Source organism: Carya illinoinensis, chromosome 9, assembly GCF_018687715.1.
Source record: "Carya illinoinensis cultivar Pawnee chromosome 9, C.illinoinensisPawnee_v1, whole genome shotgun sequence".
NCBI classification, from domain to species: domain Eukaryota; kingdom Viridiplantae; phylum Streptophyta; class Magnoliopsida; order Fagales; family Juglandaceae; genus Carya; species Carya illinoinensis.
In genome coordinates this window covers 37,117,866-37,189,954 of record NC_056760.1, presented here as the reverse complement: position 1 = coordinate 37,189,954, position 72,089 = coordinate 37,117,866, and the positions used below count along the sequence as shown (strand labels likewise).

Genomic DNA, 72,089 nt, shown 5'->3' with positions numbered 1-72,089 from the left:
GTATGAAGTATGGTTTAAGCATTTGGGATATTTTCAATTTGGTGCATAGTATTGTTAAAGAAAAAATTTATCTGCTGCGAATATTGCATATTGTTAGATGCATGTTAAGAATATTGCATCTTATATATCATGAACGGGAGCAGGTAACCTTGTGTTGCATGTCTCGACACTTCAAATGTTCGTCCGATCCCAAACAGAATTTGAGGGCGTCACAATAAGGGTCCTCGTCTGAGCCCCACCAAGCCTGCACCTTGGTTAATCTCCCTCGTCACTCCCACAACCTATCTCCCTCTCTTCGTCTCCTTCGTCTTCAGTAAGCTTCGTTTTTTGTTGATTTTTTATTTTTTTAATATATCTCGACTAATGTGGCAAGCCAATATCCCAAGGGTTACCCACTCCCGATCGATTGCCTGCAGCCAAACTGTTATAATAATATATTTTTTAAAATTATTTTTTTCTTACTTATAATAATATCTTTTTAATTTGTTTTTGTTTACTTTCATTTATCAATAAGATTCCCTCAAAATTGTAAATAAAATTTCTCAACTAGATACTCTCCATTTGGTTTTTGCATATCTGGGTTCAATTCTTTTCGTGAAAACATATATATTTCGATTTCCGAAATTGACGAGTATTCATATGTAGTGGGATTTCAAGAAAAGATAACTCTTCTAGATTATTTATTTGGATGGCATGGTTTTCAAATTTCATCTTAAATTCTTAATATTTTTTTTTTTTTTTAAATTTGTGGTTTTTTTTAATCTAGTTATCACCTAATTATTATAATTTTCCTAAACTTCCAAACAATACACAAAAAATAATTCAACTTTTTTTAAATCTTAAAATAAAAATAAATTAAAAAAATTATACTCTAACAATATTTTAATTTTATAAAATTTTTATTCAACTTTTTCTCTAGTCATTCTCAAAACCCAATAAAACATCATAACTTAAACAATTTCACTATAATTCACAAACAATTTCAATACTATTCATAGATTTTCATTTTATCTTATGCTATTCCCCAAGTATTCCCTTAACCTCATTTGTATGCCGCTGTTCCTATGATATGTACTTGGCAAAAAAGAGATGATGTTAAAAAAAAAAAAAAATAGAAAGGAAAAAAATGATAATACTCTAATGAGTATATAAACAAAGAATACATAGTCAAAATCAACAAATTATGCACACCCCATTTAAAAGTAATTGAATCTATTATTAAAATTTTAAGTTTTAAATTTATCCATTTTTTTAAAAGAAAAATACGAGACTTTTATAGATGATTTAAATCAATATTTCCCTAGCTGGCCTTGTGTTATATATACGTGTATGATCCTTGTCGTGAGTTCTTGCCTAAAAGATTTTCCCAAGAGAAACAACAAAGAAAATTTCTTTAATCTTGTTTGTTTGTGTCTCCATGCATGCATTCAGCTAGAGATCTTCGATCTGAAAATTGTTTGAAGGAAATATTGGTCCTGGTCTGTTACATGTAGTACTTCACCATTGTGAACGAATATTAACATTAGAGACAAGCTTCAAATCGAATGGAGTATGAATCTACATTTTACACCATCCAATAAAAGACAGACACATGGAATATTCATGCTAGTGCCAATGGATGCTAGAGAGGGAGAGCACTTGAGGGGTGAGAAAGAGTTTAGAGCTTGAGAAGAGAGAGAGAGAGTCGGGGATGGTAGGTTGTGAAGGTAAGGATTTCATTCCCTACAAACAAATCTATTTTTCATTCACGATGAAATGATACGTGTCATGTTTTTATTGGATGGTGTAAATCTGCCTTCTCACCCACCCATCCGGCTCCTAACGTTACTCTCAACATCAATATAAATGACTCACTACTACCAATTTTGTTGTGGGTGGATGTTAAATATTTTTTATATTATTATATGAAAAATTTTATTTATCATTGTCACACATTATATTTTTTTAATTTTTTTTATCAAATATATGGTATATGAATAATAGATAGAACGATCCAATTAATTTAGGATGATGCTAGAGCCATTGCTGGTGGCTCCCGCCCGCTAGGAGCCACAGCTAGGCAAATTTTTTTTTTTTTCAAATCATTTTTTAATACTTTTAAATATTTTAAAAAATATAAAAAATTTATAATAATATTAAACAATTTTTTCTTAATCATTAAGAAAAAAAAACCAACGGTGGCCAAAGCATTTCCATTAATTTAAAAAGAATAAAACCAAAAAGAATTTTTAAAAAATTAAAAAATTAAAAAAAATATGATATATGATGTGTGAAGATTATGAGTAACAAATCTTTTATTATAATATGAGAGCTGGGAGAATGTCAATATATATGATGATGTTTTGGTCTGAATTTAATTAGTTTGCAAGCTATTTCAAATATGATGATGAGTTGCGTTTGAGTAATGATGTGATTTCAAATATTTTATGAATAATAATAAAATATTAAATAATAATGAATAATAATAATAAAAATAAGCATTAAGTAAAAAATAATTATAAAATAATAAATATTAGTCCACTAACCAAACGGAAAATAAGACAGCCACGACATGCGATCGATCCCAAAATCAGTCCCTGCACATAACTGATTACCAACGTTCATTATTAATTAATATTTCTAATTCGGACTTACTTTCACCCTTAGAATTAATTTATAAAAGGTTATATTAGTCATTCGATTATGCCGGAAGGAAGAGACATACTCTCTACATTATTAAGTATAATTTAATTCGTAAAATAATTTAAAGTTCTCCCATCATGAGAAATATGGAGATCGATCCTGGCAAAGCCAAATGATTGAATAAGAGCATTCACATTCTATTTTTTATAATATAGTTAAAAAATATACTCCTTAAAATTTTTTCCTAATATTTCAAAAACTTCCTACATCTCATTTCTTATCATTTTTCTATTCTATTAAAATAATATTTCGCTATTATTTCTTTATTACTTTTTTCTCTTACTTCCATTTACAAACTTAACTACTCAATATTTTTTCTTATGTTTTAGACTATTACTCTAGTGAATATTTTAAACAAAAATTTAAATTATTTTTTTGTGTATATGATAATATTTTTAAAATTAATTTTTTTATATTTTCGTAATTAATTAAATTATTTTTAAAATTATTATTTAAAATTATAATAAATATAAGTATGAGAGAAGGTGTAGATGATTGAAAAATTATTTATTTTATATATAAGAATAAAATATTGATAAAAATGATTTAAGGAATGAATAGTGAGTCTCCAAATATGTGGACTTACTGTTTATTTTCTAAACATTTTTTCTAAAATAGAGATCTAAATGTGGAAGATATTTTGATTAAAATCTTATAATAAACTCTAAATTATAAAAAATTTGATACTTTAGGACACTAAATGTAAATGCTCTAAAGAACGAAGATTAAAGTGTTACAACACTTATCTAGTTAGGTTAAACAGATTTTTTTAATAAAAATAATATATTTAAAAAAAACTTGATTAATGAATAATTTAATACATAAAGATAAAAAAATAAACTTTAATAAATATCTTTAAATAATGATAAGACGGTAAATATAATAATTACATATTTAGATATATTAAAAAATAAAAAGAAAAAGGTTCAAAATTAAAGTCAAGATACATAATAATAACATAGATAAATAAAAATAATATTATTTACATCACAATAAATACTACATTACACCAAATAATGTGTTTTGATATAATTTTTTTAATCTTGATATATTTGAACAAATTTTGTTCGAGTGTTTTTTTTTTTGGATTTATTTTTTTCATTTTGTACTTGTTGTTCTTTATTGTCTTTTTTTTTTTTTTTTTTTTTTTTTTTACAGATTTGAACATTTATACTCAGATTAAGATATAAGTATTTCAATAAAATGCATAAGATGATGGATTTGAGTGAGGTAAGTAGAGAGACAGACACCGAAAAATAAGAGAGAAGTATGAGATGAGAGGAGATGAGAGAGGGAATTGGAAATGAGAGAAAAATGTAAAAAAAGATAATTGTATCCCTAAAATAAGAAAGTAATGGATTTGATGAAAAAATAAGAAAAATTATTATAATAATTAAATAGTAATTTATTATAGTAGAATAGATATATATATATATCTATTACCATGCTTGATGCATCGCATCCATACAAATTTGCATGATTTCTGATTTACATTTTCCCGGAAAGTTGGCCGTTGTTGACTTGCTGTGATAAATGTCCATAAGGAAGCTTTTTTTCTTGGCACCGAAATTTCTACCTGTGACGCACGACTTCTTAGGGGGCTTGTTTCTTTTGCTGAAATTCATGTCTACACCGGCTACTATTATACCTTGAATTAAGTTGAGTTAAAAATTAAATTTTTAATTAAGATAATAGAATAAATTTTGTGAGATATATTTAAGATAAGTTTAGATGCATTTGGATGTTAAGATAAGTTTAGATATTTTATAAAAAGTTAAAAAAAGTTATAGATTTTATATGTAAAGAGGTACTGTGTTAACAAAAGTAGTGAGTCTCACATGTAAAGAGGTATTGAGTTGAATAATGTTTAGTAATTTAAAAATTATGTGTTTAGATATTGAGCTATGCTTAAATTTGAACTCAATCCAAATGAACTGGAATGAGTTTATGTTCCAAATGAAGCAGGATTTATTTAGATGATCGATGATTAGATGCAACTTAAGATCTAAGTATCATTAAAATATAGATATTTTTTAATTTTAAATGTTTAATTTTTTTACTTAATCATTATAATTTTTTTAAATTTTAAAACAAAATATAAAAAACAATTAAATTTTTTCAAATCACAAAATAAAAATAATATTAAAAACTTATATTCTAATAATATTTTAAATTTAAAATATTTCTATTCAATATTTCTATTTTATTTCCCAAATCATTATAAAATATCTTAATTCAAATAATATTTATAACAGATTTTCACCTGATCATCTTCTACTAATTAAAACTGATCTTACCATTTGAGACAATCTTTAGGGTCGGGTTTCTCTCCGCCAATTTCTTGCATATCAACCACTCGAATAAACATATTTAATAACGTTTATAATTTATATATTCATATTAATTTTTTCGTACGAGTAAAAAATAAACAAAAAATTCGTCATATAATTAAATTATTCATGCGCATGATTTGGCTTAGAATCGATGCAACAAATTAACATCATACATATAAGTACGTATATTTATGAGTCATAGGGTGAAGTCTTCATATAAAAAACTTATATTAATTCACTTGGGTAGAAATTTTGTTATAAAAATATATATTTTTTTAGCGGTGACCGAATGAATTAGTCAATGATCTTGTTAGGTGAATATTGAACCATGAATGTCAAATGCATGTGACCTAATTGGCATAATCTCCCCGCTTTCAAATGTATAAAAACAAAATATTGAACCATGAATAAAATTAATGGCCCAGATAAATAAATTAAATTTAAGGAAAAAAAAAATTGTGACAAGTGAGATGAATGAGAAACTGACCAGGACCTATACCAGAATCGAGGTAGAAGAGGCAATAAATCAGATGGCCCCTTATAAATCCCCGGAGCTGGATGGATTTGGAGCCTGCTTTTATCAAAATCACTGGCAGACTATAGGAAAGGAAGTGTGCTCACCAGTTCTAGCCTGTTTGAATGGTAATGACTTAAATCCTTTTGTTAACTTTACACATATTGCTCTTATTCCCAAAATAAAGAATCCGAAGTATACAAATGAATATAGACCAATTAGTTTGTGTAACGTCTTGTATAAAATCATTTCAAAGATGCTGGCTAATAGGTTGAAGAGTGTGTTAACAGATATTATATCTCCTAATCAAAGTGCTTTTATGCCTGAGAGATTAATAACTGATAATATTATGATAGCTTATGAAGTGATGCATTCTATAAAAGTCAGGAAGAGAGGAGGGCAGGGAAGTATGGCCATAAAGATAGATATGTCTAAAGCTTACGATAGAATAGAGTGAGTTTTCTTAGAAAAAATTATGAGAAAGATAGGTTTCAATAGCAAGTGGATAGACATGATTATGAAGTGCATATCTACTATGTCATATTCAGTTCTTGTAAATGGTAAGCCTGGACAGAAAATTTTCCCAATAAGGGGTTTAAGACAAGATGACCCCCTGTCACCTTATTTGTTCATTCTATGTGCGAAGGGGTTAAGTTCAATGCTTAACAATTCAGATCGTGAGGGAGATACAAGAGGGGTGGCAGTGGTGAGAGGAGGCATAAGGGTAAACCACATTTTATTCGCAGATGACTGTATGTTGTTTGGAAGGGCCAGGCTGGATGAATGGTTGAAGATTCAAAGAATACTTAGTAGATACGAAAAAGCTTCTGGTCAGTTCTTAAACAGGGACAAGACATCAATTTTCTTCAGCTCCAACACCAAAACCGAAGATAAAAGGGATGTCTTAGCTGCAAGGGGAGCTACAGTGAGGGGTAATTTTGAAAGGTATCTTGGTCTCCCTACAATGATAGGTAGGTCAAAGTACAATACTTTTAAATGTATCAAGGAGAGTGTGGCAAAGAATCAACAATTGGAAGAATGGGTATTTGTCGAGTGCAGGAAAGGAAATATTAATAAAGGCAGTGCTGCAGGCAATTCCAACTTACACTATGAGCATCTTCAAGTTACCAAAGAGACTATGTCAGGAGCTGAACATAATGTTTGCAAAGTTTTGGTGGGGAAATAATCAGAAGAGGAGCTGTGTGCAGTGGAGAAGCTGGGAAAAAATGGGCAAACAGAAAGGAGAGGGAGGTTTAGGATTCAGAGACTTGGAATGTCTCAATATGGCTTTGATAGTTAAACAAGGCTGGAGATTTATTATGAATCCTGAGAATCTGGTGGCAGTGATTTTCAAAGAAAAATACTTTAAAACATGTAACTTTCTGGAGTCCAAATTGGGTGACAAACCTTCACTAATATGGAGGAGTGTGTGGGGAGCAATGAGATTGTTAAATAAGGGACTGAAGTGGAGAGTGGGTAATGGGAATAGAATTAAAATCTGGGGGCACAAATGGCTGTTTAAACCTGTCTCCAACCAAGTACAATCTCCAATCAAGATTCTGGAAGCTAGTGCAAGGGTAAAGGAACTTATAAACTTTCAGACTGTTGGGAGGAATGTGGATCTTATAAGCAGAATTTTTTCTCGAGAAGAGCTAGAGCAGATTTGCAGCATACCTCTGAGTTGTATGAATGTAGAGGATAAACTTATATGGGGCTCTTCAGAAAAAGGGCTATACATGGTCAAAAGTGGGTATCAAGTGGAGATAGACAAGAAAAAGGCTATCACAGGGGAAACTTCAGAGGGAAGCAGGCATGATGGAAGATGGAAGAGTATCTAGGAGCTTAATGTACCGAGGAAGGTAAAGACATTTATGTGGAAAGTAGGCAATGATCTGTTAGCCACTAAATGGAACATTTTCAAGAGAAAAATTCTGGATGACCCTCTATGCCCAATATGCCAGATAGATACTGAAACTGTGATGCATCTTTTATGGCAATGCCCAGCAGCTAATGCTGTATGGACAGAAATGACTACCCCTATTCAGAAATGGAATGTGGCTGAAGATGACTTTCTAAGTATGTGGGGAAGGATGAAAGGTAAACTAACAGAACCTGATTTGGAGATGATAGCAGCAACGATGAGAATGCTATGGTTGAGGAGAAATGAGTTAGTTTTTGACAAGAAGTTTAGAAGCCCAAGGAGTGTTATCAGAGATTCAAAGGAGTCACTACAGGAGTACCAGGCAGCAAATCAGATGCTAAAAAGGGGCAATAATTTAGCCATGGCTGTAAGGCAGGGTCAACATTGGGAGGTGCCAAGGGAAGATTTTGTAAAAACAAACTGGGATGCAGCAGTAGATTTAAAAAATAAGAAAGTGGGCATAGGTATAATCATCAGAGATGAAAATGGGGATGTATTGGTAGCAGCTTGTGGACGAAGGAAGTACTTACATCACCCAGCAACAGCAGAAAGTCTTGCCTTGAGAAGGGCAGCAGAGATCTATACAGAATTGAATTACACGAAAGTAATACTGGAAGGGGATGCAAAGGGGGTTATAGAGGCAGTAAATAGAGAAGCAGAAGACTTGTCTGTCTACGGAAATATTATACAGGAGATAAAGAGATACTTTAGAAATAGAAAAGAGTGGGAGGTGAGATTTGTAAAAAGAGAGATGAATACAGTGGCCCACATACTAGCTAGAACAGCTTTACAATTTGATACCGAGAGAATATGGATTGAGGAAGCACCAGAAATTGTATGGAGTGATCTGTTGAAAGATAAACTTTGTAACGGATGATTCATTCAATGAATATATGAGGTTCCTTTCCAAAAAAATTTAAGGAAAAAATTAAGGCGATCAAATGATGATCATTTGTGTTCTGCATATATAGGCAGATCAGGTACATGCATATTAATATATATTAGATAAGGAAAAATTCCTGACGTACTCTTTGTTAGCTTCTACAATCTCAATTTGAATATTATAAGAAATATTTCATCTCATTTTATTTTATTATTATAATTTATAATAAATGATTTTCTCAAAAAAGTAATATAAATAAACTAATATTTTTAAATTATCATGAAGACTACTTAACTCCCATGCATCAAGGACCCTCAACTTGCAGATATTTTTTTACCATAATTTTGTGCAGTGGGTTAAGGTCTCAATGTACATGCGGAGTACTTTCTGCGAGCTAGCAGGCTAGCAGCTCATGTAGAGACCTTTATGAATTTAAGATGCATATGTTCGTAGGTATGTAGCCTTTATGAAATTAATTAGATAGCAAAAGAAATGTTTACAACAAATATCACAAGTAGTACTATACTTTGAAGCTAGTATATACGTAGTGCAATTGAAGCATGCATATGCTGATCTTTCTACCAACTTGCACAAAAAATAGTCAGACCTAGATAGCTAATTATTATATTATACAATATGATATGAGACTAATTAATTAAAGCAACAGCAATAATGAATTAATACTTAAATTTCCATTAATTAGGACTCAATTTAATAACTCAACTTGCTCTTTAATTTACGCGGAGAGATTGAGTACGCGTAGCCTATGTATAGCTCCTAGCTAGGAGGCCAATCGAGACCTTAATTTCTGATTATTTTGGTCTTATCCATGCACAAAATATTTCTGAACTTGATAATTTAATAGAGGCGAAAACAAAAATCAAAGCCAACTGAGCATAGCATTAATTGAAGGCATATAATGATCATTATTACAGTCATGGTCATCATGTGAAGATATTAGACATAGCTTAGATTTAAGTCTTTAAGTAAGCCATGAACAAACAGGACCGGCCTATGAAAGTGTATCAAAGTTGAACAAATAATTATAACTGATATATATATGGATGAGTTGCAGTACTATTTGAATCTGAAATCAAACAGCCACAATTCAAATGGGATCGATGGAAGTACGTACTCAAACTCATGAGTCAGTCAAAAATGAGGATCATATAAGTATATATATATATATATATATATATATATATATATATATATATATATATATATATATATATATATATATATATATATATATATACTAGGTGGGAGTAACGTGTAAAGCACGTTTGTCTACTTTTATGAAATGATTATTTGTAAAAAATAATATATATTTTATAAAAATTATTGATGTCACTTAATAATTTAAGACATATTGGAGAAAATAAAAAAATTAGTTCAAAGTATCATATAATCCAATACATGTTTATAACATCTATAATTTTAGCAAAGATGTATATGAAAAATTTAATAAAAGTCTAACACAAACGGTAGTTCAAAATATGTGTCGTTTGATATTTATATTATAATTCATCAATTTATGTCATCCTGTAGACAATCAATAGAGACAACATTGATATTCTTATTTTGCTGTTGGTTGAGTCGATCAGGGATAACATAAAGTTAAAACATAATCTTTTTATAAAATTTGTGGTATAATATTTTCTATATATAGCATATATATAAATCATAAAATATATTTTGAAATTGTTGGCTGAATTTACTCTTTCTTGATTAGCTCAAGGATCACGGCTTTTGTCACGTGCCTATCATAGCAAGCCCATTTATGAAATATAACTTAGCGGAAGCTACGTCTTACTACTATGGAAAAAAAAATACTTTAATTAAACACACTTGTATTATATATTATATGAGATTTTTAAATTTGGAATACCCAATAATTTGAGTTAATGAAACGTATAATACACGTATATTATACTTAGGGATTCAAGTCTTATGCACCTAATACACGTGTATATGTTAAGGAGAAAGAGAAAAATATAATAATTAATCTTTAATTACTCATTATTATATACATTATTAAGTATTATAATTATTGAGATTAATAAATCATATAACAACATTGAATGCTATCTCTCTTAACATTTATGTCTTTATTTTATGTGCCAAACCGTTAAAACAAACGGTGTTAACTTTAACGGAAAAACAAGAAAAACCGTTAAAACAAGATTTTCCGTTTCATACACATTTTTTATATATAGAAGATATAGTCACAAGTCATGGTGTGGTAGATCCTCTATCATTTAGGGGGACAACAAGAAATCTATAGTCCATCCATTGGGTTATAAAATCCTGTAATAATTAATGCATACATATAATGTATAGTTGACTATATAGCATATGTAAAGGACGCGATCCCATCACCGAATGTAATTCTCACTTGCAAATATCAAAGGCGTGGGTGTGGTCGTGGCATGAGGGTTAGAGAGTCAATAAGAAAGTTTTGAATATCGTTTTATAAGTGGTCATTTAGATTAAGATACTGAAATATCGTACTATTTTGGATATCGTTTTGGGATAGTCTATATATAATAAATTAATTATATATATAAATTATATTTTAAAATAACATTAATGCAAGTCTTAAAAAATTAAAATACATATTTATAAAACTCAATAGTATTTATAAGTTTTCAATCTAACTATTTTAAAAAATTAATCACTCATCTTCATCACGTAAATGTAGTAGGGATTTGATTTCCACTCCTCGAGAAAAGTGAATTAAAAAAATTAAAAAAATAGTTTTCAGATGTGAGAATTGGAGTGAAAATTAAAAAAAAAAAGTCAAAATTTTTACATTAATTACAAAATCTACTAATTTCAGTCGGTATACCGAAAATTGGCCTGTATTAACAAAAACGCACCGATATGACTGGTATTTGACCCGATACAAAACACATACCTCATCTGCACTGGTCACTAGCTTGGCGCGGTAAATACTGGTCGTATCAGTTGGTAGAACACAATATTTAACGTTAATATTAACCACGTTTTGTTAATATAATATATTAAAGCCTGCATTGCTTTATATATCTTCTTTTGAAAAAATGAATTAAATCATTTTTAATATTATTATTATTATATAATTGGAATGAGGTTATTTCGTTGGTAATTTCTTAGATTTTTTTTTTCCTAATATATCTGATTTTTTTTCTTTAAATTGTAGAGTTCGGACGGTTAGCTATTTCTCAAGAACAAAAATAATGTCTTTAGAATTTGCATTACTTCATTATCAATCGGTCAGGAAAATAGAGACTCACGAAAATAGCTCACAAGAAAGAGAAGAAAGGAAAGAAAAGACACGGAATTAAGATACAACACACACGTGTAAAAAACCCAGCCAGTAGTGAAATTTCAATTAACGTGGGTCTATAAGTCTTTGTATGTACTTATTCTGAAGTCATCTCCACCCCCACCCCCCAGGGCCCACCACAGCAACATGTTCTTTCCTTGCTTTCTTCACCCTTTGACAATTCATCTGTACCGACGGCCTCGTTGCTGCGGGGGTCTTGTCTATATAAACCCCCACCCAGTCCAACGCCCCTATGATCAGAAAGAGCTCAGATCTGTTCACTTCTCATTTCTCTCCCTACCATCCCAACCCTTTTTTATTTTCCTGGGAAGCAAACAGATCGAGTTTCAGTCACTGCATCTAGAAGCTACTAAATATGCCGATGAAGGGATTGAGGAGCCTCTGCTTTCACTCTAAAACTTCTTCCTACTCCTCTCCCAACTCTTCACCTTCATCGAGACCCTCCCACTCAACCTGCCCTATTCCTCGCTCCACAAGCTTTTCCTTAGATTCCGCCATGATCGACCAGTCCATTGAAGCCGCCGCCGCCTTGATCACCAAATGGAATCCGGACAGCTCCTCTTACGCCAATGTTACATCTCTCTTCTACGAGAGCAAGGCGGAGGCCATGCAGTTTATCCACCGCGTTAACAATCTCCAGAAAGCCATGCACGCCTTGGTCTCCGACAATTCTTCTTCCTCCGATAAGGTCGTGCAAGCTCACAAGCTAATGCAGATTGCCATGAAGAGACTCCAGAAGGAGTTCTATCAGATCCTTTCCATGAACCGGGCTCACCTTGATCCAGAATCCGTGTCCGCCAGATCCTCACGCGCCTCCACGAGATCAAGCATCTCGGATTATGAAGAAGACGACGACGACGACGACGACGTGCGCCCTGCAGGGGCTTCCATCGAGGAAGTTGAGGAGGTTTCTTCCATTGCCATGGCGGACTTGAGGTCCATAGCCGAGTGCATGATCTCCTCCGGTTATGCCAAAGAGTGCGTCAGTATTTACAAAATCATCAGAAAATCTATAGTGGATGAAGGCATTTACCGTCTCGGGGTCGAGAAACTGAGCTCCTCGCTAATCAACAAGATGGACTGGGAAGTGCTCGAGTTGAAAATCAAGAACTGGTTGGACGCAGTGAAAATATCCATGAGGACGCTCTTCACTGGTGAGAGAATACTTTGCGACCACGTCTTCTCCTCCTCGGACTCCATCAGAGAATCGTGCTTCACCGAGATTTCCAAACAAGGAGCTACTATGCTGTTTAGTTTCCCCGAAGTCGTCGCCAAAAGCAAGAAATCTCCCGAGAAAATTTTTCAGGTGCTCGACATGTACACCACGATCTCTGAAAACTGGCCCGAGATTGAGTCCATATTCTCTTTCGACTCAACTGCTAGCATCCTATCTCAAGCCATCACCTCACTTGTCCGTCTCGGCGAGTCAGTACGCTCAATGCTATCAGACTTCGAATCAGCGATCCAAAAGGACTCGTCCAAATCGCTGGTCCTAGACGGCGGAGTTCACCCTGTGACGCTGCACGCGATGAATTACCTTTCACTCCTCGCTGATTACAGTAACATCCTAGGCAACATTTTTACCGACTGGCCTCATCCTACGAAATCCTCATTACCGGAATCTTACTTCGACAGTCCACAATCCGACGAATCTCCAACAACAGCAATCTCCATGCGTATAGCTTGGCCGATCCTCGTACTTCTGTGTAAGCTCGACGGTAGAGCCAAGCATTACAAAGACGTTTCTCTCTCATACCTATTCCTAGCCAACAATATCCAACATGTCGTCTCCACCGTACGTACGTCGAACCTGCAGTACCTTCTTGGTGAGGATTGGATCTCAAAGCACGAAAACAAAGTACGACAGTTCGCTGCAAAATACGAGCGGCTAGCCTGGGGCAAGGTGATCGCGTCACTCCCGGAGAACCCAACCGCCGAGATTTCATCTGCGGAAGCAAGGGAGATTCTCAGGAAATTCAATTCAAGCTTCGAAGAAGCGTATCTGAAACAGGGTATGCTCGTTGTATCAGACCGGAACCTTCGAGACGAAATGAAGGTGTCCATTGCGACAAAGCTCGAACCAGTTTATCAAAAATTTTATGACAAGTATCGGCCAATATCCGAAAGAGGAGAGAGGAACGCGAGGTTATATGTCAGATTTTCTCCTGAAGATGTGGGCAATTACTTATCTGACTTGTTCTTGGGAACGATTAAGTCGATTGATTGGGGAAGTAGCCCGTCATCTTCGTCGTCCTCATCTCATTGGCGGCGTGACCAATCTACTAGACGGTGAAAATTTATACGGCTATTGTTTTTGGGTCTTGACCGGTTTATTCTCGATTATTTGGAGATGTATATAATAGAATAATTAAGACTCCTTATTAATTTTGATAAAAAAGTGAAATCTATTTTTAACGTTGTGTTTTGTATGTTTTTGAGACCGCCTCCTCGGTGGCTAGGGCCTTCCTTGTTACTTGTATACGCAAAGTCATTCTGAGTTCTAGCGGCCAAGTGTCAGCTGGATGAAGCTTCCGATGTTTAAGTTAGTAAGAGAAAAATGAAAAATTCTAAAACTAGGTTCAAAGTTCTCGCACTGTGTCAATATAGATACAACTGGCTACAATCTATTTCGATACAAAATTAAGTAACCACAAAAAAACTATATCATTACAGCATAACTAAACATTATATGCTGGATTAGAAAGATTAGATGGCAAGGTAAGACTTCTATCAATGAAATCAAGCTTGTGGTAAAGGAATTTGCATTAATCGAGATCAAGCATGGTATGTTGTGCATGAAAATGATCATGAGTAGGATTTTTTGAAAATTGGACTGACAACCAAGGGTATGAGTTGAATAGTTTGACGTCATGGAAACTTAACCGCAGCTAATTAGACCAATGAATTAAATATTTTATAATTAAAATAGTCTTTAGGAGGGCCATACACCGCGTACATTATTGATCGGGAATTATAATATAACGGTTTTAAAGTCTTTGGAAGGTTCTGAGTAGACATCTAACTAACGGACAAGATCCATGTACATTAATAATGATCTGCTTTCTTGGACCGTTTGCAGATTTTGTTATTGAATAATTCTAAGTACATATTCAGTACGTTTGAGTCATTTGAAAACAACTAGAATACAGTTAAAAGAGAATACAGATTTTTCTATTGAATCATGAGCCTTATTTTAAAAAGCTTTGTATAGGACTTGTACACCTGAACTTATATTTAGTATTAATTAATAAAAAAGAAAGGAAAAATCTAATTATAAGTATAAGTATTAATATGTGTACTAATTTAATATAATTGGTAAAAAAATAGATTTTATTAAAAATAGTACTAATTTAAATTTTAAATATAAAGGAATCAGTATTGATACGCATATTAATATGTAATTTTACTTGTACATAACAAAACTCAATAAGAAATTACTGTAAATTTCAAGCTTACTAATAACAAGGGATCACCGATTGCATTTTACAATTTACACACACTTTTAAGGTATTTGATAAAACAAACACATGAATGTATGATGTATTAACTATTTACATATAATGACATAAATTATCACATGATTTATGATTTATTATTAATTGATAGAATATATTATTTTATATTTTATATTTAACTTATACAATTAATATATATAAATAATATATTAAATTATTAAAAATATTTTTAAGAAATATAAATAGGGGTTTGGTCCGATTCAATCCAGTCAAATCCAAAATTTGTAGATCCCTAGACCAAACCAAATTTCATCTATCCACATATTTTGGGACCAAGATTGCCGGTCGATTTTGTCGATTCGGACCAAATTATTATTATTTTTTCTTAGCAAGTAAGATATTTTATAGATAAACTAATAGATACAAGATGCAAATTCAATGGGGTGGGAGTCTCTTATAGTCTTCTCAAATCGAATACATGTTACAACACAAAAGAAGAAGATAAAAAATGGGTAATTGGAGCCAAAAGATTGGTTCCCACCCCATTCCCATAAAAGAATACTGCTTGGTGATAGTTTTAAAATAGTCTGATGAACAGACTATCTTACTGCCGCTAAAAGCCATAGTAAGGAGGGGTGTGCTGCAACATGTTGGTCTAAACCGGCTAGAAGGAACTGCCACAACTACTTTCATTTGATCTTTGGTTATGAAAAGCCACAGTAAGACAAGGCATCTGCAGTGCCTTTTATGATGTTCATTCTCTTGCTCCAATCCAACTCCATAGCCTTTTAAGTTGTTACTTAGGATGGAAAGTAGGCTACCCTTTTCTATGTACTCATAAATTAAAAATGTACATCTTTTATGCAAACAGAACCCAAGAAGTTTTACAATGTTTCGATGCCGAATCTCTAATAAAACCCTTACCTCATTCTTAAAACAATTATAAAAAACTGGGTTCTCATCTTATAATTTATGAAGTTTCTTTAAGGCAACAGTTCTACCACCAGGTAATTCAGCTTTAAGTTCCCATCCCTTGTTTCTGTAAACTTAGATTGAATGTTTTTAACCATGCACCGAGATAGGAGAAAACCCCCAAGAGCTAAGAATCCAAGCAAAATGGCTATGGGAACAATGAATTTTATTTTGCTTACAAATGTAGAAGGATGGCAAGAAGGGAAGCCCTTGAAATTCCCACATAAATCATTGTTGCCGATCAGTGTGTCGAGCGGATGATACCGATCATAACTGTTAGGAATTTTTCTTTACTATGCAGATTGCAAACGTTTGAAGAGTTGGAACCTCATTTCCAAAAGTACCCCACCACGCAACTACAACAAAAGTGCAATTATAAATTATTACTTAAAATTAAATAAAAGAATTAAAATATAGATTCATACTATTTAACAAAGGATATTGAGATTACCTAGATTACTTTTTTCACGCTGGCGTATTGCTATAGGTTGTCCAAAATCACCGTGTGCATTCTTATACAAGTCAATTTGTTAAATGATCTCATCTTGTTTATCAATATCAAGTTCCATCTTTACAACGCAAGTCATAAACCCTCTAGAAACATCATTTTTACTTTTAAAGCAAGGGTTAAAGTATATTTCAGGATTAAGAAGACAGCATGCTCCATATAATGGACTATGAAATTGCTTATACCACCTAGCATCAATGACCATGATGAATGGCATAAATGCAGAAACTTTGTTCTTCAATCTTGCTTTTATATTCTCTTTGGCTTTCTCCATTGCATCATACAAGTATCCCATTGCAGGCTTCTCATCCACATTGACAAGTCATAGTACTCGAACCAAAGGCTCGCTGATTGTTACAATAAACTGACATTGAGCCCAAAACTCTCTATCTTCTAGAACAATCCTGGCTATCTCCTTCCCTATGTTGCTTTTAGAATAACTTGATACAATCCACTTATCACAAGTAAACATTTGTCCAGCTCTTTCTTAAACAACAGTAAGCATTGGATACTTAAAAAATTTGTGGCAAACCTTGTGACTGCGGGATGACATAAATCATGACTTTTGGTAAAGTCTTTTCTCATCAAAGTCAAAACCCAAGCATGGTTATAAATAAATTTCATTATCTTCCTTGCTTTCTTTATAGTTTCATCAAGAATAGGAAAATGTCTGGGATCACAAAAATTCTCTAACATCAAATCTATACAATGAGTTGCACAAGGGGACCAAAAGAAAAAGCCATATTTTTGCTATAACTTTTTTCCTGCAGTCTTATAACTCGCATCATTGTCCGTTATGAATTGCACAATATTCTCCACCCCAACTTCTTGAACAACTTCATCAAAAATGTTAAATAATGTTTCAGCATCTTTTCTAAGGCCCAATGTATCAATAGACTTCAAAAATATTGTACCTTTTGGGCAATAAACCAAAAAGTTAATTATTGATTGTTGCCTCTAGTTTGTCCAACAATCTGCCATTAGTGAACAACCACTATCCCTCCAAGATGTTTTAATATCTAAGAGATAATTATGAACCTCAGTTACAAATTCTTCAACAAATTTCCTCTCAACTCATGTAAAGAAGGACCCTTGAATCCTGACCCGATGGCAGCTATAGCATCTAAAGCTGGTTGATAAAACTTGGATTGAGATGCATTGAAAGGTAAATTAGCATCATACCACCAACTTGCTATAGTCATTTTTACTTTGTCAATCATTTCCTTTGAATACATAGCACTCTTAATAGAAGGTTCAGACCCAGGAATTATTCTTGGAGCCAAAAATCTGCTAAATGGCCCCGTTGACTTTCCACATACTTTCTCCTTCCCCTTCCCCTTCCCCTTTGAATCATGAATGTGTCCTTGACTCACTCCCTCATACTCATCATCACCAACATCAATATCATCATATCTTAAATCTACAGGGCTTCCACATCCAATCTCTAAGCTTAGTTTTCTTCTCTTCTCTTTGTTTTTTTTTCATTTCATTGACCAACTCCTTCATTTGCCATTTTATATCATCAGGGACCTTTTTACATGTTTCTACATCACCTAAAATCCCACCTAGATGATGCTTCAACCTCGTGACTCTGCCACCTCTAATGATTTTGCTACAATAGAGACATTGAGTACTATTTCTTGCCCCTGGCACTACACATGCATGGGACCATGCTGGATCCTCTAGTCTAGCAGGAGGAACTGCCGTAGAGGTAGCACTATTTGATTGACAACTAGACATTTATAATTTATATACCCCTACATTATGAAAAAAAAAAAAGAATCAACTCATTTAGAAATGCACATATATTTAGAAAGACTTAAACAAAAAATTGTACAAATTATTCAATTTCATGTAATATTCCCACACTTTGTGCACATTCATTACCGGCATTATGAGTTCAATTCATTCAATTTGATGAATGTATTATGTGGAAAGTTTAGAGAACACCGTGCAAGAGCAATGCTTCTAAAATAAGTTCCATAAAAATAACTGCAATTTTTTTCAAAATTTTGCAATCCTTCATCTCCCGCTAGCATGTTTGACAGTGTTATTTTATGAGTTCTTGACTCTAAAATCACTAATTAACAGCATCTGAAATAATCACATAAAATAATTTTAAATTTCATATTGAATCCATAAAAGATTAGATCTTTTTTATTTTTAAATATTTATCAACTAATAACAGCAACAATTAAGATTCAAGAAGATGCATTTATAGAAAATTACAAACAGATGATAGCATTTCACGATTTTAAATTGTCGAGGACTCAAGATATGAACCATCAAATTATCAATTCACATTTCACAAACCAGGAAATTAAACTTCAATTAAATCCTAAAGTTACTCATTTCACAAAAATCGGAAATACCTGCAGTGGCCAATCTAGATCTAGGATGCGGGAATCGAAATGGCAGAGGAAGTGAGGAAAGTTGGACGGACGAAATCAAAGGCCAAAAGCCAAATTCGTCCTCCATGGGATGGCGTCGTCGAGGCACAAGAGGCCAAGAGTCAGCTGGGGGCGACGGCATTGCTGCTAGGCCCAAGACTCACGAACAGAGCTGCCGGCTGCAACGGGGAGGTGGCATCGTCAGAGTACAGTGGAGGAGATCATATCTGGATTTCGAAATCTAAGATGAGAGATTGAGTTCCGGTCGGAAATGAGAAGAGCGGGAAAGAAAGAAAATAGAAATGGAAGAGAAAGTGAAATGCAAAGGGGGAGAACAGACGCACGGAGAACTGGAGAAGAACAAAAGAAAGAAATCAGAAAAAAAAAAAAAACAAAGGAAAAATGAAGAAAAAATATAAATTATGAAAATGCCATGACATTAAGCTTAATTACAAAAATGCCACCGCTTGTTAAATTTCGGACTGGAAAGTGTATTCCGGCCGGAATACTGGAATTCAGCCGGAATGGACCGGAACGAGGTGAAATGGCCGGAATTTGTAGAGGAATGTCTCTAAGACACCTTTTGAGTTGTGGAAATGGTAGAAACCTAGTTTAAATCATATACACATATGTGGTTGTCCTGCTGAAGTTATGATTTATAATCCTAACATAAATAAGTTAGATCCAAGGACAACTAGCGGTTTCTTTATTGGGTATTCAAATAACTCCAAAGGATATACATTTGATTGTCCCAATAATACCCCTCGAATTATTGAATCTAAAAATGTAAAATTTATTGAGGATGTTGAACCTAGTGGGAGTGTGAATCCTTAAGAGGTCACTTTTAAGGCAAAATAGATCGCAAGATCATGTAATGACACCAATTCAAATACAACATGTCTCCGTAAATGAGGTTCAATCTGAAGTTATTCCGCATTTACAGTCTGAGCCAATTGAGTCATCTCCAAATGATGAAGTAATAGCTCTAAGAATATTCTCAAGAATACGTAGGCCTGCTATTCCAGATGATTACATTATATACCTAATTGAGTCTGATTTTGACATTGGACTTCCGGAAGACCCAATTACGTTTTCACAAGCCATGAGTGGAGATAAATCTACATTTTGGTTGGATGCCATGAAAAATGAGTTAGAATCCATTTATAAGAACCAAGTATGGGATCTCGTCGAATTACCAGAAGGGGTGGCAACAGTTGGCTGCAAATGGGTTTATAAAACCAAACGAGATTCTTCTGGCAATGTTGAACGATATAAGGCTAGACTTGTTGCTAAATGATTCACTCAGAAAGAAGGCATTGATTATCATGAAACCTTCTCTCCGGTCTCTAAGAAGGCTTTGTTAAGGATAATCATGGCTTTAGTAGCTCATTTTGCTTTAGAGTTACATCAAATGGATGTGAAAATGACTTTTCTTAATGGGGATCTTGATGAAGTGATATACATGAAACAACTTGAGGGTTTCAATAGCAACAGTCAGAAAGTATGTAAATTGAAGAAGTCTCTTTATGGACTAAAACAAGCTTCCCATCAATGGTATTTAAAGTTTCAAAAGATTATTATCTCATACAGTTTTATCGAGAATCTTGTTAATCAATGTATACACCTTAAAGTCAGTGGGTGCAAATACATTTTCTTAGTCCTATATGTAGATGATATTCTTCTTGCAAGCAGTAATTTGGGATTGTTACATGAGACTAAACAATTTTTCTTCCAAAACTTTGAAATGAAGGTTATGGGTGAAGCCTCTTATGTCATTGGCATAGAGATTCACAGAGACAGAAACAAAGAGTCTTAGGACTGTCTCAAAAGGCCTACATTAAAAAAGTTTTATAGAGATTCGGTATAAAAGATTGTAAAGCCTCTGTAGCTACCATAGTCAAAGGTGATAAATTTCATAAAGAACAATCACCTGAAAATGCATTGGAACAAAAGCAGATGAAAAGTGTGCCTTATGCATCTGCAGTGGGTAGCTTGATGTATGCTCAAGTTTGTACCCGTTCAGACATATGTCTAACAGTAGGATTATTGGGTCGCTATCAAAGTAACCCAGGACTTCAACATTGGATAGCTGCAAAGAAGGTGATGCGGTATTTGCAAGGAACCAAGAATTACATGCTAACCTACAGGCATACAGAAAATTTGCAAGTGGTTGGCTATTCAGAAATAGAAAGTCTATTTCTGAATATATCTTTCTTCTTGCTGAAAGAGCTATATCTTGGAAGAGTACGAGACAATCTATAGTTGCTACGTCTACTATGGAGGCGGAATTTATTGTGTGGTATGAAGCAACGACACAAGCCATATGGTTGAAAAATTTTATTTCTGGTCTTAAAATTGTCGATTCCATTCAAAGACCAATAAAGATTCTTTGTGATAATACCGTTGCAGTTTTCTTCTCAAAGAATAATTAGAGCGGAAGCAGAAGCAAGAATATCGACATAAAGTATTTAAGTATGAGAGAAAGCATCAAATATAATGTGGTGTATACTGAGCACACGAGTACAAATTTGATGTTAGCTGATCCAATGACCAAAGGTTTATCGGTAAAACAGTTTCAAGGTCATGTGGATCGTATGGGACTATCTAAAGTGTAATCTCTCATGTTACTGTATATTTCACAAAGAATAAAGTTGAATTCAGTTTCAGTTTTGCGCATAAAGTAACGAATTCGTCATATCCATTGGGTGATTAAGTTGAACCCGAATGACTTTTAATAGTTGTTTATAAAGTATTTTAAGGGATACTATGTATTGTAACACATGGAAGGGAAATGTTCACTATAAAGAGCAATACCATCATGCTTTGTATATAGGATACATTGACAGAATCAAGGGCATTATTTTGGTCATTTCAATTTTACCTATTAAATGAATCAAGTGGGAGAATGTTAGACCTTTGGTTTTCCTAGAAATCCTTTGTCTTCTCTAAGGTGGTTCACTTCATCTAAGATGATACACTTCATCTATCAAGTATAGGTAATTGTCCTTCATAAATAAAGTGGTGACCCTTGCTATTTTTTTATGGATGAAATAATGAGAGCAGCCTAAAGGTTATAGGAGTAATAAATGAGGGTCCAAGTCTTGCCTATATAAGGGGCTTGTGTTTTCCATTAGAACCACCCATAAAGTTCTAAGGCAAAGGCTAGAAGTCTATTTCCTACAAAATCTCTACTCTCTTTTGTAGGTTTGAAATTTTTCGGTTATCAAGTACAAATGGCTGGAGGTAAAAGATCCTATAGATCTTTTTATTTATTAAATTTATTTTCTAACACGGGTTTCTCTTCGCCAATTTCTTGCATATCAATCACTCGAATAAACATATTTAATAACGTTTATAATTTATATATTCATATTAATTTTTTCGTACAAGTAAAAAAAAAAATCGTCATATAATTCCAATACAACAAAAATAGGTTTTAGTGACAGATGAAACTGTCACAAGAAATGGAAAAAACGTCACGAAATATATTTGGTGACGGTTTCTGATCGTCACCACCACTGTCATGTAATGTGCGTCACGGATTACATTTGGTGACAGTTTACTGTACAAGCGTCACTAAAAATATTTTTAGTGACGGTTGGGGATGTGCCGTTTGAAATAACGTTCAAACGTATTATTTTCTGTGATGGTTAGAATCTGTCACAGAAAATAACGTTCGAACTAAAAATATTACGTTCGAACGTAAAAAAGACGAGCTGACATCCGAACGAGAAAAGGTAGCGTTTGTTGATTATAGTTCGGATGTATAATGTAAACGTTCGAACGTTTATACGTGCGAACGTTACGTTCGAATCTCGAATCCAACGAAAAGGAAATAATGTCCGAACGTTTGTATCATAACGTTCAGATGTTAATTCGAATGTTAAGAGAGTAGAGTTCGAACGTAAAGTGTACGTTCGGATGTTTGGAATGTTAAACTCTTTTGACATTAGAACGTTTTTTTAACTTGGGTTTAAACGTTCGAACGTTTTGTTACTATTTTGTATGGTTACGTTCGAACGTATTTTTGAACGTGTAATACTGTTGAAATGTGTTTTATTTACATTCGAACGTACATATCAGAAATGCTTAACTCATCCACTTAATAAACAAACCAATTGTTTCATATTACAGTACATATTTTACAACCAATATTGTTTGAAACTGTTTTCAAATTAGATGTTAAAAACGTAATACAGAAATAAAATTCATTTCTTTTTCTTTCCTCACCCAGCACGATTCTGTTGCAATGATATAACACGCTCCATTTGCAGCATCATCTCCCGCTGCACTTGCTCTTGGACCTCACTACGGATTCTTTCCTCCTGGTCTCTTTGTTGGTCCTACAAACGCGTCTCTAAATGAGACTGTCGCTCTAAGATGGACTCCAACTCTTGCTGTCTAGACCTCATACACTCATTCTCGCGTCGTGCAGCTTCTAAATCTTTGGTAAGATTATTAATTTGTGATGTCGATGAGGTTGAGGAAGATGAACTGGAATGCTTGAAAGATCGTCCCAAACCTCTTGCCATACTAGAGTTGGGCCCAAGCACCTGTGAAAAAATGTCCAAGTTACTAGGAGAGGAATCCCCAGAAGCTGATTGCATCTCCATCATTTTTTCCTACAATTTGAAAGATCAAAACACACAATAAGTAACATATTAAAAGAAATACAAATAAAAAAAATTTAATCACATGTTACATAATTTATTTAACAAAAGGAACACCGCTTACATAATTAATTGCAGCTGCAGGATCCATCCACTCACTATGCTCATTAGTGTGAGCAGCAGCATAGACATGAATGAGGGAAAAGTTTTCAGGATCATCACGTTTCTAAGAAAACGACATTAGCAATTTGAAAAAGACAGTGTTAGTACTTACATAAAAGAATAATAATAAAAAATATGAATTATTGCGTTCATTAATTACCATTTTTTCAGCAAGACGATGGAATGATCTTGAACCAACACGATGGTGAATAGTCAGAGCAGATCTATTATTTGCATTTGTAGAACTTAAGTGCTACAAAAATAATTCCCATCGTTAATTGTAATATATGTACATACATATAATATAAACAACAAATATAAATGTAAATAATTATAGAAAATAAATCTAGAATACCTGATATTCTGGAGAGACAAAAAGATCACAACACTTTATCCAGTCGTCTAATTTCATCTGCTGGAAAGGGGACTGTGCAACCTCTTCAAACGTCTCAAATTTCTTAAAATGGTCGTGACATCGTCCCTTGTGACGTCGGAATAGTGTAGCCATTAACTCATTCACAGTTCTCAAATCCTTGTTACGACCAAAGTCGAGGTCAAATTCATCCTAATTATAAATTAATTACGTTAAAAATATGATAAACTAATGTAGGTGAAAAAAATGATATAATAAGTAAACTCACCAGCACACGACTCTGAATGTGTTCCTTAATCTCATCCGGCACATCTCTCTAGGAGCGCACATAAAATGGAGCGTAAGCTTGAACTACTGTACCAATATAGGAGGAAAGCTCTGCTGCACTATCATTCACTCCTCCAGTGGAATTATCAGGAATTGTGATTTTCAGTTTACCATGCCTTCGATTTTTCTCAAGTGAGATGCCGCGTATATAGCCACGATCGTGACGAGCCAATTGTTCATCAACTAATAGATGATAGTATAATTTTGAAGGTTATATATATTATTTATTGAAACAAACCTCTTGATTATATATAGTATTAACGTAAGCATTCCTTACCGGTAGGTGTCGACTGTACATCGTTCTCTGTAATGTTAACTTCATCTTCGGGAACGGACTCCTCAGGTGGGGAGTCCTCAATGGGTTCAGGACTTAGACTCGGTGGAGGAGGCACATTTCTCCTTTGTCTTTTTGGCAGCATACTTGGAAATGATTATATATAACAAAAAAAATATTATTAGAATAAATTTATATTTATTATAAAATTCTATAATGGCTGTATATGAATAAACTTTTTAGTACTTTTAGTCTTCATCTTCGGATGTATTTTCCATGTTTGTTTCAGAATCTCTCTGTATAACATTTTTGTCATCATCATCAAGCTCTTCTTCGTCATCCTTATCCACTCCCCCCCCCCCCGGATTCTTGTTCGTCTTCTTCTTCTGACTCTTCTTTTGTACTTTTCTCACTTTCTTCAATTGAATGATAATTTAATGAAGACGGGTCAAGATGGATGAGTGGGACGTCATCTCTACATAAGGGGAGCAACTCGAGTGCACCGAGGTCAACAAATAAGTTAATACCCCCTCCTCCATCTTCCTGGTAGGCCTCTACATTTGGAGTGTCATCTTCATCTCCACTATTATCGTAATCTGCACTCGTTCCTACTTCATATATATTTCGAGGGACAAATTTTTGTACAACTCGCCAAGTTATCTCTCCACTATCTTCATCAACACTTTTCATTGGATCAATCAAGTAATAGATTTGAGTAGCTTGACAAGCCAGTACGAATGGATCATTTTCGTACCATTTAGATGTAGTATTGACACTCGTAAAATGATTATCCCTATATATCGAATCCCGACCACCGCCTAGATCCCACCAATCACATTTAAAGACATATGTTATAGATCCACCCAGATATTTCAATCCGATATTATCACGAATGACACCATAATAATCAATATCATCTGTTCCATGACTCCCCTTGACCAAGACACCACAGTTTTGAGTTTTTCTATTATGTTCACGGTCCAGAGTATGAAATCTATAACCTCGAACTATGCATGCACTGTATCGAAGTGCTCTATTTGATGGACCACGGGCCAATGCATACAATTCAAAAGAGACTGATCCGGGATCATGAGCACGTTGTTCCAATATCTAACAATTTAAATAATGTCATTTATTAAATATTAGCTAGAGTTAAAACTTTCATCATGTAACATATATTATAGAGTTTAGTTCATACACGTTGTTCAAACCATCCAGGAAATTCTGACTCGTGTCTTGCCACTATATCCTCGATGCCTTCCATCTTAAGTTTGTCCATATGCTCACTGTATAGTATAAGTTATCATATTATTTTACATAATAATAGTTAAAGTTGTATATAATCTTTAGAATTATTTAAACCTTGTACAACGACATACCTGAGATAGTGATCAATCTCCTGACAATTATTTAGCACGTACCACCGAACTTTACCTAACTCTGTATCAAGTAAATCGTAACCCGTTTGTGCACCCAAAGGTCGTACATTCTGAGAAAACACTGATAGCTCACGAGGAGGTAGAGCAGCAAGATCAACATTTCGTTCTTGACGAATAAATCATGTCTTAACACCACGAAGATATAAAGAGCAAAATGTTAACCATTCATTGTGTATATAGGCCTCTGCTATTGAACCCTTAGCTCTGGCTTTATTCCCAACAGTGCACTTCAGTTGACCTAAATATCTTTCAACTGGATACATCCAACGGAACTGTACCGGTCCACCCAACATGATCTCCCGGGGTAAATGTATTGCTAAATGGACCATGACATCAAAAAATGACGGTGGAAAGATTTGCTCAAATTTACATAGTATAGTAGTAATGTCTTCTTCCAGTTTCTGCAGCATATCTCGCTTCACTACCCGAGCACACAAATCCTTAAAAAACATACACAGTTCAGTTATGGCAACACGTACAGCAGATGTTAGCTTCCCACGAATTCCCACCGGTAATAACTTCTGCAAAAATACGTGACAGTCATGACTTTTCAATCCACCAATTTTCCAGTCATCATGGCTTACGCATCTACTGATATTTGAAACATAACCATCTGGCAACTTCACACCTTGCAAGCATTTGTAGAAGTCCATCCTCTCTTCCCTTGTCATTGTAAAACATGCATGCGGCATGACCACCCTCTCACCTTCCACTCGTAAATGCAAATTATGTTTAATTCCTATTCTCTCAAGATCTTTCCTTGTCTTAATCGTATCTTTCATCTTTTTATTTATGCTCATCAATGTACCCAGTATATTATCACAAATATTCTTCTCAATATGCATTACATCCAAACTATGTCGCAACATGCAGGACGATTAATACGACAACTCAAAAAAAATACTACACTTTGTCCAATTCAATTCTGCTACGCCTCATTTTCTCTTGTTCTTTCCCCGACCTTTGCCAAAATTGTTCACTACCACATGTACCAATTGTTCCAGGATCTCTTCCCTAGACAACTCATTTGGTTCAATTCTATCTTCTACTCGTCTATCAAACTTAGCGGATTCTGTTCTCTATGCATGATTTGTTGGTAGATAACGTCGATGACCCATGAAATACAACTTTTGAGAATATTTTAACCACTCACTAGTAGTTTCTTTATTACACGTCGGACACGCTAACTTTCCTTTAGTACTCCAGCCGGAAAGATTCCCATATGCCGGAAAGTTATTTATCGTCCACATTACTACAGCATGCATCTGAAAAGTTGTTGATGTGGATGCATCATAAGTTCTGACGCCTGCTTCCCATAACTCTTTCAACTCTTCAATCAAGGCTGCAACTATACGTCAATGTCATTCCCAGGTGATCTCGGGCCGGGGATAAGCAAAGTTAACAAAAAGTTGGGCGCCTTCATGCACCTCCATGGTGGAAGATTGTACGGAATCAACACTACAGGCCAAGTGCTATAACTTGTACTCATATTTCCAAAAGGGTTGAATCCATCAGTTGTGAGTCCGAGACGCACGTTCCTTGGTTCTATCCCAAACTCTAGATACTTATTATCGAAAGATTGCCATGCAAGTGAGTCAGCAGGGTGCCTCATAAATCCATCATTTTGAACTCTTTTCTCTTTGTGCCACTTTATATCGTGAGCTATTTTCTTACACATGTATAATCTTTGCAACCGGGGTTTTAATGGGAAGTATCGCAATACTTTAACCGGCACGCTTTTCTTATCCTTCCACCTCGACTCTCCGCATACAAGACATGCTTGTTTCTCCTCGTTCTCATTCCAAAATAAAACACAATCATTCTTGCACGCATGTATGGACTTATACTCAAACCCTAATCCCTTTCTCAACTGTTTCGCTTCATAAAAGTTCTTCGGCAATGCAGATCCTTCGGGAAGCACTTCGTTAAATAAGTCTAATACCATGTTAATTGCTTTGGTTGACATTCCACACAATGATTTTATGTGAAGCAACCGCACAATAAACGACATTTTAGAATGTTTTGTACAACCTGGATAAAGCTCGCGCTTTGCATCTTCCCACATTTCTGAAAAATTATCTGAATCATTCCGTCGCCCACTTGAGCCATTGTCGTCAACCTCATCCATAAACATCTCAGCTCCAATGTCACTCAACATCTCGTCCATCTCATCTCGCTCATAATCATCATCCATGTGCCGCAAATTTTCCCGCTAACTAAATAAGTCATCCGCTGATTCAGCATATGACTCACCATGCAATACCCATCGAGTATACCCCAAATCCATACCGTTCACAAATATATGACTTTCAGCTTCATCCAATCCTATCGCACACAAAGTTTTACAACCTCGACATGGACACTTAACGTAACCACGACTATCAGCAGAGGCCTTTGCAAAATCAATGAAGGCCCTTACTCCACGCGCATAGGGTATGTAATCTTTTCCAAGTCTATCACGTAGACGCATCTAACTTTTATCCATTTCTAAAAACATCTAATTTTTTAGTAATATATGGAAAAGTTAAATACACATGCATGTCATGATACATCATGTTCAAAGTACTCTTTCTCAAGGTAGTTGGTCCTATCCCATTCGAGATTATATTCTCCATATTGCACAAGTCCCGTCACTCTACTACTTTGAACGTTAGTAAAAATTTCGGCAGCACTTCCCCATAGTTCTCCAAGTATACATGTTCACATATAGGGATTATGACCCTAAGAACAGTATACCCGAATAACAAATGAGGAAGACACTGAAACTTCATACTAAACTTTCAAAGTAGGAATAACGTTTATGTGCAATACAGATAATATAATCTCAAACTGTCCACACTGGACAATTCAGGAATTAATGTACACCTAAATGTACACTAATTCCCAAACGGGTCTAAGGTTATTTATGCAATGTTATACAATATCTAACAAAAAAGTCTACAAATAAATTAGCGCACATTGTTTGAATTATCCCGATGTACTAATAATATTTATATTATTAATGATTGATAACACTTAGAAATTATTTGTAAACTTATATAATTCCTAATAACAAATTATACTTATTATCAGCTATATAATATATAATACTACTATAAAATATCTTATAATTACTATTATAAGTTACTGATAACACTTATATTTTATTTGTTATTATATAGCATAAAATAACAATTTTTACTTATTTATTTCGTATTTAATATAATATATAGTAAATTAGATTATAATTACTAGTTATACTATATATTGATAACACTTAATTGTTATCAGTTATTATATAATTATTACTATTATTGCCAAAATTATTATAATTATTATAATAATTTTTATTATTAAATAAGTAATTATTATTATAATTACTTATCTATTTCTTATTAATCCTTTTTTAATACTATACATTACATGATAATTATTATTATGAATTGATACTAATAACACTATACTATATATTATTAGATAAAATATTTAGGATTATTGAACTATTATATTTTTAGGAATTATTAATTTATAATACTTATATATATTATAATTTTAGTAATACGAATTTTTATATATACTATATAGTTATGCCTTATAATTGACACTTAGTAATATATGATAATTTATTATATTAGTTATTTAACTAATTATATAGATAATAGTTTTAATCGTAATATTATAATTTATAATTATCGTTATTATAAATTATATACTATTTATTTTTATTTTTACACAAATAATCACACTATCTATTTTTTATCGAAATTGTTATATATATTCTTTTCTCACAACAAATTACTAAAATAGACACATAAATTTACAAATAATTATTATTCAAAAACATATACTATACTAAAACATTATCACATTAAGAATAAACATATTCAATAACAATAATTTTTCATTTTAATTCATCCAAACAACACAATCCATATCACAAATTAAATCCACAATAAAATGTAACAATAGAGTTTAGTATATATACCTTGTGCTTTAAAGAAACTCTACTTCAAAAATCACAACTTTTCAACAATTCACAACAAATGATCCTTCAAAAAATACACAATACTAGTTAGTTAAATATATATGAAACAAAACATTGATAATTATCATGTAAATTACAATTAAAAAATGAGATATTTTTTTTACCTTAATGCTTAAAACTATACCTTTGCAAACTATCTCTCACTATAACCCTCCACTTCTTCTCTTCCTCTCTCAAAAACTCTCTTTGTCTCTCCAAACCTTTCCACTTCTCAGCTCCCTCTCTCTAAAACTCTCTCTATCTCTCAAACGAATACGCACGGAGGAAAGCAGAAATGAATCTGCTTTCCTGTACGTAAAAGTTTTATATTCTGCTTGTTATGCAATTAACGTTCGGACGTTCATTAATGAATGTTCGAACGTTTCATTTTCCGTTCGAACGTTTACGCAGTAACGTTCAAACGTATAATTATCCCGCCTAGCAATTATACAGTACGTTCGCACGTATGATTCTCCATCCTACGTATTCGTCAATATATAATTTGTACCAATTATAATATATATAACATAAGTATTATATAAGAACGTACTATATATATATTATAACTTTATATTATAACTCTAATATAATAAGTATATTATATATATATTATATAGGAAAAATTGTATATTATCCTAGTATAATATACTTTAATATAGTATATCCAATAACTATATTAAAGTAATATAGTTATTAGATAATATAGTATAAGTATTATATAGTATGTTATCTATATATAATAACTATATAATATAGTATAATATATTATAGAGTAAATATATTATAGATATAATTAACTACTAGTACTATGTTATATATACTACTTGTATATAATATAGTATATATACTACAAATATAGTGTAATATATAGTATACTATACATATACTTTATATATATATAGATATCATACTATACATATACTTTATATGTATATACTATATATATTATATACTATATATTACTATATAGTACATACTATAGTTATTATATAGATACTATAGTATATTAACTATAGTATTGGATATATAAATAACTCTATATACTACTATATAATATATACTATATATATTAACATATTAAATAGTATATAATATATATATTAATATTATTACAATAATATATACAATAATATTATATAATTATTATATAAGTACACACTAGATATTATATAATATATAGTATATATAATATAATATATAATAACATACGTATATATATTATATCTATAATATATATTATATCTATATATAGTATATAATACGTATATAATATACGTATATAATATAGTATATACTATAATACTATATACTATATAATATAGGTTTCAATAATACGTATTAACACTACATACTATATAACACTATATAGTATACACTATATACACTATTAACACTATATACTATATAATATATGTATATTATACATTATATAATATATATTATAATATATAATGTATAATATTACATAGTAATATATAGATAATATAATATATATTATATTAATATATTATATAATATATATAATATAATATATAGTGTAAAAACGTTCGAATGTTATAATTAAAATGTTCGGACGTTTTGATTAGCATCCGAACTTATACGTTCTACGTTCGCATGTTAACATAACGTCCGAATGTACAAGTTATACGTTCGCACGTATGATTCTAAGTCCGAACGTAATCTAAATAACGTTCGCATGTAGATGAAACGTCCGAACGTTAATTAATGAACGTTCGAACGTTAACTATATATAAAGCCAGGCACGACGGTTTCTAGGCCATAACTTGTATGAAAACTCAAACTCTCTCTTCCTCTCCGCCATACACGCCGCCGCAACCGTCGCCATCCGCCATCATAACCGTCACTAAAAGGTAATGTGCCCTCTCCCTCTTCTATTTCCTTGCTTTTAATCGGTGGGTTTCAAAAATTCGAAACCCACCATAGGCCGGTTATAACACTTGCATTTCCAGCCACCATTCGCAGTAAATTGATAAAATAGGACCGTAGAAACATTCTCCACTATTAGTAGATGCTTATTTTGGTTGTTTGTGGCTTCGAAACATGTGTTTCGAAGCTTTCGGTAATGGCTAAGTCGATTCAGCGATTCCGTGTCATAACGTTCGGACGTCACGACACAACGTCCGAACGTGTGACCTTTAGTATTCTTTACGTTCGCACGTTATATTTTAACGTGCGAACGTTTTTATCCAACGCTTTAACAGAACATTGGATAAAACGTTCGAACGTAAACCGTTGGTCTTCTTCGGCTAGTAAGAACGTCCGAACGTATGACGATTCAAATTCATTACGTCCGAACGTTTATATAATACGTTCGGACGTAATGAACTCATTCGAACGTTTTTATCGAACGTTTGAATGAAACGTTCGATAAAAACGTCTGAACGTATCATCTTTGTAAATTCGCACGTGACAGTTTTAATTTTAACGTGCGAACGTACTTTCAATAACGTTCGAACGTTTCCTATTAAAATATTTTTATATTGTTTCTTTTTATTATTATTATTTTAGATATTGAAAAAGTGAAATTATTTAAAAATTTTATTGGCAAAATTATGTAAATTTATAAGGATGATATTTTAATTTTCTGTATAGTCCATATATGTCATAATACATATGTATCTGTGATTCTAATCATTTTTTTAAAATATTATAACTTATATATTTTTTTTTAATTTTCAAGATATGGCTCAGTATATGACGACAAGGAAGCAAGGGAGGGATGGAGGCAATCCGGACATTGCTTGACTGGGGGCACGAACTGTTATGGGGGAACGAGAAATCCTCATTAATGAGTTTGATGAGCTCAGCTTGGAGCAGAAGACGCTGAGAGACGTCTTCGTCACCAGAGGCTGGGGCCCCATATGCACATTGAGGGGAAAGATTTACCCCACAATGGTTCGAGAGTTTTACATTGGGATGGCCACCATGCCTAACGATGCATCATCCCATACTCTCAGTGTACGCGGTGTACAGTTTCAGTTCTCGGCGGATGTTCTCGCCGACTTACTCCAGATTCCGTGTATACTACCTGAGTCGACAGCTACTCAAGCTGGTGACATAGCAGTTGCATTTTCCCCGGGCATATTCGAGGCAGATCCAGTCGCTTCTGCTTCATCTTCGGGCCCTGTTGAGTTTATGCCCAGTCATGAAGAAGATCGACCCGAGGGCGATCCTATTGCTGCTGAGATTGGTGACGATGAGCGGGACCAGGATTTCTACATCCTCACTGGCACGGACCGCACGAAGCTCGATAGGCCGAACTCCTTTAGCCAAAATCAGCTGCTGCCTTTTTTTCGCATGTTGCACATTTTTGTTGCAACAAATGTAGACCCGGTGGCACATAAGAGCACATTCAGTCGGGCTCGTGCACAGTTCCTAATTTGCTTGGCACGTGGTGAGCCCATTGACTTGCCCCTTGTTATATTTGAGCGGATCCGTTACGAGGCCAGCATCGTTACCACGGATAATCTCCCGTACGGAGTCATCATCAACCGCTTATTACTAGCCCGGGGAGTGCCACTCCAGGCGGAGGAGATGGTGATAAACCAGTTGAGCCTCATCGACATAACCACACACCGTCGGAGCATTGGACAGGGGAGAGGCTCAGCTCGGCGTCAGTCTGGTCCTACGCCAGATCTTGTTCCCCCGACTGAGTCTGGGGCCGAGTTGCTCGCCTGTCGACGAGTACTAGTCAGCAGCCGGGAGTTACATCTGCTGGGGATGTGCGACCTGCTTGGGTTGATGCAATGATGATAGATATGAAGGCGCATATAGACCGACAGATCGATAGACAGATTGCACATATAGATCAGGCTGTCGCACATCTTGCACATCAAGTAGATGTGCTAAACAATAAGGTTGAGACATTGACTGAGGAGTTTTGATCTTTTGTAAACCAGCAGTTCTGAAAGTGATTTGTAAAAATTTATCATATTTTATTTTTTATTTTCGACATATGTAATTGACACAAATATTTAATGTATGTATTGTGTAGCTTAATTTCTACTCTTAATTTTTTTTAATATAACGTTACTCAACCTTATTATTAAAAAAATATATATTATGGTTAATTTATGTAATTTAACATATAACGTTCGAACTTTATCACATTAACGTTCGAACATTGGTGCTAATATATTAACATTCGCACGTAATTAATTAAAACGTTCAAACGTTCGCGCTAAATTTTTTACGTTCGCACGTAAATATACATAACATTCGAACGTTACTGTGACGTGCGAACGTATTATGTGAAACGTCAGAACGTTTTGAAATTCTTGCCCAACATTTAGTGACAGTTCTCACAAACCGTCACAGTAAATACGTTTTAGTCACAGTTTGGAAACCGTCACTATTTATAATCTGTCACTAAAAGCCATATTTATTGTAGTGTAATTAAATTATTCGTGCGCATGATTTGGCTTAGAATCGATACAACAAATTAACATCATACATATAAGTACGTATATTTATGAGTCACAGGATGAAGTCTTCATATAAAAAACTTATATTAATTCACTTGGGTAGAAATTTTGTTATAAAAATATATATTTTTTTAGCGGTGATCGAATGAATTAGTCAATGATCTTGTTAGGTGAATTTTGAACCATGAATGTCAAATGCATGTGACCTAATTGGCATAATCTCCCCGCTTTCAAATGTATAAAAACAAAATATTGAACCACGAATAAAATTAATTGCCCAGATAAATAAATTAAATTTAAGGAAAAAATTTAGGCGATCAAATGATGATCATTTGTGTTCTGCATATATAGGCAGATCAGGTACATCCATATTAATATATATTAGATAAGGAAAATCCCTGACGTATTCCTTGTTAGCTTCTATTATCTCAGTTTGGATATTATAAAAAATATTTTATTTTATTTTATCTTATCGTTATAACTTATAAAGAATGACTTGTTCAAAAAAGTGTGACATTATGACATATATAGAGGCTAAATTTCCATTAAGACTCAAGTAGTAGTACTTTAATATTGACTCTCAACTTGCCAGATTTCTCATAGACAAGAATCTGACTTGGTAATGAGTTGTCTGGTTTTGTCCTCAATTTATGGGGAGAGCAAGTTGCTTAATTCTATAGCTCCTAAGAGCAGTCCTCTCTGATTTTTTTTTTTTTTTTTTCCTTATTCAAAATACTTTTCTGATTTTGATAGCTAGCATCCTGCTTGTGTCATTAGTACTACTGCATGCATAATTAGGATCAGCTTGGTGTTTGTCTCTATAGCTTCTAAGAGTAGAGTATAATAGAGACCTATATGAGTTTAAGATTTTCAGGGGACCATTATATAAATAAATATATATATATATATATATATATATATATATATATATTATGGTAAATCAAACTTTATTCATTCATAACCGGAGACTACATCTTTGAACAGACATATAGAGTACAAGCTAACTACTATTTTTAAGACTTTCCAGTACATAAATTTCTTTATAATTGATATGGTCTTATCCATTGCTAAAGCTAACTACTATTTTTAAGACTTCCTAGTACATAAATTTCTTTATAATTGATATGGTCTTATCCATTGCTATAATTCTCTACAGACAAATCATCTGAGAGACAGTACTATATCTTAAGGATAGAGTTAATAAACCTCACACTTTGTCTAAAATACACATTATGTCTAAAGACAAAGTAGAGGACACACTCTATGCACAGAAGTTCAAGAGACTATTTTTTTTTTTTTACCCTAAAACAAAAGAAATAAAGGAAAACATAAAGATATATGAAAAAATAATGAATTACAGTTTAGAAACTTGTAGATCTGCATTTTCAATCTTGGAAGAAATAAAAAAAAAAAGCCAAACAAAGAGACATAAATAATGCACAAAAAGTATTTTTCATTAAATCAAAATTATAGTTTAATTTCATACTATACTACTATGTGTTAATTATTATAAAATAATGTACTTATATTGTAATATAAATAAGCTAATATTTTTAAATAATCATGAAGACTAATTAATTCCCATGTATCAAGGGATCTCAACTTGCAGCTATTTTTTTTATCATAATTTTGTGCAGTGGGTTAAGGTCTCAACATACATGAAGAGTATTTTCGGTGAGCTAGCAGGCTAGCAGCTCATGTAGAGACCTTTATGAATTTAAGATGCATATGTTCGTAGGTCTGTATCCTTTATGAAATTAATTAGATAGCATAAGAAATGTTTACAACAAATATCACAAGTAGTACTATACTTTGAAGCTGGTATATACGTAGTGCAATTGAAGCATGCATATGCTGATCTTTCTACCAATTAGTCAAGAGGGTACGTAACGCGCGTCTAATTAAAATTAATTTGAGAAAAAAATACAACTTGCACAAAAAATAGTCAGACCTAGATAGCTAATTGTTATATTATACAATATGATATGAGACTAATTAATTAAAGCAACAGCAATAATGAATTAATACTTAAATTTCAATTAATTAGGACTCAATTTAATAACTCAACTTGCTCTTTAATTCACGCGGAGAGATTGAGTACGCGTAGCCTATGTATAGCTCCTAGCTAGGAGGCCAATCGAGACCTTAATTAATTTCTGATTATTTTGGTCTTATCCATGCACAAAATATTTCTGAACTTGATAATTTAATAGAGGCGAAAACAAAAATCAAAGCCAACTAAGCATAGCATTAATTGAAGGCATATAATGATCATTATTACAGTCATGGTTATCATGTGAAGATATTAGACATAGCTTAGATTTAAGTCTTTAAGTAAGCCATGACCAAACAGGACCGGCCTATGAAAGTGTATCAAAGTTGAACAAACAATTATAACTGATATATGGGTGAGTTGCAGTACTATTTGAATCTGAAATCAAACAGCCACAATTCAAATGGGATCGATGGAAGTACGTACTCAAACTCACGAGTCAGTCAAAAATGAGGAGCATATATATATATATATATATAGTCACAAGTCATGGTGTGGTAGATGCTCGATCATCTAACGGGACAACAAGAAATCTATAGTCCATCCATTGGGTTATAAAATCCTGTAATAATTAATGCATACACATCATGTATATTTGACTATATAGCATATGTAAAGGACGGTCTCACCATTGAACGTAATTGCTCACATGCAAATATCAAAGACGTGGGCGTCATTACAAGACGTGGTTGCAAATATGAAAGACGCGTGGTTGTGGCGGCGACATGTGTGCTAAAGAGTCAATAACAAAGTTTTGAATACCGTTTCGATAGCTATTTCGGTTAAGGCATGAGAACGAATTACTTTGGTATCCATACCATTTTTGGTATCGTAAAGGGATAGTCTATATATAATAAATTAATTATATATATAAATCATATTTCAAAATAACATCACTGCAAGTTTTAAAAAGTTTACATATTTATAAAACTCAATAGTACTTATATGTTTTCAATCTAACTATTTTAAAAAAATAATCACTCATCTTTATCATGTAAACATAGTCAGGATTTGATTTCCAATCCTCTAGAAAAGTTGATTAAAAAAAATAAGAAAATAGTTTTCAGATGTGAGAATTGAAGTGAAAATTATAAAAAAGTCAGAAATTTTACATTATTACAAAATCCACTAATTTCGGCCGGTACACCAAAAACTGGCTTGTATTGACAGAAACGTACCGGTATGGTTGGTATTTGACACGGTACAAAACACATACCTCCCATGCGCTGGTCACTAGCTCGGCACAGTATATATCGATCGTATCAACTTGTAGGACATGGTATTTAAAACACCGGTCAACACCTTGAGGCACCCTAACCACGATGCACCCCAACCACACAGTGATGCTGTGTGGCCTTGACATGGTGGTGGCAAGGGGGCCACAGGTCACGACCCAACAAAAGAAATAGAATCTAGAGGAGAACAACAAAAAAATCGAACACATACCCAACAAACAACAGACAAACCCTAACTGCGATGCATCCCAACTAGACGCGTACGTCATCTAGCATCGACGTTCTCGCTGCATGAGGGGGTTAATACCCCGAGGCAGCCCAATCACGATGAGCAACACCCTTGATGCCGAAACAATGCCGTTTAGGTAGGGGGCTAGGCTTTGTTTGTTTGAAGTTTTCCAGTTATCAAGCATAAATGACTGGAGGTAAAATATCTTATAGATCTTTTTATTCATTAAAGTTATTTTCTAACATTTGGTATTAGAGCAGTTGCCTTTCAGTTTTGTTTTTAAATTATTAGCATTTCATTTTGTCATAATCTATGTCGTAAGAGAAAAGCCGAGTCATGATTTCAAACATTTGTGGGCTCAATTTCAAGTTCTATTCATATTATTGAGCCTTTGGGCTAATTTATAGTTAATATTTTTAAGGAGATGTCCAGTATATATTTATTTTAATAATGAAGGTAATGCCACAGCATCCTTATTATTTAAAAGAATACATAAAAAATTTTGAAATCTCATTGTAATTAAATCATAGGTTTTAAGGATTTATCCCTATAGGGAAATCATTAATTTTTGTGATTTAATTAATATAAGAAAATAATTTTCGGTATTGACAGTAAAATTTATCTTCTGCCTACAGGTGTGGATAGTTTTATTTGTTAATATATGGCATAATTTGTCTTATAAATAAATATAAGTAAATTTATGCTGTTATGCAACCTTTTCCCACATGAATGTTAAAATTTACTTGAATTCTTAGTATTAAAGTTTTTCTTGGTTTTACAGTTGTTGTACCACAATCCTTAGTTTATGGTATTTATTTTATTCCAATGCTTGATAGCATTAATTTTTCTAATTGGAAAGATTTGGTTCAATTTACCTTGAGGTATATGGACCTTGACTATGCACTCCGTGTGGAGCAACCACCTGCTGCCACGGATATGGATGCACAGGAGGTTATTGAAAATCGCTAATAGTGGGAGCGATCTAATCGCCTAAGTCTAATACTCATAAAGTCTCGCATGAATAAGAGCATTAGAGGTTCTATAGGTGATTGCGCTATAAAGATACATGAAAAAATAATGAATTACAGTTTAAAAAATTGTATATCTGCATTTTCAATCTTGGAAGAAATAAAAAAGGCCAAACAATGAGACATAAATAATGCACAAAAAGTATTTTTCATTAAAATAAAATTATAGTTTAATTCGATACTATATTACTATATGTTAATTATTATAAAATAATATACTTATACCGTAATATAAATAAATTAATATTTTTAAATAATCATGAAGACTAATTAACTCCCATGCATCAAGACCCTCAACTTGCAGATATTTTTTTACCATAATTTTGTGCAGTGGGTTAAGGTCTCAATGTACATGCGGAGTACTTTCTGTGAGCTAGCAGGCTAGCAGCTCATGTAGAGACCTTTATGAATTTAAGATGCATATGTTCGTAGGTATGTAGCCTTTATGAAATTAATTATATAGCATAAGAAATGCTTACAAAAAATATCACAAGTAGTACTATACTTTGAACTTAGTATATACGTAGTGCAATTGAATCATGCATATGCTCTTTCTACCAATAAGTCAATAGGGTACGCAACGCGCGTCTAATTAAATTGAATTTGAGAATAAAATACAACTTGCACAAAAAAAAGTCAGACCTAGCAAGCTAATTATTATATTATACAATATGATATGAGACTAATTAATTAAAGCAACAGCAATAATGAATTAATACTTAAATTTCCATTAATTAGGACTCAATTTAATAACTCAACTTGCTCTTTAATTTACGCGGAGAGATTGATCGAGTACGCGTAGCCTATGTATAGCTGCTAGCTAGGAGGCCAATCTAGACCTTAATTTCTGATTATTTTGGTCTTATCCATGCACCAAATATTTCTGAACTTGATAATTTAATAGAGGCGAAAACAAAAATCAAAGCCAACTGAGCAAAGCATTAATTGAAGGCATATAAAATGATCATTATTACAGTCATGGTCATCATGTGAAGATAGTAGACATAGCTTAGATTTAAAGTCTTTAAGTAAGCCATGACCAAACAGGACCGGCCTATGAAAGTGTATCAAAGTTGAACAAACAATTATAACTGATATATGGATGAGTTGCAGTACTATTTTTTTTTTTGAAAGGATCAACTGCATTTCATTAGAGTAAATGCTGGATACATAGAGGGTAATCCTCTAGAAGGATACAATCCTCTGAACAATTCAGAGCAAACTTTGCAAGAGTATGGGCAATTACATTCAACTCTCTAGGAACATGATGAATTGACCACTCTTGGAACCTTGACAACAAGGACTTGACATCTCTAACTACCATACCAACAGCACTCCAGTTTTCTTCCGCGTCTTGGACAGCCTGGACCACATTGAGAGCATCACCTTCTAAGACAATATGAGTTAAACCCAGTTCAGCACACAAAGTGGTGGCTCTTAGTGCTGCTGCCGCCTCCCCAAGCAAAGGATCAGGGGTTAGATTGATGGAAGAACAGAGAGAGGCCGTGACCAAGCCTTCTGAGTCTCTTACAATCACCCCAATTCCAACCCTGGAACTACCCTTATCAATGGTTGCATCCCAATTGGCTTTGAAGAAAGCTGGTCGAGGAGCAGACCAAATGGATCCAGACACCACCTGGTGTTTAACCTGCCTTACCCCACTGTCCACCCAAGAATCAATGGCTTCCATCTCAGCATGAACCTGCTGTGACACCTGAGAAGGGGATTGAAATTTATCCTCAAAGATCCAAATGTTTCTCCTTTGCCACACTGCCTTAGCTGTTACTGCAATTTCTGTCAGTTCTCTCTTGGACAACTGGTTCCATAGTGGCATTAGGATTTCTCTGAATGAGACATTCAGGACATCCAGTTTCTGAATCCTTCTTGAGCTTTTTGACCACACGTCTTGAGCTGCTGCACAAGTCCAGAGAGCATGTGAGACTGATTCAGGATACTTGAGACATATTGGGCATGCAGGGGACTTCAACACCTTTTTCTTAAACAGATTCAAATTCGTAGCTAGGGACTCCCTTACAGCCCTCCACAGAAAGCTTTTGGTGGCTTGAGGAGCTTGGAGGCCCCATATCTTGTTCCAAAAACCTGAAGAGCATTGTTTTCTGAGGGTTGGCCTTTGCTTTCTTCTCTGATGGAGCCTTGTAAGTGGTAAGCACTTCTAACTGTGAACCTCCCATTTCTTGAGCATCTCCAGGTCAAAACATCTTGGTTCCTGCATGGGCTAAGGGTCATCTTGTAATTGAGCTTGCCTCAGTCTCTGAAAAAATAGCTTGGATGAGAGGTAGATCCCACTGCATTGTATCACTATTAATAAGTTCAGAAACTGTTGCATCGGCATTGAGGATGGAAATAGGAGATTGCACTCTATAGGTTGAGGGGCATGGGAGCCATTTATCCTGCCAAATCTTCACATGCTGTCCATTCCCTATCCGCCACATGAGTCCCTCCTTGAGAACTGATCTTGCTGAGAGGAAGCTCCTCCAAACAACTGAATCACTAGCTTTTGGTTTGACTGAGAGGAACTCTGAATTCAGATAGTATTTAGCCTTAAGGATCTGAGCTACAAGGGATGATGGATTTTTGATGATCCTCCATCCTTGCTTGGCCAATAAAGCAAGATTAAAAAACTCAAAATCCCTAAAGCCTAGACCCCCTTCCTTCTTTGGTTTTCCAATGGCCTGCCAGCTCAGCCAGTGTATTTTCGACCTGTTCTCTTTCTGACCCCACCAAAAGGACTGCAACAACTGGTTGAGACCTCTTATAATAGACTTGGGAAGTTTAAAGATACCCATGCTATAGGTTGGGATTGACTGCAATACCGACTTTAACAAGGTCTCTTTACCAGCTTGGGATAGCACACCAGTCTTCCAATTTGCCATTTTTGATTTGACTCTATCTAGCAGTGAACTGAAGGCTTTTGTTTTTTGTCTTCCAATATAGGATGGTAAACCCAAGTACTTATCAAAAGCACCAGAGGCTCTAATCCCTGCTTGTTGGAGGATGGTTTGTTGCACCTCTCTCTTAGTGTTATTGCTGAAAAATATAGAGGTTTTGTCCAAGTTCAATCTTTGACCAGAAGCTTGTTCATACTTGCTCAGGACTTGCTGTAGTCTACTCCACTCTGCTGGGTTTGACTTGCAGAAGACCAGGCTATCATCTGCAAATAGAAGGTGGGTAACATGTAGACCCCCTCTGATTGCTGGGATCCCAGAAACAAGGCCTTGCACTTCAGCTTGGTTGAGGCTGTGGGTTAAAAATTCTGAGCAGATGATAAAGAGGTAGGGAGATAGAGGGTCTCCCTGTCTGATACCTCTAGAGGGTGAGAAAGGTTCCTGAGGGCATCCATTGACTAGCAATGAATAACTGACAGTCGATACACATTCCATCACCAAGCTTATCCATCTATCAGCAAATCCCATCTTTTCCATGATTCTTTGCATAAAAACCCACTCCACACGGTCATAGGCCTTACTCATATCAAGTTTTAAGGCCATAAAACTATTCATCTTCCCTCTTAATCTGGTTTGCATAGTGTGCAACAGTTCATAGGCAATAACTACATTATCTGAGATTAGTCGCCCTGGGACAAAAGCACTCTGAGTTGGGGAGATTATGTTAGGCAGGATGAGTTTGAGCCTATTAGCAATAGTTTTAGAGATGATCTTGTATAAAACATTGCATAGGCTGATGGGTCTATAGTCTGTTACTGCTTGAGGGGATTTCTTTTTTGGGATCAGAGTTATATAGGTCTGATTGAGCTCACCAATACCCTTTCTATCGTTGAGTGCCTCAAGGACTGCTTCTGTGACCTTCTTACCTACAGTGTCCCAATGATTCTGGTAGAAGGCAGCTGGGAAGCCATCTGGGCCAGGGGATCCCATTGGGTTCATGCCTTTAACAGCTGTGATTACTTCATTTTCTGTAAACTCCCGAGTCAATACAGCATTCATATCTTCACTGACTGAAGGCTGAAAAGACTGCAAAGCAGCCTCTATATTAGATGGTTCAGAGGTGGTAAAAAGATTCTGGTAGAAGAGGAGGAAAGTTTTGGCCACTTGTTCCTGGTTATAAGCTAACACCCCTTCCTCATTGGCAACCTTTTTAATAGAGTTTACTTGTCTTCTTTGAGTAGCACATTTATGGAAGAAATTGGTGTTTCTATCCCCATCTTTCAACCACTTTTGTTTGGCTCTTTGTCTCCACTTCAGCTCTTCCTCTTCCAAAAGTCCATCTAGTTCTCTCTGAGCAGCTTTAATATGGCAACTATGATGGCCTAGATCAGATTCTTGTAGCTGTCTTAAGGCTTCTCTTTTTTGAGTTAGAAGCTTCTTATGGTTTCTAAAAGCCTCTTTGCTCCAGAACTTGAGTTTGTTCCTGCATACTTCCATTACTTTCCTAACAGCTGTTATCTTCATTCTTGCAGGGAAATTCTGTTTCCACACAGCTTGCACCAGATCACTACAACCCTCTCTCTTTTCCCAAGCTACTTCATACCTGAATATCTTCTGTTTTGGGACAACTTCTTGGTCAGGGTTCCCACACACTACCAATAGAGGATTATGGTCTGAGCATTGGCCTAGGAGTACATATGTCTGGTTAATAGCATAGGTGTTAAGCCAATCCTCATTTACTACTGCTCTATCCAGTCTAGATTTAGTGAAGCCATCACCCTCCCTTTTATTACACCAGGTATACTTGGATCCAATATAGCCAATATCCTTCAAACCACAATCAGATAGGGCCACTCTGAAATCCTCCATTTGTTGGAAGGGTCGAGCATTAGAGCCAATTTGTTCTTCTTGTAAGAGGATCTCGTTAAAATCTCCTACACACAGCCAAGGGTTGTTGATATTGGTATGGATTAGCCTCAGGAGATCCCAACTTTCACCTCTTTTTGCAGTTGCAGGTTGGCCATAAAAGCCAGTTAAGATCATTTTATTGCTTGTGATATCAGATTTAACAGAGATGGAAATATGGTGATGTGAGTATGAGTCTAACTCACCCTCCAAGTCTTTCTTCCAAATAAAAGCCAAACCACCACTCCTGCCAATACTATCCACTGAAAAGCAGGATTCAAAATTAAGCCTGTCCCTAATGGACTCAATTCTTTCCCTTCTACATTTAGTTTCACATAAAAAAACCACATCCGGGCTCTTCTCCTTCACCAAGAGGTGAAGTTCACGAACTGTCCGAGGGTTCCCAAGCCCTCGGCAGTTCCAAGCTAAGTGTTTCATGGGGATTGGCAGGGCTGGACACCAGCCACTGCCATCTTAGCTTGCTTTGTTCTCCTTCTAGTCATAATGAGTCCATGCCATTCCTCGCTTGGCCTTTTCTTACTGTTACTAGCATTGATCTCATCCATGGGGACATCAGGAGGGTCCTGGACCTTTGAGAGGTCCTGTGATCCTTTTTTGCCCAGGTTCCTAGCTCTTCTTTTCCACGTGGGTCCTTTATGGTGACTCATTCTAACTTGTTTAATGGGAGAGTTCTGAGAGGGAGAACTGACCTGAGGGATGTCTCTGAGGGGACTAATATTATGCAAACCTTCTTGTCTCGTAACCATGCCTTGGTTGGGTAGGACTAAATTAGAATGCACGTGGTCCATGGCACCCTCTTTGGTCACGTGTGTATTCCCAAGGCTATCACAGCTTGCCTGGGTGTTGGGAAAGTCAGACTGGGTGTTGGAGTAGTACTTGCTATTCTTGCCGTGTAAAGGTCCACTGAGTTGGTAGTTGTCAGAGCTCCCCATATCGGCTTGCTCAAAATCTGCTGCGTGCTTGCCCAGATCATGCTGTCCCATCCCATCTCTATCATACCTACTATCTTCAGATGTGTTTTGGCGCCAACTTCCTGAATTCTCAAAAACACCTCCTCTCTTGCCAAAAAACTGTGACATTCTCTGTTGGGAATTGGCTCTAAGCCAGGATCCATACTGCATGGCAGCTTCCTCTCGTGGTTTTCCACCCGAGTGAGGTCTAGAGCACGACAGTGCTTCATGTTTGATTGCCCCACACTTAAAACAGAAATTTGGTAACCTTTCATACTGGAAAGGAATCCAGTAGTTTTTTCCTCCCATGCTCAGGACTTTGCCACGGATAAGGGGCTTTGTAATGTCCAGTTGCACTCTGACTCTTAGATAGCTTCCCCAAGCCATGCCACCTGCATCTACATCTACTGCAAGAACCTCTCCAGCTGCCGCCCCAACCTTCTCTCCCATGGTTTTGTTCATGCCTGCAAAGGGAAGGTCGTGCAATTGTAGCCAGAAAGGTTCAAATTTAAACACAAAATCTTTCGGTGCCAAACACCCCTCACAGTTGAATAGGCACACAAGGGACCTGTCAAAAGACCAGGGTCTTCCTTCCAGGACCCTTTCCTTCTCATAGGCTTCCTGGAACTCTATCAGGACTTTGTTGGAGCCGAGGTCCTTGAAGAAGACCTGGCCCTCCACTTTCCATGCTTTACACATCGTGGCCCGAAAGGCACCTTTATTAACCTCCTTCTCAGCTACGACAAGGGCAGCCAGACATCTCTTGCTCTTTTCATTGGATAAAAGAACTTCCTCCACTGGGACTTGGATTACCTGCTTTTCCTCCTCTGTGAGTCGGAGACCAGCACAGAGGTTCGACAGTTCCTCTGCCATGAATAACCAACCAATAACACTTGTGAAATACGATCAGCACTTTTATAGCAAACCTGTCCTCTACAAGACACACCCAAAACCAGCCTCTTCGAACTAAGTTCAAGAGAGAAAACTCTGTGTTCTCAGAACACTAGAGAGAAAACCTCACCTTCCTAAAAAGAGAGGAAATTACACTTCCGGGTTGCAGTACTATTTGAATCTGAAATCAAACAGCCACAATTCAAATGGGATCGATGGAAGTACGTACTCAAACTCAGTCAGTAAAAAATGAGGAGCATATAAATAAATAAATATATATATATTATATAGTCACAACTCCTGGTGTGGTAGATGCTCGATCATCTAACGGGACAACAAGAAATCTATACTCCATCCATTGGGTTATAAAATCCTGTAATAATTAATGCATACACATGATGTATATTTGACTATATAGCATATGTAAAGGACGGTCTCACCATTGAACGTAATTGCTCACATGCAAATATTAAAGATGTGGGCGTGGTTGCAAATATCAAAAATGTGGGTGTGGTTGTGGCCGCGGCGTGCTAAAGAGTCGATAATAAAGTTTTGAATACAGTTTTAGTGGCTGTTTCGATTAATGTACAAGAACAAATTATTTTGATATCCATACTATTTTTGGTATCGTAAAGGGATAGTTTATATATAATAAATTAATTATATATATAAATTATATTTTAAAATAACATCAATGTTAGTTTTAAAAAATTGAAACACATATTTATAAAACTCAATAGTACTTATAGGTTTTCAATCCAACTATTTTAAAAAAATAATCACTCATCTTCATCACGTAAACATAATCGGGATTTGATTTCCAGTCCTCGAGAAAAGTTGATTAAAAAAATTAAGAAAATAGTTTTCAGATATGAGAATTAGAGTAAAAATGATAAAAAAGTTAGAATTTTTACATTATTACAAAATCTACTAATTTCGGCCGGTACACCAAAAACTGGCTTGTATCTATAGAAACGTACCAATATGGCTGGTATTTGACCCGGTATGAAACACATACCTCCCATGCACTGGTCACTAGCTCGGCACGGTAAATACTGGTCGTATCAACTTGTAGGACACGATATTTAAAACACCGGTTAATACCCTGAGGCACCCTAACCACGATGCACCCCAACCACACAGTGATGCCATGTGGCCTTGACATGGTGGCAGCAAGGGGGCCACAGGTCACGACCCAACAAAAAAAATAGAATCTAGAGGAGAACAACAAAGAAATCGAACACATACCCAACAAACAACAGACAAACCCTAACTGCGATGCATCCCAACCAGACACGTACGTCGTCTGGCATCGGCGTTCTTGCTGCATGAGGTGGTCAATACCCCGAGGCAGCCCAATCACAATGCAACCCAACCACATGGCGACATCCTTGATGCTGAAATGATGCCGTTCAGGTAGGGGCTGGGCTTTGTTTGTTCTAACTGGGCTTTCACATGGGCTGTGCCTCAATTGTTATTCTCTTGCCTTTAATTTGAAAATTATATCAATTTAAAAAGTAGTGAATCTAAATATTTTATTATAGGTAGTCTATAGTAATCCTCTTTTTCTTCTAAATTCACAAATTGTTAATAAATGTTTTAAAAAAACAAAATAACCTTTGATATGTTAGATTATAGTTTACATTATAAATTTCATAATTGTTTTTTATTTTTGGAGATTTATAAAGTCTAAATAAAATAAATTCTAATATTTTAGAACCATAAAAAAATTCTACAATTTTAACAAAAATTTCTCAAATATTGATATTTCCATATTATCAAAGATCGTACATATTTTTTAAAAGCCGATCATATGTAAATAAATATAGATATTGAAGTATTCATGGCAATTCAAAGCTGATTTTATGTTTAACGTTAATATTAACCATGTTTTGTTAATATAATATATTAAAGCCCGCATTACTTTATATATCTTCTTCGAAAAAATGAATTAAATCGTTTTTAACATTATTATTATTATATAATTGGAATGAGGTTATTTCGTTGGTAATTTCTTAAAATTTTTTTTCCTGACATATCTGATTTTTTTTCTTTAACTATTTTTTGCCCTCTCACAGATTCCATTTTCTCAAGAACAAAAATCAGGTTTCGAAATTTTATTTCCATTTTTGACTTTTGCTAAATTTAATTAGTTTTCATATAATTTTTATGCCTATTGTCAATTTCTTCATACGCAGCAAAATTAATGTCTTTAGAATTTGTATTACTTCATTATCAATCGGTCAGCAAAATAGAGACTCAGGAAAATTGCTCAAAAAAAAAAAAAAGAAAGAAAGAAAGAAAAGACACGGAATTAAGATACAACACACACGTGTAAAAACCCCAGCCAGGAGTCAAATTTCAATTAACGTGGGTCTATAAAGTCTTTGTATGTACTTAATCTGAAGTCAATCCCCGCCACCCAACCCCCCAGGGCCCACACACACACAACAACATGTTCTTTCCTTGCTTTCTTCACCCTTTGACAATTCATCTCTACCGACGGCGTCGTTGCTGCTGGTCATGTCTATATAAATCCCCACCCAGTCCAACGCTCCGAGGATCAGAAAGAGCTCAGATCTGTTCACTTCTCATTTCTCTCCCTACCATCCCAACCCTTTTTTATTTTCCTGGGAAGCAAACAGATCGAGTTTCACTCACTGCATCTAGAAGCTACTAAATATGCCGATGAAGGGAATGAGGAGCCTCTGCTTTCACTCCAAAACTTCTTCCTACTCCTTCTCTCCCAACTCTTCACCTTCATCGAGACCCTCCGATTCAACCCGCCCTATTCCTCGCTCCTCAAGCTTCTCCTTAGATTCCGCCATGATCGACCAGTCCATTGAAGCCGCCGCCGCCTTGATCACCAAATGGAATCCGGACAGCTCCTCTTACGCCAATGTTACATCTCTCTTCTACGAGAGCAAGGCGGAGGCCATGCAGTTTATCCACCGCGTTAACAATCTCCAGAAAGCCATGCACGCCTTGGTCTCCGACAATTCTTCTTCCTCCGACAAGCTCGTGCAAGCTCACAAGCTAATGCAGATTGCCATGAAGAGACTCCAGAAGGAGTTCTATCAGATCCTTTCCATGAACCGGGCTCACCTTGATCCAGAATCCGTGTCCGCCAGATCCTCACGCGCCTCCACGAGATCAAGCATCTCCGATTATGAAGAAGACGACGACGACGACGTGCGCCCTGCAGGGGCTTCCATCGAGGAAGTTGAGGAGGTTTCTTCCATTGCCATGGCGGACTTGAGGTCCATAGCCGAGTGCATGATCTCCTCCGGTTATGCCAAAGAGTGCGTCAGTATTTACAAAATCATCAGAAAATCTATAGTGGATGAAGGCATTTACCGTCTTGGCGTCGAGAAACTGAGCTCCTCGCTAATCAACAAGATGGATTGGGAAGTGCTCGAGTTGAAAATCAAGAACTGGTTGGACGCAGTCAAAATATCCATGAGGACGCTCTTCACTGGTGAGAGAATACTATGCGACCACGTCTTCTCCTCCTCGGACTCCATCAGAGAATCGTGCTTCACCGAGATTTCCAAACAAGGAGCTACTATTCTGTTCAGTTTCCCCGAAGTCGTCGCCAAAAGCAAGAAATCTCCCGAGAAAATTTTTCAGGTGCTCGACATGTACACCGCGATCTCTGAAAACTGGCCCGAGATTGAGTCTATATTCTCTTTCGACTCAACTGCTAGCGTCCTATCTCAAGCCATCACCTCACTTATCCGTCTCGGCGAGTCGGTGCGCTCAATGCTATCGGACTTCGAATCAGCGATCCAAAAGGACTCGTCCAAATCGCTGGTCCACGACGGCGGAGTTCACCCTGTGACGCTGCAGGCGATGAATTACCTCTCACTCCTTGCTGATTACAGTAACATCCTAGGCGACATTTTTACCGACTGGCCTCATCCTGCGAAATCCTCATTACCGGAATCTTACTTCGACAGTCCACAATTCGACGAATCTCCGACAACGGCAATCTCCATGCGTATAGCTTGGCTGATCCTCGTACTTCTGTGTAAGCTCGACGGCAGAGCCAAGCATTACAAAGACGTTTCTCTCTCATACCTATTCCTAGCCAACAATATCCAACATGTCGTCTCCACCGTACGTACGTCGAACTTGCAGTACCTTCTTGGCGAGGATTGGATCTCAAAGCACGAAACCAAAGTACGACAGTTCGCTGCAAAATACGAGCGGCTTGCCTGGGGCAAGGTGATCGCGTCACTGCCGGAGAACCCAACCGCCAAGATTTCCTCTGCGGAAGCAAAGGAGATTTTCAGGAAATTCAATTCAAGCTTCGAAGAAGCGTATCTGAAACAGGGTATGCTCGTTGTATCGGACCCGAACCTCCGAGATGAAATGAAGGTGTCCATTGCGACAAAGCTCGAACCAGTTTATCAAAAATTTTATGACAAGTATCGGCCAATATCCGAAAGAGGAGAGAGGAACGCGAGGTTATATGTCAAATTTTCTCCTGAAGATGTGGGCAATTACTTATCTGACTTGCTCTTTGGAACGATTAAGTCGATTGACTGGGGAAGTAGCCCGTCGTCTTCGTCGTCCTCATCTCATCGGCGGCGTGACCAATCTAGACGGTGAAAATTTATACGGCTATTGTTTTTGGGTCTTGACCGGTTTATTCTCGATTATTTGGAGATGTATATAATAGAATAATTAAGACTCCTTACTAATTTTGATAAAAAAGTGAAATCTATTGTTAACGTTGTGTTTTGTATGCTTTTGAGACCGGCTCCTCGGTGGCTTGGGCCTTCATTGTTACCTGTACACGCAAAGTCACTCCGAGGTCCAGCGGCCAGGTGGCAGCTGGATGGAGTTTCTGATGCTTAAGTTAGTAGGAGAAAAATGGGAGACTCTAAAACTAGGTTCAAAGTTCTCGTGCTGTGTCAATATAGATACAACTGGCTACAATCTATTTTGATACAAAATTGAGTAACCACAAGAAAACCATATCATTACAGCATAACTAAGCATTATATGCTGGATTAGAAACATTAGATGGCAAGGTAAGACTTCCATCAAAGAAACTAAGCTTGTTCTTGGATCATAAAGCAATTTGCATTGATCGAGACCAAGCATGGTAATTATCTCTAGTTAATGGCTGCGTAACCAGCACAATGCGAGGATTATCGGCATTATTGAGATGATAAAGACTTGATGAATTATCTGCATGATTGACAGAGGATGTAGAGGAAGTAGACTCCATTACTGATAATCAGATTGCTCTTATACCATGTGGAAAGATGATAGTTCCAAACTATAAAACAAAAAACCTAAAGAGCTTAGCAAGCAAAGGAAAGTAATTGAGAGGAAAATTCTCTAAGCGTTGATTGAAAAATGAATATTAGAAATGTACAAGACTAACCTTTGTCCTTTATATACAAAGAGTACTAATTACACGTGTTACGTAATAAATGAGATCCTAGCTAACTTGCTAATTCATATATACATAACTCAACATTGAATCCAATGTCTTGACCATTGGCTTCTTGCGAGAAAGAAACTTTTGAGACACACATCTCATTGTAGGTCAAGACTTTGGTTTTGTGCATAAGCATGCAAATGCTATGGAGGCAACAAGGAGAATATCCTCTACAACTAGACAATCTAGAGGTGGCATACGTTGGTCTAACATGTCATTTAACATCACTGCACGAGAAGATGATGATGATAATAGAGTCAAGATTTCACCTGGAATGTCTTCCCATTAAAATTTCTAACGCAATAACTCCAAAACTATAAACATCGCATTTTTCGGTCACTGCAAAGGTATAGGCCAACTTTGTGTGGGAAGAAAAGAAAATAAAAATAATTAGAAATGTGATACTTTTTCTTCTCTTCTATATATAAAATCTTGTAGAAGGTGATTGTTCGCTACCTTACATGATTCAAATAGCAAAAGTATTAACTTTTAGATTGCTAGGTGGGAGCGAAAAATATCATGAATAAAAATGAATGGATTATATCATTAAAAGAATATATAATTTACTAAGGAAATATAACAGTAAGTGTCTACAACCAAGGTTTGATTGGAGTAATCATGATAAGGAGCTTAGCTGTATCAAAGTCAGATACAAAAGCCTATAATTCAAAAGAGGAGAGAGGAATGCGAGGTTATATGTCAGATTTGTTCCTGAAGATGTGGGCAACTACTTATCTGGCTTATTCTTGGGAACGATTGAGTCAATTGACTGGGGAAGTAGCCCGCCGTCTTCGTCTCATCGGCGGCGTGACCGATCTAGATGGTGAAAATTTATGCGGTTATTGTTTTTGGGTCTTGACCAGTTTATTCCCCATTATTTTGAGATGTATATAATAGAATAATTAAGACTCCTTACTAATTTTGATAAAAATGTGAAATCTATTGTTAACATCGTGTTTCATATACTTTTGAAATAGATTCCTTGGGGGTTTAGGCCTTCCTTATTAACTGCACACGCAAAGTCACTCCGAACTCTAGCGACCGAGTGGCAGCTGGATGGAGCTTCCGATGCTTAAGTCAGTAGGAAAAAAATGGGAGACTCTAAAACTAGGTTATTTTTTTAGTTACCTCTACTCGACGTTTGGGGGGTGGCCTTTTATACCTACCCCTGGAGTTGGAGACCCATGCTTTGCCCTAGTAGCCTAGGGGTGCCTCTTGCCAAAACTCATTTAATGTGGCATGGTCTCCCGGTAGGGGAGGGGGGGTGGGTTGCCAAGTTGTAGAGTCCCATCAAGGTGGCGTACTGCTCCATCTCTAGTAAGGGAGACTAGGTGCTCTCTGAGCCATGGCCCACCCTGCGTATCGGCTTGATCTGCATTCTCCTGAGGTTGGAAATCCTATAGATAGGATGTCATGAGTCAAATGGGCCTCGGCTTGGCTTTTGGGCTAGACACCGCATCCACTTGGGTTGGGATTATACTTTTGGAAAAAATCCTCCCATCATCTATAATTAAAAAAATTATTAAGTTTACATAAATTTTAAATTTACTCAATACTTTAAAAAAAGAATGTAAAGATACTTACACGATCTCCTATCAATTCATCATTCATTCTTTCTTTACGTGTATAATTGTACCATGCTTAGTTTTAAACACTAATTATATAGTTATACAACATATATATCTTCTATTTATTATTAAGAAAAATGTTTGGGTGCCCTTCAAATATGTTTCTAATGTATTTTATTTATTTCTTCTTTTTATTTTTAAAATTTTTAAAAATTACAATTAATGAATTTGTATGTGTATTTTGTTTAACATTAATAAATAAATAAATAAATAATCCTATTATTTAGGAAGCATATTTAAAAGAACCTAGCATCATCCTATTATTAATCATCTCAAATTGTACTTGTACTTGTACACACACCACACTTATTTATTTGTTATTGAAAATTTTATTTATTTTATTATTTTTAAATTAATTGAGTTCTTTTACTCATTATCTATACAACACATATTTAGTAAGATAAAAAAATAAAACATAACAAATTATATATTGTATATGGTGTGTGAAAATAATAAACAGAATTTTTTAGAAATTAGACTGACAACCAAGTATAAGTTGAATAGTTGACGTCATGGAAACATAATTCGCAGCTAATTAGACCAATGAATTAAATATTTTATAATTAAAATAGTCATTATTTAGGAGGGTCATACACTGCGTACATTATTGATCGGGAATAGTAATATAACGGTTCAAAGTCTTTGGAAGGTTCTGAGTAGACATATAACTAGCGGACAAGATCCATGCACGCGGTTAATAATGATCTGCTTTCTTAGACCGTTTACAGATTTTGTTATTGAATAATTCTAAGTACATATTCAGTATGTTTTGAGTCATTTGAAAACAACTAGAATACAGTTAAAAGAGAATACAGATTTTTCTAGTGAATGAGCCTTATTTTAAAAAGCTTTGAATGGGACATGTACGCCTGAACTTATATTTATTAGTATTACTTAATAAGAAATGACTGTAGATTTCAATTAAGCTTACTAATAACAAGAAATCACCGATTGCATTTTACAATTTACTCACACTTTAAGGTATTTGATAAAACAAACACATGAGTTGTCAATTCACTTAAAATCAATTAGTAGTAAAAATAAAAAATTAAAAAGAAAAGAAAAGAAAAAAAGATAATAATATCCTTAAACTTCTTTTATTACTGCTTTATTTAGGGTGTAGATCGGTTCGGTCCGATCCGGTGATTTCCATTATTTTTTCTGTGATATCTTATATTTATGTGCATTTTTACTCAAAGATTATCTAAATTATTATAATAAGTGGTTCTCTTATTTTAAATTAAATGTATTTTTTGTTGTATTGTTTTATGATTTTTAAGTTGTGAGATTTAAATAATTTGTTTTCTTGATATTAATAATTACTTCGCATTTAAATTACTCTATAGTTTGAATTATTTTATTGTTGGGCTTTAACTATTTTATTTTATTAATATTGAGTTGTACTGTTTTTATTTGAATTTTTATTTATTTTATTGTGCTCTTTATTTTAAAATAGTTTATTGTTGAATTCTAATATTTTATTTTATAAAGTCACTGTATTTAAATTATTTCATTTAATTCATCATTTTAAATTTTATTTTCGTTGGATCAGTTTCAGACCCCAAGTTGAAAAGACTGGATCTCACTTTTTTCTCTTCTTTTTTCTTTTTCCTTTTTTCTTTTTCCTCCACTTTTTCTTTTCCCTTTTCCTTCTTTCTTTTTCTTTTTTTTTTTCTTCTTTCTTCCCTACTCTTCCTCCCTCCCATGCGCAACGTCCCATTCCCCTCTCTCCGCTTGTTTTCCTCGTCAGCCCCTAGCGCCGTCGTCGCGTCGGCGTGGCAGTCACCACCCCCACCGTTCGACTCCCCTCCAGCCAGTGAACACTCCCATCCATTTTCAAATCACCTAGTGCCACTGTTAGCCGCTGTGAACTTCTCCAAGCCGCATGACTTTTGAGCCGTTCTGCTGCCGTTGCTCCACCTCCAACCATCATTTCTTCACCACTTCATCACTGATCTCTTGCTGACCTAATCCATCCCTTTCTAGCTCCGATCCATCCCCGGAGCAACCACCAAAAGCTCAACTCCATTTTAGTCATTTTTCACTTCTACAGCCGTTTTCGCCACCACCCACAATCGACCACCACTTCCACTAGTTTCACAAACACCTCTAAGCTATTCCTTATCAATTTCAAGTCTTGGTTCTTCCTCATTTAAAAGTGGGTATTTTACAACCCATGGCCACAGTGCTTTTTGCACTGTTATGTTGCTTTTTCGCCACCTTTTGCAGCCTCTTAACCTTTCAAAAAATATTATATAACGCTGTAAATATTTTTTAAATTTCATTTAAGATTTAAATATTTTTACTTTAACAATAAATTGTAATTGGTTGGTTATGTCGGACTAAGCCCGAGGAGTCGGGGGTCGGATGGATTTGAGGACGGAGTAATTTATGTTTGGATGATTTGGATTGTTGGGTATTTTGTGTCATATCATTTGCATTGTATGGTGCATGCATATACATGTGTTGGAAATTGAAAACTGGATTTTCACGTGTAATAGATTTTTGGGTGCGTATGTATCATGACCCCAAGTCGAGATAGAGCATTATCTCGGTGGAGCTCTGGTCACTCGAGAGCAGAAAATACTAAGTGACATCCCTTGGGTTGTCGTTGGGCGACAACAAGCTCGGGCAATACGATAATGCTATCATGCCAACTCTGTGGTTTCTTGGCTGGTGGGGACTAGAGGATGTTTGGTCATAGTACGCACTGGGCGCGGAGCTTTGTATCGCTCGTGTAGATGTCTCATGGGTAGTCGTTACTGGCGGTGTGGTATTGCAGCCAGATTGTGCGGATGATCCATAAGGAAGATCATGGTGCATACGTGGAAGTTAGGGGCCTCACATTTTCCAGATTAAAATTAAATGAATTATTAATGTGATTATGTAACCAACTCATTAAAAAAAGATTTATTATAATTATATTTATGATGATAGTTATTACTTACTAACTTAAACTTTACTCTTTAGTGTGCATAATTATTAATAATTCATACATTTTATATATGGTTAGTGAATATCAAATAAGTTCATTATACATAGATTATTTATGCTTGCTTGTAATTTAGGTATTTTAAAAAAAAAAACCTAATTATTTTAATTAAGTGTAAATAGTAGAGTATATATGAATGTCTAATGTATTAACTATTTACATATAATGACATAAATTATCCTATGATTTATAATTTATTATTAATTGATAGAATATATTATTTTATATTTTATATTTAGCTTATACAATTAATATATAAAAATAATATAATAAATTATTAAAAATATTTTTAAAAAATATAAATAGGGGTTTGGTCCAATTCGATCTGGTCCGATCCAAAATTTGTAGATCCTGGACCAGACTGAATTTCATTGATCCACATATTTTGGGACCGAGACTGCCGGTCGATTTTTTCAGTTCGGACCAAATTATTATTATTATTTTCTCAGCAAGTAAGATATTTTATAGATAAATTAACGGATGTAAGACACAAGTTCAACTGGATGGGAGTCCCCTACAGTCTTCTCGAATCCAACACACATTACAACACAAAAGAAGAAGAAAAAAATGGGTAATCAGAGTCAAAAGATTGGCTCCCACCCCATTCCCATAAAGGAAGACCTCTTGGTGATAGTTTTAAAATAGTCTGATGAACAGACTATCTTACTACCGCTAAAAGCCATAGTAAGGAGGGGTGTGCTGCAACGTGTTGGTCTAGACCGGCTGGAAGGAACGACCACAACCACTTTCACTTGATCTTTGGTTATGGAAAACGAGAACATAAGAAAGCATCGGAAAACTTAGACAAATCACCAGCGAGGGACCACCACTATTGGTGATGGAGCATGCAGTACACACGCTGCAACTAGAGAGGAGTGGAAGGTCAGAACAGGAAGATCCAATGCCGCAAAACCCAACCATGCCGCGCGTGGCGGTAGAAAACGTCCCCAGACGCGGCGGCGCGTGAAACTCATGCACGGCATAAACCGCGCATGAGACGAACACAACGCTTGAAATGACAAGACTTATTTTGTCAACTTGAAGATCGACGCCCAGGGAGGCTGATGGTAGGGCACGTGTTGGATTAAGATCACCAGAAAGCAGCAGATTGCCTAGTTTCAAAGTTAACGGTAAAAAACTAACGGAAAACTATAAAAACAAAAAAGGGGAAGAAAACAACCCTAAGTGGAGGCTAAGGCTGGCGAAGGAGGGAGGTTGGTGGAACCGAAGCTCCAGCCCACCTCCCTCTGGAGGAAACAGAGCAAGTCTCTAGCGATGAGTTTTTGTGTCTGGAGGAAACAGCGAGACTCGGACTAAATTATTTACGGCCATAGCTTTATTATCCATTTTTTTTTCTCTTTTTGCTATTTGAATCTGCATTAAAAATTTTAGAACATTAACATCTTGCATAATCTAGAAGAAAATAAATTCAATTAATCAATTTAATTATGTAATTTAATTAAAAATAAATTTAATTTTATAAAAAATATAGTCAAGTCTTTAATATCGTTCCACATCTATTTTAACAGCGGTCGGAGAGATCAATATCGTTGACACGCCAAACAAACATCAGGATAAAAATGAGAGATAATAAATATAGAATTAGGCAACTTAAACCACTAGCCCGCCACTTTCTGCAACTGGGCAACCACTGCAATTGAACTTTGCTCCAATAAAAAATAACAGCGACTCTCATATATTTAGGGGTGAGATTATGAGTTGAATTCCAAGGAATAAAAAATGGCAAACACCTTCTGATCCGCTGGTCGTGAAATGCTCAAGTATTTTGTTGCATTAATATAAACAGAGACTCCTGATGGTAACTTTCCAGTGTATGTCAAAAACTCCTGATGGGCCTGAACTACATCCACTCAGCCCACTTCTATGTATGAAAATTCAATGAGAGAGCCCAGCCCATAAAACCTATCTTATGCCTCATTTATAACGGTTGCTTGCTATATATCCATTTAATGTAAAATAATATGAGCTATTTTCATTATTGTGTTCTAAAAATGATTAAATTTATAAGTGAAAGCATCGTTGTGTACCTCCTCAACATCCAAATCTCCAATGTGATAACAAGTAGACCAAACCTAATACATGTACGTACCTCCTTTCCGCATCCATGGGTCCTTTACAAAGTATTTAAATTATTTTACAAGACTATATTTGGATGTTGAGCTGAACTAAGTTCTTTATAAATAGTAATAAATTGAATATGTTAAGTGAGTTATGTGAGACTCATCTAAAATGAGTTTAGATATGTTTAGATATTAATTTAAGTTTAGTACTATTTATTAAAAATTGAAAAAGGTTGTGGGTCTCACATATAAAGATATGTTGAGTTGAAAAAGATTATAAGTTCCACGTGTAAATAGGTTTTGAGTTGAGATGAGTTTAGTAATTTGAGAGTTCGATATTTAGATATTAGATTCAACTTAAAATTAAACTTAGCTGAGTTGATTTCAACAGAGTCTTGCAATAGAACGGAGACATAATGTAAACTGATTAAAATATTATATATTCAAAATTAAATGGGTAATATCCATTTCAAATTAAGGTTTGGATTCATAGATGAGATGACATGAGATGATTTTAGATGAAAGATGAAAGTTAAATAAAATATTGTTAAAATATTATTTTTTAACATTATTATTGTTTTGTGATTTGAAAAAATTAAATTGAGATTTGAAAAAGTTGAATTATTTATTATATTTTATATGAGAATTTGATAAAATTATAATGATGACGAGACGAGACGAGACGAGACGAGACGTTTTTTGGAAACTGGAATTTTCGGATTTGTCACTTTGCAAGTTTCTTTTTTACTCAAAGCACTAAGAACTTTTCTCCCCCTCGCTAGATATAAAAAGACTCAATTTCTTTGTTTTTCTTTCTCTAAAAAAAACCTTTTCCCTCTTCTTCTCTCAATAATTATATAATTAAAATAAATTTATTAAAAAATATTTATATGATGAAAAGATAGTTGAGCCGTTACTCAACACAAACTTGAATGGCCGGAACTCAATTGACATCCTTCGTTATTTTGATCAGAAAAGGTTGACTAATTGGTAACCCAAAACTGAATAACCCGACACAAACTGACACTCCTACAACTCAGTACAGACGATTTTTTTGGCATCAACATACCAATTTTCATCCAAATAAGTTCACCAAACAATCTTTTTAATCATAAACCCAACAACAACCACTTCATGATTGAGAACTACTCCCTGATTGGACGATATATGTTTCTTGGTTCCTCAATTGCCAAAGTGAAACTGAATCCAAGGGCTTGACCATTGGCTTTTTGCGAGAAAGAAACTTCTGCGACACACATTTCATTATAGGTCAAGACTTTGGTTTGGTGCATAGGCATGCAAATGCTATGGAAGCAACAAGGAGAATATCCTCTACAACTAGACAAACTGGAGGTGGCAGGCGTTGGTCGAATATGTCATTTAACATCACTGCACGAGAAGATGATGATGATAATAGAGTCAAGATTTCACTTGGATGTCTTCCCATTAAAATTTCTAACGCAACAACTCCAAAACTATAAACATCGCATTTTTCAGTCACTGCAAAGGTATAGGCCAACTCTGTGTGGGAAGAAAAGAAAATAAAAATAATTAGAAATGTGATACTTTTTCTTCTCTTCTTTATATAAAATCTTGTAGAAGGTGATTGTTCACTACCCAGCACTATTCAATTAGCAAGAGTATTAACTTTTGGATTGCTAGGTGGGAGCGAAAAATATCATGAATAAAAATGAAAGAATTATAGCATGAAAAGAATAATTCACCAGGGGCAATATAACCATAAGTGCCTGCAACCAAGGTTTGATTGGAGGAATCATGATCAAGGAGCTTAGTTGTGCCAAAGTCGGAGACAAAAGCCTGGAATTCAGAATTCAACAATATATTTTTGCTTGATATATCTCGATGAAGAATTGATGGGATGCATTCATGATGCAAGTAAGATAAGGCATGTGCAGTGCCTTTTATGATGTTCATTCTATTGCTCCAATCCAACTCCACAGCCTCTAAGTCGTTACTTAGGACGGAAAGTAGGCTACCCTTTTCTATGTACTTATAAATTAAAAATGTACATCTTTTATGCAAACAGAACCCTTGAAGTTTTACAATGTTTCGATGCCGAATCTCTAATAAAACCTTTACCTCATTCTTAAAACAATTATAAAAAGCTGGGTTCTCATCCTGTAACTTATGAAGTTTCTTCAAGGCAACAGTTCTGCCACCAGGTAATTCAGCTTTGTAAACACTACCATAAGCACCAATTCCAATACAATATTTGATGTCAAATTCCTCGGTTACTTTAATGATCGTTTCATATGCAATATGTCCATCATGATTCCATATTGAGAATAAGTTCCCATCCCTTGTTTCTGTAAACTTAGATTGACTTTTTTTAACCATGCATCGAGATAGGATAAAACCCCCAAGAGCTAAGAATCCAAGCAAAATGGCTATGGGAACAATGAATTTTATTTTGCTTACAAATGTAGAAGGATGGCAAGAAGGGAAACCCTTGAAGTTCCCACATAAATAATTGTTGCCGATCAGTGTGTCGAGCGGATGATACTGATCATAACTGTCAGGAATTTTTCCTTTCAATGAGTTGTATGACAAGTCAACTACTTTTATGTTAATGAGAGCAAGGGAAATGTTGCCTGTAAGTTTATTGTTGCTGAGATTCAAGACTGATAAGAAGCCTGCATATCCAAGTAGAACGGGTATCTCTCCACTGAAAAAGTTGTGACTAAGCTCAATGGTACTTAGCGAATGAAGGTCAGCCAAGTGATGGAGAACTTGTCCAGTTAAGTTGTTGTGGCTCAATAACAACTCCTGCAAATTAGAGCAACCAGCTAGAGTAGTAGGGATTGAACCAATGAGATTGTTAGAACTAAGATCCACATGCATCAGATTCTTCAAGTTTCCTATTCCTTTGGGAATGGAACCACTGATTTTATTCCAACCAAGGTCCAAGCGATTCAAGTTCTTCATGTTGCCTATTTCCGAGGGAATGGAACCATGGATTTTGTTAGAAGAAATGGTAAGCCTGTTTAATTTGGTGAGGCTTACAATTGAAAGAGGTATCTCACCTCTAAGATGATTGAAGGACAGGTCAAGGAAGGCGAGGTTTGATAGGGTACCTATGTCACTTGGGATGCTCCCTTGAAGTCCATTTCCATGAAGATCAATAAAGTATAAATTTGGGAAGGAAGAAAATTTGAGTTTCAACTTACCTTTCAAATAGCTATTGGCTAATATAATCTGTGCGATGCTTCCACTGTCAGTGCAAGAAATACCTTGCCACTCACAAGGACTTGAGTTATGGCTGCTATCGGTAGTTGACCACCACCCAGTCTCCTGCAGAGCTTTCATTTCTAGATCTAGAGCTGATGATTCAGATGCTGCCTCAAACACAACTACCGCAGTATCCAAATAAATTCCATAGAACAAGATGCAGGTAACCCATGCTACTGCAATGATGGAAATGGAGGCAGCAGATGCCATATTGGAGTGTATGATTGATGAGGCCAACGTCGAAGGGTTGAGTGCCCTGTTCATTTAGTCTGACATTTCAATCAGAAAGATGGAGGAAAGTGAGTCAATAAACAAGGATTGAATTCCAGCTGTAATCCTTTTTATATTTCTTTTGACTTTGAGTGAAAATAAATAATTGAAATAAAAAAAAAAAAAAAAAACGGAAGTAATTAGTCTTTTTCTAATCCAGAGGAGACACCGACCTTCCTGCAGCAATTTGCAGGGGACATTTAACCTCCAAGAAACATTTATGGGTTTTAGTTTATTGTTTATTATTTGATCAAGTAGAGGCAGGAGCTTAACAAAAGACTCAACCACATTCACGGGGTTGTTCTTGTTTGCAATTTCTATCACCATTATAATCTGATCATAAATGCTGATGCACGTGGTAAAAGCAACAAAACAATCGATCTCGTTCAGCAAGGGATAGCATAAACTTCATTTCACTAGAAATGGATAGGATTCTTGTCGGTTTGACGAATGCTTGCCCTGCTTTATGGAACTTCCTAAAAATCTGAACTGAATATGGCTTTCAAATAATCTCTTTTATGGAATTTGATGGATTCGATTGATCTAGTTTTTAATGTAATTGAACCTAAAATCTTTTATTTAGCTTCTTAAAGATTTAACTAAGTCTAATATCTGCGATCAGGCTGATCAATGCTTGGGAGAGGAGGTTAGCCTTAAATTCTTTCCCATTTCTTTTCATTTGTTTCAACTCCATCATATTGGAAGCCAAACCAAAATGTCAGTACATGAAACTTTCAAATATTGTTACAGATCTATAAGAGGCTACATACAATATTTTCAGGTACAAACAACACTTCAATGATGAAAATTTTTAACCCTTTTGATCAAATTGCTATTTCAACAGCTAATTTTCTTTTCAGTTTCAATGACATGGGCAAAGATAATAAGTTCAAAACAGGACCAAGCATACTGAAACATTTACTCACAAAAAAAATTAAGGAACAGCGAAATATAAGACCTGAAAAATACAAATAAGATTATATATAAATGATTACATTTCACCTAGAGGAAGGCACACACCATAGCAAACATCAACGTCAAGATTACAGATTATACATGTCGAATTAGGCTGCTGAGCTAGTAGCTACTAACCCATCACTCCATGCAACTAAGAATCCACCTTCTGATCTGCTGGTCGTGGAACATTCTGCCATCCAGTGCAATGTTGGAGAACGTGCTTAAGATCAGCGGTCGCAGGTTCCACTGTCCAAGTGGAGTAGTATTCACTTGGATGAAACATGCAATGGTCAGCACTCTCCGTCATCAACCCTGCTTGAGTTCCACTGATGAACAAGTCCCCTTCGGACCTTAGGCAGCCAGTCATTGCCTCCTCCTTGTCAGATGCCTACAGAGATGTCACAAATAACCTATTTCAATCTCAGTATGAAAATAACAGCTCCACCGTCAAGATTTTGATAAATACGTTGGTTATAGACAAATTCACACATTTCCAGTAAATTTAACATTTTAAGAAGATTGACTGAGGCCTAAGAAGTTGTTAAGCCTGCATAACGTATTAGACATAACTTGGACCACTCTTTCATGGCATCTAGCTGAGTGGCTTGACAAGCAAAAACTTTGTAATATGGACAGCACTTTAAAACTATGGATTATCAACAGTTAAAAGAGTATCAGATGATGTCGTGCTTCCTCCATTGTCTAGTCAAGCAGCATAAATGTTTTGCAGTATCTACACAGTATCATCTCTAATTGATAATGACAACTGTCCAGTCAATGAAAGCAGGGAATGGCCACCCCCAGTATGTCTGAAAATGTATTCCTATTGTTGATACAAATGATTTACGCGCTTGCAAAATTGACTACACAAGATCTCTGTCGTCTTTTATCATGGGAGCATGCCAAAATTACTTGTATGCTTAAAACTTGACTTCAACAGCAAAGGTATGAGCTGTAAGAGTGTCTTTAATATGCTTGGTTAAAGTCAGGCTTCGGGTTTCTCTTTCATAATGCTTGAAAGGAGTACTTACAGTCATACACTCATATAAATGAGAAAGTATTATGCTCAAATTTGAAACAAGTGCAGGAGTCTATCTATCATCTATTTCGTTCATATTTGGTGGCCTCTTCTCTCAGAGATATTTTCTTTCTATTGTTCTGTCCTACGGGCATCGAGGGCCTTCTCATTGGATCTATTGCTCTTTCCTGTATTATTTCCTTGTTTGAAGGATCGGGTGCTATATGGTTTCTAGAAACCTAGATTCTTAATCTCACTGATTAATACGAAGGGCTAAAGGGACTTTTGAACGATATCCATTTTCAGATGGAAAAGGAAACGAAAAAGAGGGCAAGGAAGCTTGTGTGATACTTCTATATGGTCATTCATGTAGGGACGAAGCCAAGCTTTCTTAACTTGCATAATTAGTCATTGTTCCTACAGCACATAAGAAAGGCTGTGAGTGAGAGATGAAAAAAACACTGAAAGTTAGAATAGATGAAAACATGCAGATGCATAGGAAATGGACATGAAATTCAAAATAGAAATGCCAGTGGCATGCATATCCATCTCTAATCTCAGTGCAAAAGTGTATCTAATTGGTGTGAAGTGTCTTAATTTATCATACATAGTTCCCAACTAAGGCCTTTTTGTTGCTTTTTTTTTTTCTTTTGTCTATTTCAAAAAAGTATGATCAAAGAGTTGAACTAACCAAAAATTCTAAATGATAAGCTGAATTCAGAAATGTACTAGGTTGAAAACAAAACAAAGACATATACCTTCTCTGTGAGATATTTAAATGCCACCTTCTTCTGCCCTGCTTCATATATATTGCATTGGGAATATATCTGGTACCAAAATATAGATCACAGGATCTTTAATCTCCCAGACGATGAAACATATTAAAACCTTCAATATTCAAACTAACAGATAAAATAATTTGCTATAAAATTGCACCTGTGATTCTACACTGGCACAAACAGCATAAATGCCCCAGTTCTTGGTATAATTGTTGTACAGATGCACTTTGGCAAATCGAACTCTAGGATGCCGCTGTCTGGTCCCATCAAAAAAGCAATGGTGGATGGTCACACGGATGGATCTGTCGTCAATATGAGAAGGGTCTGCCCCAATGAGCATTGTCTTGTTATGCTGTGAAAAGTGACACCTGAAGCCAATGTTTGAAAACATGTATTATTATTATTCATTTTACAACTTTTTTTTTTAACTTTGTTTTTGAAACAAGGAATTGATCGTACCTAGAAACAGTAATATCTGTGCTCTTTCGGGTGATGTCTATAAGTCCATCATCGTAGTCACGGAGGCTGCAGCGATCTATCCATATATGTTTTGAATTAGGCTTTATTTGAATACCATCAGCATCAGGACCCTTACCGCCTTCAAACTCCAGATTGCATATAATTACATGTTCACATTCCTTCAGCCTCAAACCCTTCCCTGTGAATTTAACCCTTTGGCCCCGGCCATCAATGGTCTTATAAGACGACACAGCCAAGTAAGAAGAGAGATGAATGGTGCCCGAAACTTCAAAGACAATCCATAGTGGCTCTTTGCTACGACATCCTTGGCGAAGTGATCCTGGTCCATCATCTACACAGATGGAAAAATATGTTAAATTAGCAGAACACATCAAACGAATATTATAGGGAAACTCTAGAAGAACCCTCATAGTGAAGACTTTAACAAGGCAATGACCAGTAAATTTTGCAAATTGTGAATAATCTGGTTGGGGAATACCAAATCGAATGTACCTCAATTTCACTTGCCGAATTCAACATTTGCTAAAAACAAAAAATGTGCAGACAACTAATCACAAGCATTGATGAGCGAAATCTCAAAATCACGCAATCAATTTGAAGAACCCGCAAACTTTTGATCTTCCCATTTTGCATCATCAGGAACGAACTACTTACAAATTAAACAAGCCAGAAGAAACTTAGATAAAGCACACAAGATTACTAAACCATAAAAAATATAAGAAGATCCTAATAACTGCGCAGCAGTTAAGCTTATCAAATCTAAAAACACCATCCATGTGCCAGAATCCGAATTTCATGCTAAAAATATAAAAAGGAAAGTAGGCATAACTGATAACATACACGATCAGACAAGTAAAGAGAGGGATGAAGATGACCTGCTAAGGTGGTAACGTGGTAAAGGCGACCGTGGAGCCCACCGATGGCGAGGCGACCAAAGCCCTCAGCTTGGCCGGCGAGGGCACGGAGGCTGGAATCGACGTGAGCGTAAGGCAAAGAGACCATGTTGTTGGCATGTGAAGTAGTGGACCTGGGGATTTGTGAAGAGTGATTGGACGGACTATATTTAAACCGAGGCGGAGCGTTGGAGCCGTAACGGTGTGAATGGGAATGGCCGTTGGCGTTCCCCATTAATTGCAGTCGTTTCTAGATTTAGTTGAAACTTGAAACTGAACCGAAAAAGATCTCTCTCTCTCTCTCCCCGCATTGTTGCAGTCTTGCATGATAACGACCGACACTTAAAGTGAGAGGTATTATTCGTTTGTTACCGACATGAACGTCGCATCAATTTTCAACTCAAACTATAAAATATGGAAAAAATAATTTTCAAATTGCACCGATTCAGATACTTATATGTAAAGTATTTATTTAATGAAATGATATAAATTAAAAATAAAATAATTTTTATAAAATAGAAATCTTTTTTTCTCTTAAAATTTTTTTATATTTTTTTTAAATAAAAAAATTATTGATGTGTGAATTGGTATACGAACTTATTTGTACTTAATAAAATTCATAAAATATAGAGCGGTGAGTGCATCGTTCAAACAGATTGATAAGATTTTTTTTTTCATATTTTTTAATAAATTTAAATATTTAAAAAAATAAAAAAATACATCAATACACTTAAAATTATTTCTTTAATTACTAAATAAAAAAAATTAAATAGTATACTTTAGGGGTACCACTCGTGAGGCACACAAGCATTTCTCTATAATATATAAGAATCCAAAGGCCATGTGTATGCTCCTGCCGTCTGCCGTCAAACACTTGGCTTCATCTTGAGTTGAGAATTAAAAGGTAAATAAAGAATATTACTATGTATTTATCTTTTTATCTATGGTATTGTTAAAAGAAAAATTATATTTAGGGACAATTGAAAGACACAAAAAAATAAAAAATCTTATGAGAATTATTTATTCTGCGTGATTGTTTTAGTGGTAAATTTAGAAAAATGATTAGACTACTCTTTTAAAATTAACCCAATACAAAAAGTTTGATAAATAATCTTTTATTTAACAAGGTTTGAATAATTAGTTTTAAATAATTATCAAAACATTTTAAATAGAATGTTGAATTATTATAATAAAACTATAAAAAGTCTTTTTTGAAATTCTCAGCTTTATGTCTGGTTTGGATGGCAAAATCCTCTCACTCGTCCCATCTCATCTTGTTTCGAACTTGTTCTACTGTCAACTGAAACCCTCTACCTACAACAAACAAAGATGGTAACTTGGTGTATCTAATGCACTTCTGATTCCTAGGTCAGTAATATGTTGAATAAGTTATCACCAAGATAGTGATCAAAATGAGTTGTTACCTGAACATGTTGCCTACTTCTTGTATATATAGGTGTAGGTAGTTAATGATAGATACTAATGATGATCATCCCCTTGGGTCTTATTTTCATGTTCTTTTGATGTGATGCTCATCTCAGAAATGTTGGATTCATCCCAACTTATTGGGTCAATTATCCATTCCAACTCATTTGGTGGTTATAAGATGGATCCGTATGGGTCTTAAGACTTCAACAACTTAATCCTCACTATTAGTTGGGTTGGGCCACCATATTAGGCTTGCTTGTTATCAAGGGCTACACGAGTCCCTTCAGTTACCCCATTAATTCCCTTTGCAAGGGCATGAGAGAATTAAATTGTTGACGATGCTATCCCGCTTGTCAATTGACCGACATCAAATGTGAGCTATAACGGCTAAATTTGGACAAACATGGCAATCATCTAATGGGAACTTGAAGGATGCCTTTTCTGCGTGGGAGTCTAGTGAACACCCCCCCCCCCCTTGGCGATTCATTTTCCCAAGCCTCGAAGATTTCAAACTTCAGTGACATTTTCGTGACATGCGTCCCTCTTTCTTAGCCAACCTCTCCTTTCTGTTATATCATTAGATCATGCAATGATGATGCTTTCAGTCCCCTATTGTTTTATTTACTTGAATGTGTAACCGTCGCTCCATTATTCCTTCACCGTCATCCTTCCGCTATCATTCATTTTTCCTTCTTCACATTTGCTTACTTTTCCTCTTGTATTTCTTCTTCTTCCCTTGTTAAAAAACCCTAGCCTTCTTTGACAATGGCCTAGGAAATCTCTTCACAACTTCCCACTCAAGACACCCCTTCATCAGCCTCAAGATCGTCCATTTAGAAGGATGTCCATTCAGAGGGATGTTCCTTACTTCGTCAGCCCTAGAATGCTTTGTTCTCACCACCAAGGATCTCACTAAGATGAGGAACTCTTACAAGATCCCTGACTTAGTGATTCTTGTACTCCCCTATCGGGGTGCCGTTGACGAAAAAGGCTTCGCTGAGAAGGTAGCCATGCTAGCTTGTAGTACTTTTGTGCATGGTTTAAGAACTTACTTTCAACCACCTCGTTCGTGATGTTCTTGACTTCTTAAATTTGGCACCTGCTCAACTTCACTCTCATGCTTGGAGAGTTCTTTTGTCTAGTTGTATCATTTGGTGAATGGGCTTGGAACCAGTTAGGGAAGAGTACCCCAATTTGACCACCCGAGAGTTCTTGACAATTTATTGGATCAGGGGCTCATTGGGCAACATTTGTAGTTTCTGCATGCACTATGGACACCTGGCGAGATTTGAGTCTTGCCACTCTAACGCCAAATAATGGCAAAAGAAATTCCTTTTCATTTAGGGTCAAAGCTGGCAATTTCCTAGTAGTGAAGCTCAAAGGAGCGAATTCCCTATTAGTTCCAATTGGCAAAAAGTACCTAATGAAAAAGTAGTGACCGTCACTTCATTGAGGCAAAAGCAAGCTCACGTTGACATGGTCCTCGCTTGGGTTCAGGAGAATGAGGACGCCATCATTATGGCTAAAATGGTGGCACCTCCTAGAAAGAGGCTCGCCCTTTCACAACCTAAGAAAACAAACAAACGCTCTTGCTTGGAGCCTACTACCACCCAAGGGGGGAAGATGCCCTTCGTCGTGGGGGTGTTAATATGCCCTAGCCACCCTTGACTCAAAGCTAAAGTGGCACCAAGGCTCCTACTAGTGCTAATGTGTCGCCTTCGTCAATGCCACTTCCTGTCTTTGGACCATCGTTGTCACATGGGACTTCTCCTGGCCTTAACAACCCTGACGAATTGATGGGCCAAGCGCTTAGCGACTTGGCCACCACTTTTGATTTAGATTTCCTTTCTCAGGAGTTTGGTGACTTGGCCCACTCGCCTTCTTTTGAGCTCCCTTAATCTCCCCAATTGGCTTCGAGGAAGGTGGGAAAGATGAAGAAACAGACATTTGTGCTGCCTTCTCGTTAGGCCTTGGCGCCTCGGCTCCCTCAGGTACCACCTCACTGACAACTAACGAGGATGAAGGCGAAGATCAGAGAGAGTTGGCTGACCCTAGCCCTCAGAAGTATCATGGTGAGGGAGAAAACACCCTGAGCTCCCTACCTACTATAGCCTCTAGAGGTCGCCCACTGAGTTGGACACGAGTGGGGAGTGGGTGTCTATCCCTTCTCCCTTCGACCAAACCATTAGGGGCGAAGGGGAATCTTCCCCTCATAAGGAAAGTTTTCTTTCTGAGGGTGAAGGGAAAGAGAAGAAGCCTATTCTCCAGTCTGAGATAGTGGAGCCTATTCATTCTGTTGAGGAGACTGGCTATTCCCCTAAGGGTGGGGTCTTATTCCCTTATGTCCCAACATGACCCTGCACCAGAGCCTCGAGTTGAGGGGCGCCTAGGTCCTTCTGCCCCTCTTAGGTGCTAGTTTGTCAAGGACACGATTTGCAAACTGTGAGGTTTTCTTTCTCCGATACCTTCCTGCCTCTCCCTTTCTCTCTTACTTTTTTTTTTCCCATGCATATGTACATTGATTGTTGCACGACGTAGATGACCTGGCTGCCTGGATCGTTGCGGGTCGAGATGAGCTTGAATAAGGGTTGCAATCAAGACATGTTGTCACATTCTAAGAAAAAAGAGAGTTTGAATGGTGGAAAGCAAAGAAGGTTGAACTAGAGACCCTCTTTGAGAAAGTAGATGGTTACGCTCACTCACTAGTGGGCGATGTGGAGATTTATCGAGATGAGGCATCTAACCTTCATAGCGAGCTCATGCGAGCAAGAGAGGTCAACATCCAGAACAACTTTGAGTTAAAGCTTCTTAGGGAAGAGATGGATTCTGCCCGGGCCCAGCTGTCTAGCCTCTATAAGGAATTAACTTCCTTCCAAAAGGAGCTGGTGGTTGCTAAGCAATGCTGTATCGGGCTTTTAGAGACCATAGTGAAAACTGAAAGAGCGTCAGTAGCATGCTTGACTCAAGCTTTTTGAAGCGCAGGGGACTTTGGAGGAGCTCTCCTAAAGGCATGCCGCCATGAAGAAGGACCGAGAGTGGGTGGATGCAAATCATAAGAAGTTGAACAACTCCCTGTTGTATGTCAGAAAAAAGGTAAAGAGACGGGACCAACAAATATTGGACCTAAAATCAACGTTGTCCTCCTCCAAGGAACAACTTGTGCATTTGTCTCCGCAGATTGTGGTGGCCAGGTCTGTCTGTGATCATGCCTTTGCCTATAGCTATAGGGCTAGCGAACCCTCATGTTGACCTAAAGAGTTGAGTCTTGATTCGTTCATGCCCGATCAGACTTCTCGCCAGTTCGTCAACACACTGGGGAACGACACAATGCCAAACGCTTTTCGAGCTACCCCGTCTAAAGATGCCAGATCCCCTGTTCCCCTATCCTTTTAGAAATTTTTGTATCTGTTATCTTTTGTACTGCATGGATTTTGCATTAGACAATGTAGGGATGCTTTTGTGATTTGCATTTGCGTTTATTTGTGTCATTGCTCAGATTTTTGGGTGTTTGTTGCACGATCTTTATATTTGCCCCTGTGAGGTTTGGATAGGGGTTGTGGGGTTTTGCGACTCGCGTGCCTTTTTCACTACGAGTATTTGGACTTGATGAGTGTACAAAACTACACTCTAATTGCCCTATTATTAGACTAAAATGCTAAAATGTGAATAGAAATCATAAAAATTAATGTGCATTCTTGAATTGAGTTTCTATTTACTTTGAAATACTCCTAAATAGATTTTTATGTTTTATTTCAGAGTTTATAAAAGAGTAAGTCAAAGCCCAGTAAAATTCAAATGAGGATTTTCATGGGATTTGAGAGCAATTTGGATCAAGAAAAAAAATCACAAAAGGAAACCGCAAGAAGTTCAAGTCTGAAATTCACTAGGAGATAGCCTGGACATACTTTAGTATTTTGATCGTAACTTTCTACTCACACATTGTATTGATGCGATTCTTGATGATTTGGAAAGCTATCTTAAATAGATATAAATTAGTCTCTAATAATAATTTCTAAATTCAAACTCCTGAAGTATGTATGTGGTTGCCAAGATGAGTCCTAAAATTTAGGTGATTTTTTTATGCGGGAATTATGAAGACATTAGGGTTTCTTTTCTACCCTATATAAGCATATGATTAGTACAAAATGGAAGGTGAGGAGAGGCACAAGAGGCAAATCTGAATAGAGAAGAAAATTATATATATATATTTTGTACCTTTTAAGTTCTCCCATGGAGAACTAAATCTTGGATAAAACCTAGGGCTGGAATTGATTGGTGAAAATACTTTTAATTTATTTTAATTCATAGATTAATCTTTATTGTTTAAGATTCTAAAATTCAATTATATATTTGTGTTAGATATTATAAGTTTGAGAAAATTATATTAAATCTTGCTATGGTTTAATTTGGTTGAGTTACAGGATTATGAATATATATTGGTGACTTAAACATGTTTTTAATACCTTTGATGTGATCTTCTACTGCACTATTGTTTGTAAACATAGGGTCGTCTTTAGATCTAATATTTCTTTTTATACATGAAAACTGTAGTTTGTTAAGGGAGAATAGATTCTAGAATTAAATTTGAGAAAATAGATGCATATAATGTCATATATTCCAATTAAGAATTTGGTGCTATAATTCTTAATTGTGTACATAGTTGGATTGAAAAATTTAGAGTATTGGATCCAATTGATTGAAACCCGAAACTTTACTTACCCTTTTATCCGTGCCCTAATCTCAATTTAATTGCGTACTTTAGGTAGAATTCTCAAATTCTCATCATATTGTCTTTTAATCTTTTCCCTTAAGTTTGCATCTTGTAATGTTTCTTCCGACTCCCTGAACTATACTACATGACCGCGTGATAGTTTGGGCAAAATCAAGACTCGTTTATTGTGTTTGGAGATGGGTCGCGGGGTCTTCTAACCTACACGCCTTTTCCATCACGAGTCTTTGGACTTGTTTGTGGTGTTTGGAGATGGTTTACGGGGTTGTGACCTGTGCAGCATTGTCACC

The 72,089-nt window shown here is 35.6% G+C and overlaps 5 protein-coding genes across 10 annotated transcripts; 4 read left to right on the top strand and 1 right to left on the bottom strand.

Annotated features, from left to right (window-relative positions):
- Positions 1 to 6,064: 6,064 nt before the first annotated feature.
- On the top strand, positions 6,065 to 6,715 carry LOC122277062. The gene has a single exon (XM_043086945.1). The coding sequence runs from the start codon at positions 6,065 to 6,067 to the stop codon at positions 6,713 to 6,715; it is 651 nt and encodes a 216-aa protein (XP_042942879.1).
- Positions 6,716 to 7,400: 685 nt separating this feature from the next.
- LOC122277061 lies at positions 7,401 to 8,327 on the top strand. The gene has a single exon (XM_043086944.1). It carries the CDS (start codon positions 7,401 to 7,403, stop codon positions 8,325 to 8,327), a length of 927 nt encoding a protein of 308 aa, XP_042942878.1.
- A 3,566-nt stretch (positions 8,328 to 11,893) lies between these two features.
- On the top strand, positions 11,894 to 14,251 carry LOC122275347 (exocyst complex component EXO70H1-like). Its single transcript, XM_043084361.1, has one exon. The coding sequence runs from the start codon at positions 12,020 to 12,022 to the stop codon at positions 13,955 to 13,957; it is 1,938 nt and encodes a 645-aa protein (XP_042940295.1). The 5' UTR covers positions 11,894 to 12,019; the 3' UTR covers positions 13,958 to 14,251.
- A 34,082-nt stretch (positions 14,252 to 48,333) lies between these two features.
- Positions 48,334 to 50,576, top strand: LOC122275240 (exocyst complex component EXO70H1-like). The gene has a single exon (XM_043084223.1). It carries the CDS (start codon positions 48,523 to 48,525, stop codon positions 50,452 to 50,454), a length of 1,932 nt encoding a protein of 643 aa, XP_042940157.1. The 5' UTR covers positions 48,334 to 48,522; the 3' UTR covers positions 50,455 to 50,576.
- Positions 50,577 to 58,929: 8,353 nt separating this feature from the next.
- On the bottom strand, positions 58,930 to 65,972 carry LOC122276596 (MDIS1-interacting receptor like kinase 2-like). 6 transcript variants are annotated; one of them, XM_043086441.1, is made up of 6 exons: positions 65,625 to 65,972; positions 64,729 to 65,080; positions 64,427 to 64,637; positions 64,249 to 64,317; positions 62,608 to 62,860; positions 61,377 to 61,514 (listed from the first exon to the last, which is right to left on the bottom strand). In XM_043086441.1, the coding sequence occupies exons 1-5, from the start codon at positions 65,875 to 65,877 to the stop codon at positions 62,624 to 62,626; spliced, it is 1,122 nt and encodes a 373-aa protein (XP_042942375.1). In that variant the 5' UTR covers positions 65,878 to 65,972; the 3' UTR covers positions 61,377 to 61,514; positions 62,608 to 62,623. The 6 variants fall into 6 exon arrangements, 5 of the variants coding, with proteins under 5 accessions (XP_042942372.1, XP_042942373.1, XP_042942371.1 ...); XR_006228900.1 differs by lacking the exons at positions 64,249 to 64,317; positions 64,427 to 64,637; positions 64,729 to 65,080; positions 65,625 to 65,972 and adding exons at positions 59,472 to 59,517; positions 59,721 to 59,814; positions 60,436 to 60,529 and having other exon boundaries at positions 60,609 to 61,514; positions 62,608 to 62,748; XM_043086440.1 differs by lacking the exon at positions 61,377 to 61,514 and having other exon boundaries at positions 62,315 to 62,860.
- Positions 65,973 to 72,089: the final 6,117 nt, after the last annotated feature.

Bases quoted from the DNA above. Each gene is read 5' to 3' on its own strand.
- LOC122277062 (XM_043086945.1), top strand. From the start codon at position 6,065: ATGTCATATTCAGTTCTTGTAAATGGTAAGCCTGGACAGAAAATTTTC.
- LOC122277061 (XM_043086944.1), top strand. From the start codon at position 7,401: ATGTGGAAAGTAGGCAATGATCTGTTAGCCACTAAATGGAACATTTTC.
- LOC122275347 (XM_043084361.1), top strand. From the start codon at position 12,020: ATGCCGATGAAGGGATTGAGGAGCCTCTGCTTTCACTCTAAAACTTCT.
- LOC122275240 (XM_043084223.1), top strand. From the start codon at position 48,523: ATGCCGATGAAGGGAATGAGGAGCCTCTGCTTTCACTCCAAAACTTCT.
- LOC122276596 (XM_043086437.1), bottom strand. From the start codon at position 61,509: ATGAACAGGGCACTCAACCCTTCGACGTTGGCCTCATCAATCATACAC. The intron at 59,518-59,720 runs GTGAATTATTCT...CTTCCCACACAG, and splicing joins TTATGGTTATATTGCCCCTG to AGTTGGCCTATACCTTTGCA.